Source organism: Coffea arabica, chromosome 10c (genome assembly GCF_036785885.1).
Source record: "Coffea arabica cultivar ET-39 chromosome 10c, Coffea Arabica ET-39 HiFi, whole genome shotgun sequence".
Taxonomy (NCBI): Eukaryota; Viridiplantae; Streptophyta; class Magnoliopsida; order Gentianales; family Rubiaceae; genus Coffea; species Coffea arabica.
The window spans coordinates 13,105,046-13,177,134 of record NC_092329.1 but is presented as its reverse complement, the minus strand read 5'-3'; the positions used below and the strand labels follow the sequence as shown (position 1 = coordinate 13,177,134).

Genomic DNA, 72,089 nt, shown 5'->3' with positions numbered 1-72,089 from the left:
ATCGGGCGTCCGATAGAATTGAGTTTATCCTTCAAACTCTCTGTCTACTATCGGACACAAGCAACGGTAGTACCGGACGTCCGATACTCCCAACGGCTAGTTGACTCTTCAACTACCTTCTATCCATCGGAAGCATTAATGAAGCACTTTCTTGGTCTCATATAAATAGAGTATGGTCAGAAACTTCAAACAACTTTTGCACACTGAAGATACAAAAGATATAGAGTAGTTTTAGTGAGAAAACACTCTCCAAAGAAGATTTGTAATCTTGGTGGTGTGAAGCTCATTGTAAACTTTTCATTTGTGAGTGAATACTTCAATAGTGTAGCTCTGTGAGGGTTGTCCTGAGGGATAGTAAAACTTCTTAACTTGACCCAGTGGAACTTGGGACAAGGAGGAAGTGACTCTTCCTTTGTACACAAGATTGGTTATATTTCATTAACTTGAAGAAGCTTGTTTGAATTGATCTTCAAGTTCAAGAGAAGCTTGATAGTCAATTGGTTTGCAATTCCTTTCTTCTCATTTACTTATTGTTATGTTGTGATCCTTAAATTGCTTATCTCTTCTACTTCTCTCAAGTGATATTGTTCCTTTATTGATTGATTCATTGGGTAATTACTTAGAAAAGAGGGTAAATTTCATATTGAGCAAAAAGTGCTTATAACTTGATTAGCTTTTTAATCAACCTAATTCACCCCTCCTCTTAGGTTGTCTTCAGACCTAACAACCTATGGGGCAGAAACTAGATGATAGCTGGGGATTTCAATGATATATGCTCCAATGAGAAGAAATTACGAGGAAGAATCAAAGAAGAGTGGACCTTCAATGACTTTAGAAACTTCATCAATGAAAATCAACCGATAGACATTGGGTGTGAAGGACAACCTTGGACCTGGAGCAATAATTGGGAGGGGGATGGTGAAATCAAACAAAGATTAGATAGAACACTCAATAGTGCACAATGGAACCAGAATTTTGAAAATGCTAAATGTACTCACGTTAAGACACATGCTTCTGATCACAGTGCTCTACTAGTCGATAATACCCCATTGGAAAGAAATAGAAGGAAGAGATTTTTCTTTGACAAGAGATGGCTTCAAAGGGATGGAATTTCAAATGTAATAAAGGAAGCTTGGAACAAGAGTGCTGAGGGTTCAAGAATGTTTCAGGTTAAGACAAAGGTGAGAAACTATAGAATAGCCCTCCTGAAATGGAGCAACAGAATCAATAAGAATTCCAGAAAAAGGATCAAGAACATCAAGGAGCAGTTGGACCAGATTAAAGGAGCATCACTAGAGAACAAAAGAAAGGAAAAGGCAATACTTAAAGTGCAACTGAGGGAAGTTTACAGGGATGAGGAAATGTTTTGGAGCCAAAAAGCTAGACTCAAATGGCTACAAGAAGGAAACAAGAATACTCATTTCTTTCATGCACAGGTGAATGGTAGGAGGAAGAATAATAGAATGCAAAAACTACCAAAGGAAGACGGGAGCTGGACAGAAACTAAGGCAGAACTAGGAGCTGAAATTGGTAACTACTACAGGCAACTTTTCACCAAATAAACTAATAGCAATCACGAGAGTTTAGATGGGATCCCAAAGTCTATTTCTGAAGACAAGAACTAGGATCTAATCAAGCCTGTAACAAAAAAGAAAGTCAAATCAGCATGTTTCTCTATGGAAAGCAACAACACTCCTGGCATAGATGGGATGTCACCCCTATTCTTCGAGAAATTTTGGGACATAATCAAAGGAGACCTGGTAAATGCCACAAAAAGTTTCTTTCATTCTGGTAATATGCTTAAGGCTATCAATCACACTATCATATCTTTGATCCCCAAAGTCCCTTGCCGCACTAATATGAAGCAGTACAGATCTATTAGCCTCTGTAGTGTGATTTACAAAGCCATTGTTAAAATCCTAGTTAATAGGCTTAAACCTATTCTGAATCACCCTTTCTCATCAATCAATCTGCTTTTGTTCCTGGGAGACATATTCTTGATAACATCATTATCTCTCATGAAAACTTGCATTATCTTAAAAATAAAAAGCAAGGTAAGGATGGATTTATGGCTATGAAGCTTGACATGTCAAAGGCCTATGATAGAGTTGAATGGCACTTTCTGCAAGCTATGATGGAAAAAATGGGATTCTGTGAGAAATGGATAAAATAGATCATGAAATGCATTAGTACAGTCTCCTTCTCATTCAACATTAATGAGGAGTGTAAGGAATACATTTTACCAAAAAGGGGAATTAGACAGGGTGACCCACTGTCACCTTACCTATTCCTCATATGCTCAAAAGGCTTTTCTAATCTGCTAAAAAGTGCAACACGAGCAGGAAAGATGAATGGCGTCAAGATAAGCAGACAAGGTCCCTCAATAACCCATCTCTTTTTTGCTGATGATTTCCTGATCTTTTGCAAAGCCAATTCTCAAGAAGCAAGGAGCCACAGAGGATACTAGAACTTTATGAATAAGAATCTGGTCAAATGGTTAACCTAGACAAGTCCAATGTGTTTTTTAGCAAAAATGTGAATTAGGCTACAAAGGAGGAGGTCTATGTAGAGCTAGGAAGAATAAAACCAGTATGACAAGGGAGGTACCTAGGATTGCCAATGGTGATATCAAGGACTAAAGTGCAATTGTTTGGTTACATTAAGGATAATATCAAGAGGAGGATGCAAAGTTGGAAAAACAAGCTTTTAAGTTCAGCTGGAAAAAAATTCCTGATCAAAGCAACTTCTATGGCAATTCCCACGTACATAATGTCTTGTTTCAAATTACCTTGCAGGATGTGCAAAGAGATCAACTCCATGCTATCTAACTTCTGGTGGGGAAAAAAGGACAACGAAAACAAGATTCACTGGGTAGCCTGGAAGCAGCTGACCAATGAGAAGAAAAGAGAAGGAATGGGGATCCAGGAGATTCAAAGCTTTAACAGAGCTTTGCTGGCCAAACAGATATGGAGAGTCATCAAACATCCAAATCTATTATCCAGCAAAATTCTGAAGGGCAAGTATTTTCGAAATTGCAATATTTTGGTATGCAAAACTCCTAACAATGCTTCATGGTTTTGGCAAAGTATTATGAGTGCCGGAGAAGATCTCCAATGGGGGATAAGGAGAAGGATAGGGAATGGATAGTCAACTAGATTTGGGAAGCTCAGTGGATTCCAAACCAACCCCAAGGGAAACCAATCATAGCCAAACCAGAAGAATGTCAAATACACAAAGTTGCTGATCTGATCGTGGACTATAGGTGGAACAGAAACCTCATTTTCAAAACCTACAACAAAGGAGATGCAGAAAACATTCTCAAAATTCCGATTAGCATCACAGGAAAAAAGGATAACACTTTCTGGATAGGGATCCAAAATGGAGAATATACGGTGCAATCAGGTTACAAGTCAATACAGGCCAAGAAAGAACAAGAGGGAAGAGGAAGAAAACATGGGATTAAATGAAACAGCAATCAAGCAAGACACCAGATGTGGAGGGTTTTGTGGAGCCTAAATATTAGTCATAAAATTAAGATATTCATCTAGAAAGGTCTAAAAGAAGCAGTTCCAGTCAAAGAGCTAATATGGAGGAGAATGATGAAAGGAGATCCAATATGCTCAGGATGTGGAGAGCATATAGAAACATTGGAACATATGCTGTTGGAGTGCAATAGAGCAAAGAAGATCTGGAAATGAGCCCCAGTACAATGGGATGGGATTCAAGAGTTGACTTGGAACTTCAACACCTAGTGGGCATTATTAACTGAAGCCAAACATAGAGCTCAAGGGATGTATCATATATCTCTTATAGCAAATATTCTATAGTAAATTTGGAAATGCAGGAATGAAAAAGAGTTTAACAACAAAACACAGGAACCAGTGTAGGTGATCAACAAAGCCTGGAATGCCTGGATGGAGTTCAACAATAGGGCCAAAAAAGCTAGGAGCTGTAGCATAGGTAAAACAACAATACCACAACAAATGAATGAACAAGAGGCCAGACAAAATCTAGAAAACTGACCAAGAGGTATGCAGATCAGGATTACAACCAAGTGCAACAAGAAAACAAAGACCATTGGATATGGTATTGTAGCAGCTGACAGCAAGGGACAGGATGTGGTGGGATGGAAGATGAGAGAAAGAGCAAGTGAAAGTCAACTTCAACACGATGCTGAAGTTGTCAAACTGGCTTTGATCAAAGTAGGAGAGCAAGGATGGAGGCTAGTATGCATTGGAGTTCCAGGTAAAGACCTTCTGCAGCAAATTCAAGGGAGTAAAATAGTGGATGTATGGCTAGCTACCCTGATAAATGATATCTGTGAACTGAGTACTATGTTTTACAAATGCTCCTTTTGTCTAGGAAAATCTAATAGGAATGATCTTAGTTGTTTATTTAGTGCTCAAGCTTTGAGCAATTATCATGATGTAGAGTGGGTTAATCCCAACCTACTATGCTAAATGCACATTGTAAAGCATCGAGCAAGTGCTCGCCTGTATATACTTTTGTTCAATTAATACAATCCTATCGTTTCGACAAAAGAAAAAAAAAGAAACTCAATAGTTTTCACTGCCGAAAGGAAGATATCGCATCAGCACTAAATGTATGAAATGAAAACATTTTGCATTTGTCCAAAGAAAGGAAGAATATACGCGGCATTTACTTGATTCAAGCAATAAGGATTCATCCTCATGTTCAGAGTCTAAAAGTTTTTTTTCCAAAGCCATGAGTTTTCCTTTATTTTTCTAAAGGTTTTTGGTTGGATTCGAGTTGACTCGGGATGACTCGGAGTGACTTGACCATTTCAACCCTTCACAGTGACGTCTCCATCGATTTTTTGGCAAGTCAAGTATCTCGGAATCATATTGTCCCAGGACCGTATCAAGAGGGACCGAGACGGTGGCGACTCGGTAGACTTATGAAAGAGGAGAATCATACAGATGATGTGGTAATGATTTATTCTTTTTGTCACGGCAATCAACAATAACTGTGGTTCTTCTCCTCATGATCTGTTTGGAGCTTGTTAACCATCTACTGATTAGCTACTTGACTTGTAAAAGACTAATGTCTTCTCACTTGTTTCAGTACAAAATGGTGAAACTATTTCATAACAGCACTACTATACTGATTGTTAAAGTACCTTTTTTTAATGTTTAGAGAGTGACTGGAGAGGATCTAGAAGGTAAAACTTTCCTGCATCATCATTTCATGATGGTGCCATAAATTCCTCCATCATGAGATTTTGGCAACCATCTAATATCTTAGCTTCGGAACACTTCTGCAGTGGAAGCAATTTTCAGTTGTCAGTAATAGTGCAGGAACCGAGTTATGTCTCTAGACATATTGTTGTTAAGCTAGGCATGCAAACATATAGGCCAGCTTTCCTATCTGCTAGGTAAGCGAATTGCAGGAAAAAGGAAACAGGATCCAGACACTACTAGAGAAATATTGGGAAGAAGACTCTACTGTAAAGAAGCAAAGGCAAACTCTTAGAAGTTGTCTATTCTCTGAGATTACGTTTTCAAAGATAAAGAGCATCTTTTGACCAATCACATGAAAAATGTTAACTCAGAGTTTTTGACGTCCTAAAATTTCGATGGGTTTGATAAAGTATGGAAAGTTATATGCTTTTGTCTTCACAATGCTTTTATTGATGGTGTTCCCAGGAATCCACCTAGTATTTTTTTTTATAGATTTTACACGATTTTTTCTTCACCTACACGCTGTCAGTTTTGGAGGGACAAACTTTATGAATGTTGAATCACATGCACTTATTGAGGGGAACAACCAATATGATTTATTTTCTCCTGATCAGTAATAAATAAATTGCTTAGACATACACTTAAATGAAGTTGCTAATGCAGATAGCATCTAAAGTTAAAGCTACAAGGGATAAGCAGTTGACAGTCAGAGGCTTTACGTTTAGAAAGGGAAGAACCACAGGGACAATCAGATGCCAAGTTGTCTGAAGCTTCTGATTTTAGTGATGAAGATGAAGCTAACTTTGATGCAAGGATGCGTCAGCAGATACTGCAGAAAATAAAGGAGCTTGGTGTTCTTCCAAGTGAACAAAAGATGGATAAGAGTAAGTTTGTTTTCTGCATAGAGTTAAAATGAACCTATAACTTACAAATCTTTTTTATTCATGCCAATTAACATAATTAACTTGTATCTGTTCTAGCCAAATTTAGTGTCATAATGCTTAGTATTTGGTACTTTGGACTTAATCGGATTTACAAATTATGGAGAGTGGCAATTTACAACTATATAATATTTTTTTACCTGGTAGAAAGTGCTTTATTATTTTTCTCCTGAAATGCTTTGATGTCACCATGAAATTACTATATACCTGCAACTAAGCTTTTGTATGCTTTTTTATGATATTCTTCAGCATGTTTTACATGATTATGGATTGGCTCAAGCAGTAATCCTTCCTACTGCCCAGTGAAAGAAGTCTGACAGAACAAGAATTTTTTTGGTATTTTTATGACTCCTAGATGGATTGTGACACTTCAACCATTAGGCAGATCCATATGGTGGATAAGATGCACAAAAATGATTCAAATGAAACTCATGCTGGATGAGATGTTTTGAACATGTTTTATAATAGAACTTCTGCTCAGAGTGGGTAGTCCAAGCAATGCTGACACTTTTGCTCAGAGTGAGTAGTCCAAACCTTAGCTGAACTCGTGGATAATGCAGATGCTGACAAACAGTTGATGAACAATGCTGAACGTGAAAGACAGCTACAGAAGCAAAAGAAGCACAGATGCCAAGGACACGAGGATGAAGTATGCATTTGACAGTCATATTGATCAATTTATGTTTATACCTTGTATAAAAGCTTCTGTTCTTGTACTTATAATTGATGGGTATTGAGAGAACTTATTGTTCTTAGAGTAGTGGCTGAAGCAGTTTGTGTTTTAGAGAGTAAGCACACAAAACATTAGTAAACCGAACCAAAATAATACCAGCATTAGAAATGGGAAACAAAACAAGAAAGAAAAACGTAAAAGGATATGCATGTCAGATCCTAATGCATAGCTTGGGGAAACTCAAGGTAAAATATAGAAATTCTATTTTTAGATATACTCGTGTATTCAGATAAGAGCAGAGGTCCAACACTTTTTACATAATATTCTCCTAAGGTGTATAATCCTTTGTTAAATTCATTGACCGAGGTCAGAGCACAAAACTTTTTTGTTTCAAATGATGTGGTTGTGTTCTCTGAAAGGAAGGCTGTAGCTGTATTAGATCTGGAAATTTTTGCAATGACTTGATGGAGCAAATGGATGAAAAGTATAGATATGGATGTGCTATTATCTATATTCAACCTGCCTACAGATGGTTAATACTCTTGATTTCATTTATTTCTGTGGTTCGTAGGTGCTGAAGAGACTGGAAAAATTCAAGGCAGCATTTTCTTTCAAATCCAAAGGATTGAAAGATGAAGATGCAGGTGGTAAGGATAGTGCACCAGATTGGATGGGAGTTCAGCTTAAGTTTGCTCCTGACCCTGTCAAGGTAATCTTCACTTCTTTATGTACCTTGCAGTGTCAGCTTGACTGTGGATTGAGATCAGATTGAAGTTGGCGTTCTCATTGTTGAGTTTTGCAACTGTTGAGCATGCACAGCCAGCATGGATACGTTATATAATGACTCTTTAAGATGCCCAGTACTTTGATGTGATGCAAACCTTGTTTATTTCATGCCTGTCAATTTCAACGCCACATATGTTGAAATTCAAGTTACCTGAGGATGTAGGCATTAAAGCTAAATAGATACAAATTGAGTTCCACAATGACATTCAGCTGATTTTGGTGGATGGGGAAAATGAATGCTGAACAACCTTAAAAGTCAAATTAGAATAAGGGAAGCAGGCCATAAAACTCATATATGAGTGAGTAGTTATGCGATTTAGAGTTTCTATAGGTTGAAGAGAAATTTGCTTTGGCATTTAATTTTGAGAGCAAACTTTAGAGAATTAATCCCCTTACAGATTTTGTTGTGATTTTAATATAGTCGGTTGGCTGTTATGGAACCCAGGTGATTTATTGTGAAGCATACTGTCTGTAAGGAAGTTGTGTGGTCCTCAGATTGTATTTCTTTAGTAGATGGTGGAGCACATCTTTTATCATGGGAGTCTGCTCATTCTTCTTAAATTCTCCTCCTTCCACCTTGAAATTTTATTGAATTTAGTTCTATTGGGTAATGGATATGCGTTACTTTTCCAAATTTGGAAGTGAATTTTATTGAATGTAGTTCTATTGGGTATTCGAGAATGGTTATGACCATATTTTTTGTGTTATTTCAGGATTTTGAGAGATGTACAAAGAAATTGTGTTTTTAAAGACAAGCACTTCTTGAGATATATAAAACATCTTGCCATTGGAGTGAACTATATTAAATGATAAAATTTGTAGAATTTGACTAAAGCAATGTATGATACTTTATTCTGGTGTACTATGAAACTTTAATTTTGTTATGATATCCGATTTTAATCTATTTGAGCAGCATAAATATTGTACCATAAAAAAATTGATTTCTAGCTTTTATATTAGTGGCTTTTTTGCGACACAAGTTTATGTCGCATAACATTGTGGACATTTTTAGCAGCGCATTTTTTGTGCTGCAAGTAGAGTGGCATCAACGTCACAAAAAGTGATGCAAATACATACGGCACATCTCCAAATTGCGTCGTCTTCTTTTGTAATGGCTATTTTTGTGATACAATTGAATTCTATCGCTTTTGTGTTGCAAAAAAGTTTTTGCAGCACTTTTCTGACTTTTTGCAGCACAATTCTGCATCACAATAAGCCTATTTTCTTGTGGCATTCCAAATGGATATGGAATCTTCTCACTTCCACAGGTATCCTTGCATCGTGGCTTTGCTATTGGAAATGTTTCCACCCCGGATAATGGAACAATGAGGTAAAGAAACGAGAATAGCACATAGATTAACCTTATATCAGCCATACCAAATTGTTCAGTTGTGGGTTTATTTGTTAATTGCTGAATAGCTAGAATCTGAATAAAGTTTGAAACGATTCAGAGGGTTGTAGGAATATTGCGGATTTTGTGCATTATATTGGCGCATTGAGATTTAAAATTCAGTAAAACAAATTAACGTCTAACCTTCATTCGACCAATTTGGTGAAAGAGTCATACGAGCTTAGACGATTAGTACAAAGAATCAGTTTAAGTTGAACAGCACAAAGCGGAAACTATGTATTTCTTCATTGGGGATGAGTAGAAAGTGTCAATTAATCGTCTAAACTCATTCCTCATTAGGAAACTGACCATCATTTTCATTATGACCCAGTCTAAACCTCTGTTTTGAAACTCGGACCGGACCAGTCGGTCGAACCGGGAACCGGTCAAGTGTCCGGTCCGAATCATGGTAAAAAACCGGAAATTTAAAGCCCGGTCAAAAACCGAATTTGACAGGAAAAAAATCGATTTTTCTGGTTCAATGGGCATTTTTTTAAAAAAAAACTCAATCTTTTCAATATTATGTGTTGGCCCCCTAAATTGTTAAAACTTATTAATATACCTCAAATATTTCATACTTTATAAATATTGTCCTAAAATTTGATGTTATTTTTCAATTAAATTCATAATTTTAATTTTAAACTTGTTAATATTTATTAAATAACATAAATTGCTACTTGATTGTTCTAATTTCTTTGTATTTTCTTGTTAAATATATTTGAAACATCAAATATATATAAATATACCTTTATTAATATTAACATATTATTAGATATTTTATATATAATATTTTAATTTTTAAATAATTTTTATTTATGACGTCATCCGGTTCGACCCCTATCGATCCCCGGTCGAACCCATTGACCCCTGACCTCGGCCGAGTCGATACCCAATCCGGTTCTGAAAACATTGGTCTAAACTATAAAGTCCATTTGAACTGGGATTTATTCGTAAATAACAACCTTGAAATTTTATCATAGTGGTTGCCTTGGGAAAGAATGACGACCTCATAGTCATTGTAGTGGCTTTCACCAACTTTCATCGACCTTTCGGTTGCTATGATTCTTCATCATCAGTCAGCATCCCTTTAGAAAATCAGTAAATGACAGGTGCCGAACCTGTGCAATAATAATAAATAAAACCTAACTACCACCTGAAACAGTCAACAATCAATTCTAGTACTGGAGCAGGGACTCTAGGTGTGCAATAGGTTACTTGATTCACCCTGTTCCTGAAGAGTTTGCTTAATCCGATATACCTGAATTAATTATTTAACTGAATTCACTAACTAGTAGACAGTGGCAAGCAGGGTCGTCTCCTCAGGGATTGGGGAGAAATTTATTCCTTTTCAAGGCAAGATTGATGGGGGTTTTAGAATTAAAAGTTAACTAAATAATTTAACTGCAGAAAGCAATTAACTAAAAGAAATAATTAGAAGAGTTCTAGCCAAGGGTACACTTCAGAAGCGGTTCAGGCACTGATCATCGATGCAAAAATAATTCAAACAATTATTTATAGATTGGTTATAGTTGTCATGCACGCGATAAACAACCAACCCTTCCTTAATTTCTCGGTAGTTAAGGTACGACCGTTAACTATTTCTCTAACCCAAAAACAAGCCTAGGTATGATCATAGGATTTAGGATTTAATCTCTAGATTGCATTAATAATTAGAAAGGTCCAATCCTAACTAGCAAATACGCTACGAGGTTCGTTTAAATTAGATTATACGTTTCTCTGACATAAACCCAATTACGCCAGTTGCTACTCAGATAGGGATATTTGAACAATTACGGATTCAATTACCTCTAATTAGCATAATAGCCTATATGAACAATTAATTATTGCGCACTAATCAATCATACACAAGAGCTATAGCAATTAAAAGCAGGAAGCATATAAATACTGATAATTGAAAGAAATAATTAAAAGCAGTTTAGATCTCACAGTAATTGGTGAACCAATTCGTCAGCTGCTCCCTTGACTAGAATTAGGGATTTAGTTCCCCATAATTAGAGAACAAGCCGCGTGTGTGGAGTTTGGAAAAGATTTCAGATCAATTTCCCTACTTCGATCAACGCCAAGAGAGAAACGCAATGAATTTTTATTGCTCCCAATTGTTCTCCAAAGCATACAAATACGACGGTCTGGTGTTGTCTTCCAGTTTCAATCAAAACCCAAATGAAAAGCAAAGCCAAGAAGTCCACAATGGCGGCTGCCTCCTAATTGCTCACAATGCTATGAGGAAAAGCTTTTTTCAATTGTTTCTTACTCAATTTGGTCAATACAATTGGAAAAGCTATTTGCAAAGTCAACAATTGGGGCTTGTGTCCCCTGATTCTTTTACAGAGCTACGGGCCACCCCATTCAAAAGCTACAAAGAACGAAAAGAAACCTAAGCCAGACGAAGAATTAATTCTCTAAGCAAAGCCAACCTCCTAGAGTCTAATACTCCCCTCTTTTTGTTTTGGTCCCACCGAAATTCAAGGAGGGGATTTTCCCTTATCGGAAATTGGTATTCAAAAATTAAAACAAGACTCCCTAAAGTAAAATAAAATAAAGTCTATTACAATTTAGTTTCTTCAGCTTCTCAAGCGGATCCCACTGCTTGAAGTGCCCCCCGTACAACGAATCTTCTGAATTTAGATTTTAAGCATTTTTCAGCATCAAATCCTGTAATTGGCACCAAAATCATATCTGAGAAAAATCCACCCAATTAATGAAATATTTAACCAAATAATTGTGCAATAATGCTCAAAATATTCCACTAAAATACACCCTATCAATCTCTCCCACACCTGAACTATGCTTGTCCTCAAGACTCAGAAGTGCAATCAAGATACCAAGCAATTTACAGCAGTTCATACCAAAAATGGCATTCCAAATTCCCTAATAACCTCATCGAAATCAGAATATACCAAATCACTAATTCTCGCAGTTTAAAGTGCACTCATTCACTCCAAAGTGTATAGGATATGTATATAAAATGGCTCTTAAATCAACACAATAAAATGACACTACCATAAGCTTCCTCATATACCATATCGCCACCACTTACTTATGAATTTAAATACAGCAATCAAGGGACTTTGCAAGGTTGTAATGGGGCTGGGGTGAGAAGGTAGGATAAAAAGGATTCAAAGGGTGTAAAAATGTAAAGGAAATGCTCAGAAATTCATCACACAGATTCTTGCACATCTGAAACTTCAAGGCACCTCAACAGTCCAACCAGTGAAGTAAAAGTTGGCACTCGTCACACTTTCGGCTTCTTTTCCTTCTCCTCTTTTTTTTCATCTATTTCTCCCTTTTTCTTTTTTTTTTTTCCTTTTTTTTGAATAAATACCAACACCATAAGGATCAACTTCACTAGTTGATTGCCTGCATTTCTTCTTATTTTGTTTTCTATTTTTTTTTGTCATTTGCTTCCTCTTTTTTTCCTCTCTTCTACATATATACATGTAATGCCTCTCAAATAATACTCCAAATTTCCATGTCATGAAATCAAAGCACTTCTTTACACGAGGTTCAAAGAGAGAGTCTAAAAAAAGGTTTTATGGCTAAAAACTAGGGCATCAAGCGAAAAATAAGGTTTAAGGCTCAACTTAGCTTCCTAATGGTAAATAAATTAAAAGTTGGTTTTTAAGAGAGTCCAAAAAAATGGTTCAGTCCTAGGCGCCCTATCACTTTAGTGCATTAAACTCATTTAAATGTGGTCTTGACACGCATAATTGAGCAAGTTCTAAAGTGACAAATCATGTGCACTAATCACTCAACAAATGAAAAATTAGGCTCAAAAATTGCACAAGTGATCAAATTAATGTCAAGTTCAGCATATTCATCAATCAATTCATCGAGAAATAGTAGAACACCCCATGGCATGAATTTACTACTTAAACTCATATCTCAATCGCATTCATCACCGTTTAACTACTAAGACAAGAAAAATGCACACCAAACAACTAAAAACTCCACTAAAAGCATAGTTAATCCTCCCTCACACCTAAACCTTACATTGCCCCCAATGTAAGCAAATAAAGAGCAAAATCGAGGTAAAGGGGCAACGACACTTCCCTTAAAACGAAAGAGGGCAGAAGTGAACTAAGGCCGTGGAGGGAAGGGCGGGCGGAAACCCACGTGGTGGAGGTACTGCGCCAAATTCTGGGCCATTCCGGCCATTTGAAACTCCATCCGCTCCATACGAGTGTCCATGTACTGCATTTGGAACCGAAGGGCTACAAACTGGCTATCGGCGGAGGAAGACGGTGGAGGGGCCGAAGAGGACTATCCGGGGGCATCCGTGGAAGGACCATCAACCTTCGAGGTGGTGGATTTGAAAGCTTTGCGCTTCGGAGCAACATAGATTGGCCCCGGGGGGGCGTACTGAAAAACGCCATTTACATGTTGCACAAGACTCATTTTTTCCAAGCAAACTAAATCTAGGGTTCCATAATACATGCCTGATGCAAATTATGATTATTCAAATCCAAAACCCAAAGATTTACAGCCAATTGAGTGATAAATGAGCCTAAGATTAATGGCTTATTTTTCTTACTTAAGACAGTTCGGAGGTGGAGGGCAAACCAGCAACCCAAATTGACCTTTCTCCGAGCAACCATGTACCAAATGAAAAAGAATTCAGGTTTGGTCAAAGTACCCGAACTATCCTTTCTACCAGGGAAACTGTAAACTATAAATCTATGTAAATAACGGTAGGCGGGGCTCCTAAGAAAAGATGCCTTAGACTGGCTGGGGTCATAGTTGTGTCGGTCAACCGACAATTCTCTCCAAAAACCAATGTTATGAGAGAAAAATGGATCCGAGTATTTGCACGGACTATGCATATATTCCTCACTCTGGGAGTAGGAAACGTCAATGAACCCAAAGGCCAAATTAAATTTAGTGATAGATTGGATGAACTCTCTACCCATTAACCTAAACTGCACTATCCCAGGAGTGGTAACGGAGAATTCATCAAGGATATTAAACTCAAACGTAGCATAGAATTCCCACGTCAGTTCAGTAAAAGCAGGTAGAATGATAGCAGCATAACGGGTCCAACTTATGTCGGCTAGATGCTTCGTGACCTCATCCCTAAGATTCAGTTGATCAAGTGTAGGGTCGTAGATATATTTACAAGGAATTATCTTCCTTATGCACGCCAAGGCGTACCGCTCCTTGTCGGTAGCCCGGGTAAAGGTCAAATGACCGTCAAAATGGGCCGGAAAGGAGATATGAACTTTTCTATTCCGCCCAAGACGAGTCCGAGGCCCTCCCGAACCAGTCGCTGGGGCAGGTCCACCCAAGGGGACTGTAGGCTGTGGGGTGGAGGTGGAAGGTTTGCTCTTGTCTTTATTCTTTGGTTTGGTCATTTGGTCTGTTGGATAAGGCAGAGGTAAGGTAAAGGTGCACAAAAGAGGTCAACAGGCAGCTGACTCAGTAAAGGGTCCCAAATATAGCTCCCAACCATAGACAATTGCAAAAACAGACTATAAACTCACCCCAAAAACTAATTAAGCATGTAAACAGTAAAATGACCCCCAAATACTACAGATTTTACCCCAAAAATTAATTAATTAGAAAAACACATCAAAATTTCCCCAAAAACTAATTAAACAGGCAACTAGAGTAAACACTTTCCCCAAATATCACTGGTTAAGCACAAAATGTAACAAATAGTCAACAATCAACCACAAATGTATCACAGCACCCAAACAAGCACAAAATTTCTGTCCTCAACTAGCAAATCAAAAATCTGGCCTTAGCTACGAAATTAAAAATCTGTCCTCAACTAACAAAAATTAACAATCTGGCCTCAGCTAAAGTGACAGAAATTTACAAAGAAATCACCGGAGCTTTTGACTGGTAGTGGATGAAGTAGAGAACAGGGGCGACAACAGGGTGAAAAGGCACCGTGCGCTGGGCTGCAAGGCTGGCGTGGAGGAAGAGGATGACGCGTGTGCGGAGGAAGCGTGCGACTGGTGGGCGAGCGGCGGCTTGCGGTGTTAGCGAGGTGCGTGGGCTAGCCCGCCTGGTGCTGAAACGCGCAAGCTCGTGCTAGGAAGGGTGAGCAGGCGCGCCTGGGTCTGCTGCGTGCTGAGGGCGCACAGAGGAGACGTGCGAGACGAAGGAAAACGTGCTGCTACGTGCCTGGTGGGCTCGATCGCAGGCTACTCGCGGGCTATTCGCGCCTGGAACTTGCTGGGCTGGGCTGCTGCTCTGAGGCGTGCGGACCAACCTTGGTGGACTGCTGCTGGTCTGCTACTCTTGTTGCGCGAAGAGGCTCGAAGGAAAAGGGCGCTAGCCTGCTGGTGAGTGTGCTCAGCTCGCGCTTGACTGCTCGCGGTGGCTTGGAGATCGCGCGCAAGGCGGTCGCGATGGTGCGCGCCTGCTGCTGCTGCTCGCGTGATGGGCCGCGCCTGGAGAGGAGATGGAGTAGCGCACGATGGGCCAGAGAAGGGCGCGCGGGCTTGCTGGTGGACGACAGAGCAGTGGTAACGGCGGAGGGCGGACGAAGGCGGTGGCGAACAAGAAGAAAAGAATGAAGAAGAAAAAGAAAGAAAGAAAGAAAGAAAGAAAAAGAAAAGAAAGAAGAGAAGTAGGGCTACGGGTCCTTGAATTTTCTCTTTCTTTTTTTTTGAAGGGCAATTTGGTCTTTTCACACTTTTTTTTTTCAGAACAATGAACCCCTATCTTAGGTGTGGGCACGCCTAACTGCCCTCTAGTCTTCTGATCATCTGTCAAAATTTTTGACTTTAAGCGTGACCACCTGGCGTGGGCACGTCTAACTGCTATAGAATCTTCTGACCAATTTTCGAAAATTGAGTTCCTTAGGCGTGACTATCTGGCGTGGGCACGTCTAACTACTGTAGAGTCTTCTGACCGCGGACAAGAACTTTCTTCCCTTAAACGTGACTACCTAGCGTGGGCACACTTAACTGCTATAGAGTCTTCTGATCGTCGCCTTCCAACTCTTTTCCTTAGACGTGACCACTTAGCGTGGGCACGTCTAACTGCCAACTTCCTGCCACCAAACAACAAACTACTAAATGACACTAACACTTAAATAAAACTGCAAAAATGTACGAAAACTAAAACAAATAGTCTTGGGTTGCCTCCCAAATAGCGACTTTATTTAATGTCTTTGGCTAGACGCAGCTGGAACCCTCAAACAAGATAAATTGGATCCTTGAGGTGTACAACTTCTACTTCTTTAACTGAGAATCCTTCAAAATAAGGTTTGAGACGATGGCCATTCACCACGAATTTGTTCTCTGTCTTTAAACTTTGGATCTCCACTGCACCATAATGAAACACATTAGAAACGACATAGGGACCAATCCAATGAAAATGCAACTTACCGGGAAAAAGTTTAATCCTCGAGTGATACAAGAGGACTTTTTGCCTTACTACAAAAGATTTCCTTGAAACTTGCTGATCATGGAAGATTTTACTTTTTTCCTTATAGATCGTGACATTCTCATATGCTTCATTCCTAATTTTCTCCAATTCTTGTAGCTGCAATTTCCTTTGGACCCCCGCATCTTCCAGGTTCATGTTGCATTCTTCACCGCCCAAAACGCCTTGTGTTCGAACTCCACGGGAAGATGACAAGCCTTCCCGAAGACAAGTCTGTACGGGGACATCCCAATCGGCGTCTTATACGCGGTGCGGTACGCCCACAGTGCATTTTCTAACTTCAAGCTCCAATCCTTCCTGTCCGGGTGTACCATCTTCTCCAAGATTGATTTAATTTGACACTTTGACTTGCCCATTTGTCTGCGGGTGATAAGGTGCAGATACCTTGTAGAGCACGCCATATTTTCGGAACAGGGCAGCAATAATCTTATTACAAAAGTGTATGCCCCTATCACTTATCACAACTCTCGGCATCTCAAAGCGGACAAATATGTTAGATTTGAAAAACTCTGCAACCACTCTAGAATCATTAGTACATATGGGTTTTGCTTCCACCCACTTAGAGACATAATCTACAGCACGTAAGATATATACGAATCCAAAAGATAAGGGAAAGAGACCCATAAAATCTATCCCCCAAACATAAAAATTTCAACAAACAACATGGGGGTTTGGAGCATTTGGTCCCTACGAAGAATATTTTCCACCCTTTGACACTTATTACATGATTTACAAAATAAGTACGTATTTTTAAAAAGGGTGGGCCAATAAAGGCCACTCTCCAACATTTTACGAGCTGTTCTTTTAGGCCCAAAATGCCCTCCACATGCAAACAAATGACAAAAATTTAAAATGGAGTGGAATTCACCTACACTTACACACCTTCTTAGCATTTGATCAGAACATTGCCTCCACAGGTAGGGGTCGTCCCAAATATAGTATTTGACATCACTTTTTAACTTGTCTCTCTTAGTCTTGGGCCAATCTGTAAGCAGTTGATTAGTCACTAAGAAATTTACAATGTCAGCATACCAGGGTGCAAATGAATTAATGGCAAGGAGTTGCTCCTCTGGAAATGTCTCTCTCAATGGTTGCTCTTTCTTATGTGTTAGTAAGCAGCTAAAGTGATCTGCAACTAAATTCTCTTGCCCACTTTTATCTTTAATCTCCAAGTTGAACTCTTGAAGGAGCAGGATTCATCTGATGAGCCTTGGTTTTACATCCTTCTTCGTCATCAAGTACCTTAAGATTGCATGATCAGAGAAAACTGTTACTTTTGCATCTAACAAATAAGGTCTAAATTTTTCTAATACAAGAACCACAACTAGTAATTCTTTCTCCGTTGTAGAATAATTGAATTGAACTCCATTCAACGCCTTTGATGCATAGTAGATTGCATGTGCCGTCCTGCCAATTCTTTGCCCTAACACTGCTCCCACTGCATAGTCACTCGCGTCACACATTATTTCAAATGGGAGGCTCCAGTCCGGCGGTTGGATGACGGGCGGTGAGGTTAACGATTCCTTCAATTTGTCAAATGTCATCCTGCACTCCTCGGTGAAGTCAAATGCTATATCCTTTTACAACAACTTAAACAGGGGCGCTCCAATTTTGGAGAAATTGTTGATAAATCTCCTGTAGAACCCTACATGACCCAAAAAGGACAGCACTTCCCGTACACTTATGGGGTAAGGTAAAGCAGAAATAATATCGACTTTCGCTTTATCTACCTCTATGCCTCTAGCCGACATTACATGTCCTAAGACAATACCATGCTCCACCATGAAGTGACATTTCTCCCAATTAAGGACTAAATTCGCTTCTATGCATTTTTTTAAAATTAAAACTAAATTATCAAGGCATTCATTAAAATTATCCCTATACACACTAAAATCATTCATAAACACCTCAATAATCTTTTCTACATATTAGGAAAAGATACTCACCATGCACCTTTGAAAAGTTATTAGAGTATTGCAGAGGCCGAAAGGCATCCTCCGGTAGGCAAACGTACCAAAGGGGCAGGTGAATGTGATTTTCTCCTGATCCTCCGGTGTTATCGCGATCTGAAAATACTTTGATAAACCATCAAGAAAACAGTAATAGACACGACCAACTAATCTTTCTATCATCTGATCAATAAAAGGGAGAGGGAAGCGGTCCTTCTTCGCCACGGCATTCAGTCATCGATAGTCAATGCACTGGCGCCATCCTGTGGGTTTCCTTAATGGGACCATCTCTCCCTCCTGGTTTTCTTCTACCGTAACCCCCGGCTTTTTCGGGACTACTTGAACAAGGCTCACCCAGGGACTGTCTGAGATGGCTAAGATGATTCCCACTTTCAGGAGTTTTAGTATCTCCATTTTAACTATCTCCATCATTAGTGGGTTCAATCTTCGCTGCGCCTGTCTTACCGGCTTTGCATTATCCTCAAGCCGTATCCGGTGCATGCATAAGGATGGGCTAATTTCCTTGATATCTGCGATGCTCTACCCAATCGCCTCCTTATGATCTCGAAGAAGATGAGGTGACAGGTGTGCAGATATGATGACTGGCAGTGTCTCCTTGTCTCCGAGAAAAGCATACTTCAAATGCTTTGAGAGAGGCTTAAACTCCAACTCAGGTGCCTGCACAACAGAAGGCAACAATTTTGTTTGAGTCTCTAGTACAAAGAGGGAAACAAACTCATACCTCGGAGAAATTGGTGGGAGCGAATGCAAAGTTTCAACCGTATGGTATAACTCATCATTTATTTCTATATCAGAAACTGCCCCCAACTCAAGATGTTTGGCCAAAGCTACTGTCAGTGCATCTTCTCCACCCAATTCGAACGTTTCCTACATAAGGGACTCAATAACACTTAAAGCAAAAATGGAGTTAGTATCATCCGAGTATTTCATCGCATCAAAGATATTAAAATTCACCATTTTTTCATCAAATTTCATTGACAAAGTACCCTCATTTACATATATTTTTGTCCTAACAGTGCTAAAAAATGGTCTATCTAACAAAATAGGTGACGGATTTAGTGACTTTTCATCCCCCATGCCTAGGATATAGAAATCTGCAGGAAAGACTAACTGATTGACCTGTACCAAAACATCTTCAACTAATCCCTCTGAATAAGCGTTGGTATGGTCTGCTAGTTGGATTATAATACTTGTACCTTTTAATGGCACAAGATTTAAAGACGCATAAATAGTTTTAGGCATAACATTAATCGACGCCCCTAAATGCAACATCGTTTTCCTAATCGAGGTATCTCCTATTTTACATGGAATTGTCAACATACCTGGGTCCCCACACTTTGGAGGGAGTTTTCTTTGGAGTATTGTCTACACATTTTCTCTCACCGCCACTCGTTTATCTCCTCTTAGCTTCCTTTTGTGGGTGCACAAGTCCTTCAAAAATTTAGCATATTTCGGTATCTACTTGATTGCATTCAACAAGGGGATGTTGATATCTACTTTCCGGAACACATCCAAAAGCTCTTTTTCCTTCTCTACCTTCTTTGTCTTCTCCAACCTGCAAGGAAAAGAAGGTAAGTCAGATTTGATGAGAGGTGAAGGAGTAAATGTTACCTTAGGGTCTTCGCGGATGCGCCCTTCCTCTTCAATCTCCTTTTCTATCTCCTCCTCATTTTTGCTCTTCGAATTTTTCACTTTAGGTCCCTCCACTTCCTTGCCACTCCTCAGTGTCATGGCACTTACATTTCTGGAATTTGCCTCGGATTGTGATAGCAATTTTCCATAAACGTGGGACTCCAAACGGTTGATGGCAGTTGCAATTTGGCTTATTAAAGCATCCTGGTCTTTCATGCCCACTTTGGTGCCCTACTGGAATTAGATAGTGCTCGTGGTTAAGGCTTTAGTCTCCTGCTGGAGCTGAGCGGTATTCGTGGTCAAGAATCTGATCTCCTGTTGAAGCTGAGTAGTAGTCGTGGCCAGGCTTTTGACAATATCCTCCAAAGAGCTTCCTGAATTGGAGGACGAGGGTTGAGGTTTTGTTTGCCATGGCTGCTGAAATCCTGGTGGATGATTTGGGAATGAATTTTGTGACCTGTTCCCATAACTGAAATTGGGATGGTCTCTCCAACTTGAATTGTACGTGTTGGAGTACGGGTCATACTGCCTACGAGGCGCGAGTACGCCTCCGGCCATGTTCACCTGTTCAGCCCCATCCTCTTGCAAAAGGGGACATGTGTCTGTACAGTGGTCCATACTTGTGCAGATTCCACAGACCTTCGCTCGCTGCACGTTCCCCACGGCTAATTGTCTAACCAGACGTCAACTCCGACAGTTGCTGCTGAATGGATGACGTCTCTACCTCGTTGACGCTACGGGTGGGGTTGCTCTCACGGAAGCCAAATTGCTGCGAAATTTCTGCCATTGACTCAATAAGCTCCCATGCTTCTCTTGGCGTCTTATTCGCCAGTGCCCCTCCACTTGCAGCGTCAATGATGCTCCTATCAGTTGACTGGAGCCCTTCATAGAAGTACAGGATCAACAGTTGTTCACTAATTGATGATGCGGGTATCTAGTGTACAACTTGTTCAATCTTTCCCAATAGTCATACAAGGATTCTCCGGGATACTGTTTGATGCTGCATATCTCCTTCCTCAAACTCGCAGCCCGGGATGCAGGGAAGAATTTTTCTAAAAACTTCTTTTTCAATTGTACCCATGTGGTAATGCTACGTGCAGGTAGGTAGTATAGCCAATCTTTGCTGCATCCTTGAGAAAGAAAGGAAAAGCTCTTAATCTAATTTGCTCTTCAATGACCCAAAAGGTTTCATGCTCGAGCAAACCACTTCGAATTCTTTGACGTGTTTGTAGGGTTCTTCACCAGAGAGACCATGGAACAAGGGTAGGAGGTGAATCAACCCCGACTTCAACTCGAAAGCGGTATTCTCAGCCAAAGTGGGAAATGTGATGCACAAGAGCTGGTGAGTCAACTCCGGGACAGCCAGCTCCCGTAATGTTTGGGTGTTAGCCATGCTAAATTCGTCTTCTATTGACTCGTTTGTAGTAGATACTTGCCCTTCTTTACGTCTTCTGGTCTCTTGCCTTCGCCTACGCGCTGCCTTATCAACCTCAAAATCGTATATCAATTTACCTGTACGAGAAGAACGGGGCATAAACTAGCAAAAATATCAAAAAAAAACTAAACCTAAAAAGAAATAAATATTTCAAACGCCAGTCCCCGGCAACGGCGGCAAAAATTGACAGGTGCCGAACCTGTGCGATAATAATAAATAAAACCTAACTACCACCTGAAACAGTCAATAATCAATTCTAGTATTGAAGCAGGGACTCTAAGTGTGCAATGGGTTACTTGATTCACCATGTTCCCGAAAAGTTTGCTTAATGCGATATACCTGAATTAATTATTTAACTGAATTCACTAACTAGTAGACAGTGGCAAGCAGGGTCGTCTCCTCAGCGACTGGGGAGAAATTTATTTCTTTTCAAGTCAAGATTGATGGGGGGCTTTAGAATTAAAAGTTAACTAAATAATTTAACTGCAAAAAGTAATTAACTAAAAGAAATAATTAGGAGAGTTCTAGCCAAGGGTACACTTCAGAAACGGTTCAGGCACTGATCATCGATGCAAAATAATTCAAACAATTATTTATAGATTGGTTATAGTTGCCATGCACGCGATAAACAACCAACCCTTCCTTAATTTCTCGATAGTTAAGGTACGACCGTTAACTATTTCTCTAACCCAAAAATAACTCTAAGTACGACCATAGAATTTAATCTCTAGATTGCATTAATAATTAGAAAGGCCCAATCCTTACTAGCAAATACGCTACGAGGTTTGTTTAAATTAGATTATACGTCTCCCTGACATAAATCCAATTACGCCAGTTGCTATTCAGATAAGGATATTCGAACAATTACGGATTCAATTACCCCTAATTAGCATAATAGCCTATATGAACAATTAATTATTGCGCACTAATCAATCATACACAAGAGTTATAGCAATTAAAAGCATGAAGCATATAAATACCGATAATTGAAAGAAATAATTAAAAGCGACTTAGATCTCACAATAATTACCGAACCAATTTGTTAATTGCCCCCTTGACTAGAATTAGGGATTTAGTTCCCCATAATTAGAGAACAAGCGAACAAGCCACGCGTGTGGAGTTTGGAAAAGTTTTCAGATCAATTTCCCTCCTTCGGTCAACGCCAAAAGAGAAACGCAATGAATTTTTATTCCTCCCAATTGTTCTCCAAAAGCATACAAATACGACGGTCTGGTGCTGTCTTCCAGTTTCGGTCAAAACCCAAATGAACAGCAAAGCCAACAAGTCCACAACGGCGGCTGCCTCCTAATTGCTCACAATGCTACGAGGAAAAGCTTTTTTCAATTGCTTCTTACTCAATTTGGTCAATACGATTGGAAAAGCTATTTGCAAAGTCAACAATTGGGGCTTGTGTCCCCTGATTCTTTTACAGAGCTACGGGCCACCCCATTCAAAAGCTACAAAGAACGAAAAGAAACCTAAGCCAGACGAAGAATTAATTCTCTAAGCAAAGCCGACCTCCTGAGTCTAATACTCCCCTCTTTTTGTCTTGGTCCCACCGAAATTCACGGAGGGGATTTTCCCTTAATAGAAATTGGTATTAAAAAATTAAAACAAGACTTCCCAAAGTAAAATAAAATAGTGTCTATTACAATTTAGTTTCTTCAACTTCTCAAGTGAACCCCACTGTTTGAAGTGCCCCCCGTACTACACATCTTCTGAATTTCAATTTTAAGCATTTTTCAGCATCAAATCCTGCAATTGGCACCAAAATCGTATCTTAGAAAAATCCACCCAATTAATGAAATATTTAACCAAATAATTGTGCAATAATGCTCAAAATATTCCACTAAAATGCACCCTTTCAGCAAACTAGTAATGGAGCGCATGCTTTACGCATAAACATGATGCTTTGAAATTTCTTCTTTTATGGTTTCACAAACTTTTTAAAAAAATCAATTGTTTTGAAAGAATAAATGTAATTGAGATGAAAAAAATTAATATTTAATATTTAAAAATTAATTTTTCTAACCAACACCAATGCACAAGCAACAAAGCATTCCACTTTTGGTTGGATATGGGTTGCATGAGTGCCTTTTTAAATTTTCATTTGAGTTTATATTTTTAGCTTTTTGAATAATTTGTTGTTCGCCCTTACATCATTCTATGAATTTTTTTAATTAATGTTAGCAATTTTTTTCTTTATTTTTTCTTTCAATCGTGGATTACAAAATGATTCATAGTTCTATTGCAATTGTAACACTACGTAAATATATTATACTGAAATTTCTTTCCTCAAATTTGAATAGTTTAACTTTTAAGAGAAATGATTTCATTTGGTGAAACTTGTTTATATTTATCATTGACGACATGGTTTAGGATTATAAAGCTTATATGATTAGCAACTCTAAACTGATAGAATTATCTATTATACAATAGTCAAACTAATGAGGGGCTTAGATGTATTTTTGATTCACCATTGAAGTACTTTTTGAAGTTGGATATTGTATAAAAAAATTATTTTTTGACTTAACTCGTCATAACCCAAAGGATGTTTCACCTTTCTAACTCTTATTAATTATGATTGAAATTGATATATATTATATTCATTGTTTGTAGTTTAATGCTATAAAAAAAATATTCCTTGTAAAGTTCATTAAATATAATCTTTTATAACTTTTGTGGCAATCGTTGCACTCCTATATAGTTGGACACTTTTCTATTTTAACTTGTTTTTCTAAAAATTAATACTTGAACACCAGCCTTCATCATCGAACACATCGATAGACATATGTGCAACATGGACATTGAGACACTAATTCAAATGGTCAAATACTTGGTAGATCTAGCGTACGAGTCCACCCAATGAAAACCAGTTTTTCCGTTTGCGGTAGATTTTTCCGTTTCCTACTTGTCATCTTAACTTTCCCAAACCCTCTCTGCATTTTGACGACTTGATGGGATCTCTTGATGGTAAGATCGCGTTGACCGCTCCTACCGTAGGTAGGAATGCAAAGAACGACATGTGTTGTAGTGTAATGTGCTGGCAGTAGAACGTTATGTTGTGGCCAACGTCGCGTGGAGATGAAACAAAATGGAACGTGTCCGGATGCAACCAAATGCCAAGAAATACCATTCGCCCATTAATATGTTTGTTTTTAATTTTAATATAATTAACCAATTGCAATGATATTTTCCTAACTTTGTTTTGTAGGAATTAAATACATCAAAATAATTTTTTTGTTAAGTCTAATACAAAGACTAAATCAATTGGGGAAGATTTCGTTATTATTAAGTTGAAGCATTTAATTGTTCATTCTTATTTTGGCAAACTTAACCAATATATATCAAGCACGATGATATTTTATTTTTGTAAGTAATTGAAATTGAAATTATATTGCAAAATCATTGCCAATGTTTCCTACTTCTTGCTATGGTGTGTTTGGAAGACTTTAACTTTACCAATTAAACTTAACTAATACAACCATATTTTTGGGTTCAATCCAAGCACAAAACTAATAATGACATTTTAAACATTTCCAAAAATTTTAAAACTTCAGAAACAATAATGGAGACACAAAAGCTCAATGGCTGGCTTAGGATGCAAATGTTGTCTTCAAATACACGCACAATACATTTATGTCTGTGTCTATATGCATGGATTTATATCACTCTTCTAAAGATGAAAGAGTGGAAAAAAATGCCAATACCTCGGCATTAACGTCACATATTTTAGTAATAGACATAAAAAACCAAACCAGTACTACTATTCAAGGACTGTTATCGATTTCATTACACAACAATACATACAATTTCATGGACAACAAATATAGAACACACAATTAATACAAATTTATATGAGGTAGGTCATCAGTAAAGTTGATCAAATTGAATATAAATGATGAACCATGGATTTGGGAAGCGCGTGAAAATGAGGGGATTTATTTTAAATAAAAAAAAATATAGACATAATAAAAGATAACAAATTTTAAATACGTCCACATGGCGAGAGGATACATATTTTACTTCACACAAGGTTGGTATCATTAAATCATTAAATGGTTCATGGGCATTTTTAGTGAAAACAACCAATTGCAAATATATTTCCTTAGTTTCGTATTACAGTTCTTAGATTGTCATGCTTGCTTTTGGTAAGATTCGTAAAACAATAAATGAATTGAGGGAGGTTTCCTCAACACCGGTTTATAAAATTTAATTGTTGATTTTAATTTCTGTAACATTACTAACAAATACAATTTTTGATTGTTAATTATAGTCAAATAACATTTCTTTCCTATTTTTCAAATGCCACATTTGCAAGTGTATACTTTTACAGACTATACTTAACGAATAAAGCACATATTTAGTTCCAATGCAAATCAAAAGACATTAATGTTTTTGTGCAGAAGATGACAATCAAAGAAATTCAAATAAAATCTAAGAAACTATTAAAAATTAAATAACAAGTTACTAAAATCAAATGAATGATAACTAAGGCTCTAGTCAAGAAATAACTTCAGCAATGGTACACCTAATTGATCATTGAAGCAAAGGCAATACCAATTATTTATCAATAAATAGGTTATAACTATCAAACAAGAGATGGCAGTCAATCCCTCCTTACTGCGTCGGTGATTAAGGTACGCCTGTTAATCACTGCTCTAATTAGGAAATAAATTTAGGTACGCCCATAAGATTTAATTTTCTAATTGCTTCACGTATTAGAGGAACCCTATTCTAACCAAATAACGCACTACCAGGGTTATTTTAGGTTAACCCGCGTATTCCCCTGACACAAATCCAATCATGCCATTTGTCATTATTTTAGAGTAATTAAACAATTACGAATTTAATGCCCTAATTGATAATAGATTATTCAATCAACTAATTATCCGGATTCGAGACAATCAATTAGTTGGACAATTATAATCACTGTAATAAGAGAATATGCGAATACTAATAAATAAAATGAAAAGATAAAATTAAATCGATCTCATAATTTTTTAGGTGAATCAAAACCTCCATTGTTCTTTGATTAGAGTGAAGAAATTAGTTGATATTTGATGCAAAGAATCCATACAGAATTGAAGCAAGATCCGCGGCCATCAATTTAATTCGATTGAAGGCGTCGTATGAAGAAGGAAAAGAACCCACTAAAAAGTCATGCAAAGAAAAGTCAAAAGATCCTCACATACGAGGGAGACTATCACTGCCAAAAAGCTAAACAGAAAAGTCAAACAAAGCAACTCCAAAGGAGTGCCTGTTCTCTGCACAATTTTTCTATCTCGGTCCTCCCCCTATGCTCCTGTGCGGCGGCCAAAAGAAAAGAAAAAAAATCTGCCTTCCGCTGTCCTTGCAGCAATTATCAAAATGAGCATAAGTTTTTCTTTTCCAAAAATGCCCTCTGAGATAGTCTCTCTTACTTAGGCTCCTTTTCCGTTAAATTGGCACTTATTGTGGTATTTTCTATCTACTTCCTGAAATAAATGTAAAATATAAAAAATGAGTAGAATTTAACAATTAATTCATATTGGATCAAGTAATAGAGAAAATTAATAATAAAATAAATAATAAAATTACACTTATCGATCAACAAGGTCCAAATCCCAAACAAAATCAGGAGCAGCCGCCCCTTCTGCCATTGCCTGAAGATTACTCCACTTTGTTTCTTCTCCAGTACTGCATGAGAAGGGAACATCTTTAAAATAATTGAAAGCATGGCTTCCTTTGCTCTGATTTCGGCCTCTGTAACTCGACCTTCACCATTCTTTTCACAGGACTTGATTCGTCTCCTTTGGCCACGGTAGGCATCTTCCGATGATTTCCTCCAGCCTTGTGGGCAACACTGACACATTCATCTAGTTCGGCTTCAGGAGAGAGAGGATTCGCCATTGATATGTTCGCAGCTTCTTTATTGTGTTTTACGCTTTGAAATTTTTTGCTGGTGAGTCAAAAACTTAAAAGGAACCTACAGTACTAGACAATAATCGATCTTGGGCCAATATATATAATGAGAGATAATGTTTTAGTCAGTTTAGCACTCAGAAGCAAGCATGACTTTTTTTTAATTTAATTTTCACTGTACTGATATAAGAGTGTAGGCTTTATGAAGAAGTATTATAGAAGTCGATGTGTAATTTCGTGCCAATATTTATGATGGAATGCTAATTGAGAATGGGTTGGAACTTTGCGAAAATACTGCTGTTTTGAATTCATTTTAGGCCTTTCAACTATACTAAATATGGACAGAGTAGCCATCGACTTATGATACTGAATTATGAAATTATTAATGAAACTAGCAACCATGAACTAAATGAAGTTCAAAGAATATGGCTAAACTTAAAAGCTGAATTAAGCAACAGTTCCATAGGTGATCTTCCCAGTGATGGGCATGATGGCCAGTTAGAAATTCACATGGCACTAAAAGAAGCATTGAAGAATTACGTTAGTATGAAAAATTTTTCATAATCAAAGTTATTTTAGAAAACATAAACTCCTTATTTGTTACCATAACAAATTTCAGGATGCCCAGGGCATGACATGGCCAGTATGAGCATATCTGGGAACTTAATGTATAACTCTAACCACTAACAGAATAATGAACTAGTGCTTATTCATAAGTGGATCGACATCCGAAACAGATCTAGAGCTATCACCTTCAGTTGTCCATGTATAATTGTTATCAGAAAACACGACAGATTCTCCCTCATTGTGGCTTGGACTTTGAAAATTTTCTGGAGTAGTTGACTGCACTGATGATAGTTTCATGCTTTCCAATCCAATGGCAACTTCCTTCATAGTTGGCCTTTTCTTCCCATTTAAGTTTAAGCATCGTTGTGCAAGTTTAGCAACTGCTGTGATCTCCTGTTCATTCCCTTGATTTATGAGCTCAGGATCAAGAATATTTCTGAGAGAATCCTGTTCCATGGATATCAGGAACCTTGTTGCCAAACTCAAGTTACAATCTTCATCTGTTGCTGCTGAGGATATTGGCTTTTGTCTTGTCAAAAGCTCAGCAAGGACCACCCCAAAGCTGTAAACATCACTTTTCTCTGTAAATTGGCTTGACTGGAAATATTCTGGATCCAAATAGCCAAAAGTCCCTTTAACTACAGTAGTTAAGTGAGTTTTGTCAATTGTCACAGACCTTGAAGTTCCAAAGTCTGATACTTTTGCTATGTATTTTTCATCCAAAAGTATATTGCTGGATTTGATATCTCTGTGGTAGATTGGAATTGAAACTGCTGAGTGTAGATACGCCAATGCTCCTGCTACCTCGATGGCTATTCTTAGTCTCAAATTCCAAGTCAAGGGAAGCTCCTCATTATTTCCATTATGTATGAGGGTAAAGAGGGTTCCATTAGGGATAAATTCATAAACTAGTAGTGGGACTTCTGTCTCCAGACAACAACCTAGAAGCTTTACCACATTCCTATGATTGATTTGTGAAAGCAAGACAACCTCGTTGATGAATTGCCCCAATTGGTTTTCATCAACCTTTTTTGACTTCTTGATTGCTACAATTCTGCCATCCGTTAGCATCCCTTTGTAAACTGTACCTTGACCTCCTTGACCTAGTATGCGATTTTCATTGAATCCATCACTGGCCTTGTTCAATTCTTTAGCAGAGAATAGCATTGTTTTCTCAACCCCACCTTCATCAGCAGATAACTGGTGTTGCAACAAAAGACCTCCATTTCGTTTAAAAAATTTCTCTTGGCGCTTTTTGTTGCGTCTCTTTTTCACTACTTTGTACAAGGTATAAGTAGCTATCATGAGAAATAGTACGCCAACACCCGCAAAAGTACCTGTACAAATCCAATATTGCAATGATTGCAAATTTTTAGAGTCGAGACTGTTGTTGTACAAGCACGGTGCATATTACAGTTAACATACACTGAAAGATTGATTTCAAACGAGTTGCCAGTTGAAGTTCTTGTGGGTGGTGGCTTTGGCCGGGAGATAAAGTAAATGACACCTGTGCATTTTTGGTCTGAGAAAGAGGAAAAAGGTTTACATGCCTAAGTTTTCTACGTATTAATGTGCCTTTCCTATGTGTGGCTGTAGTTCTTTATGTCCTCGGTAAAATTCTTTGCAAGTTGCTGGTTGGATGTTTGTGGAATTGGAAGGCTATTTGGAGGCTGGTCGGTATTACATTGAAGTGGTAATTATTTGAAGAATAGTATTACAGGAAGTGAATGGCGATTTGCAAAATATAGGAGAAGTACCTAGAAGCAAATCGTAGAGTAGTCAATGTCGTTTGACCTTGTGTTTTGTAGGTAATCAATCTAAACAAGTTTCAATTTAATAAAATCGACATAGATGAAGGGCACCTTCTACAGAATGTATAGAGAATGGCTAGAACTCAAAGAAGTTGAAGCTGAATCATCGCAGCGTCAGAGCTTTTGGTGAAACAATTGAGACTAAAACAAGAAGCAATGGGACCTCCAGCAGCAAATATTATTAAATTTAAATCATAACTGATCAGCTACTTCCTAAACGGATGATAGCCAGGAACTCGACAGGAAGAATCATCAAAGCTTGGACATTACAGGAACAGAGAAACAAGATTAATTATATTTCATCTGTATATATATTAACTGATCTGTACCACCACCAAGCTGTTCAAGCCAACAGGGAACTGGGTGACAGTTAGTGAAATTGTTGATTACATTTCTTAACAAGATTTAAGCTTGAGTTTGTTCCTGAGTTTATTGTTTCGGCAATAATAGAATGTTTCTCTATATGTGATGCTTTTAACTGATAGCCAATAATGTGAGAAAATGTCTACCCTAGATTTTTTATTTTATTTTATTTTTTGGGGAGAAAACCTCTACCCTAGAATTTTTCTTTTCCTTTTTCACTTTAATAGAGACTTCAAACCATACAATAAGAGAGCGAAAAAAGAAAAGATTTGAATTAGAATTAAAAAGATAACGGCACTTGATTAATGTGGCTAATCATCGAATTGGTCTTGTGCTTCAGACTCTTAACTCTCTTTGATTTGCACTTGTGATGGGTATGGCAAATGTTGACTTTGGTTTCGCTGAATTCGAGGTCAAAAGTAAACCTGATTAAGAGGTGGTCGAGCTTTGGGTTGACATTGACTCAGCTAGGTAGTTTTGGCTCAGTCTGCTCTAGTCCTTCTCAGGTTGCTCCCATTAATGATTAATCCCTATCTTATGTAATTCACCAAAAACATGAAGATACAATGTGTGGTTTGTGATAATAGGTACTACCCATTTTCCATGCCACCAAAACATACTGATTTATTATTTAAGATATAAATTGAAACAATATATAGGCAATGCTTGTGTCGATCGTATGTGTATGTGTGTTTATAAACAAAATGCAAATTAAGCTGATCTGAGAACGGTAATTTGCTTTTTGACCAAGCTTGGTCTTTGTGCCTATCTGTATAATACTTGGGAACTTCGGTAACAAAAAGAACAAACTATTACCTGCCACAAGTGCTTGATAACTTTTCTTAGGTTTAGGGATGCAACTTCCACTCCCTCTTCCATCATCTTTCTTAAGGTACCCCTTCGGGCAAGAGCAATTGTAGCCTCCTTCGACGTTTATGCAAAGTTCTCCGAATTTGCAATCATTGGTCTCTTCTTTTTGACATTCATCAATATCTGCATAATGTTACCCCCAGAAAAAATCATGTTGGATCTATCACGGATTTGTTTTCCTTCTTCTTTTAATATTTTCTTTAAAAAGTAAAGCTCATTTTTCAAAAGTACATCGGACCATGTTTGTTTGGATTGAAAGTTCATTGGAAAATTTTTTTTTGTATTATTTAGTATAATTTTTTTTAATATGATGTACATGATATAAAAAGTTGGTTAGAGAATTTGTTTTGTGAACAATATTTTTTTTTCCAAATAACCCTAACCAAATTCTTTTTTCCATGGCACAAAGTAAAAAAGTAAAAGGGTTATCTTAATTTTATAAAAAGGAAAAAAATCAAATAATCTTTTTTAATGTGTGCAAATATTGATGTAATTTTCCCGGGAAAAAGTAGGTGGTGTGTGTGTGTGTTTGTGGTTGTTGGGTGGGTGGGTGGGTGGTAGTGGTTTTGGGGGGGGGGGGGATGTAAAGGTTAACTAACTCAGAAGTAAAATGGACAATGAATGATGCGCCAAAATGATTGTCCAAAGTGAAGTAGCAATCATGATATGCTCCAAAAAAAAAATGGTAGCAATGAAGTGCGTACCTCGGCAACCAATATTTGGCAAGTAAGGATTACCTTCATAACCCTCATTGCAGAAACAACGGTATCCCTTGTAATTGCCTGATCCATTTACGCAATAGGTATTATGCTGACAAGCATAAGTAGACGAGTCCTTTCTTGCTGTTTCACACGTCTGGGTTTCATCTCCAATCCCCCAATCAAGTACCACAGGAAGTTTGTCTACCCCCCGTAAATTGGTAAGGTTGTCGAAAGTAAAGTTGAACTTACCTTCTTCAACCACAAAGGCAAAGCTACAAGGACTGAACTCTTTAACATATCTATGATTGTAATAACTTTCCGCTTTCAACTCGAAATTTGTCATTCCTTGCGGGATTGATGTCTGGCAGCATCCACGGCCGGACGAGGAACCATTAACCACGGCAGACGGGTTGAAACACATGGTGATGCACCCGATAGTTTGATCTACAGTAGTCCCCTTGACAGAGTGGAAGCTTTGGAGAAAACCATAGGTGTCGCAGCCAACTGCTGTGAATTTGTTAACGGTACTATTGATTGTGAATTCGGGAAATCGGAAAGAGGGTTCATCATCAGATTCCGGATGATCAGGACATTTGCGAGCTACAAACTTGAGAATGTTCAATTGACCTTCAAGGGATATTTTTGTGACGTTAACGTTTGAGTCTTGTAGAAATAATTTGGGAGGATTATAAGAATGGTTACAAGTGACTGAAAAGTTGGACTCCAGATAACAATCTTCTGTCATGCCAAATGGGTACGGGATCGTTATATTTCCGCAGGTATCACTGCAGCCATGCTTCGCTATGCGTAAAGGAGGGTATGATGCCGCCGGGGTGATAGCTGGCTTTAAGGACACCATCAATATGAAAAGTATAACCTGACCAAATTTCATAGCTGGGGAAGCTTTGGACTGGGATGGCTGCTTAGTTTTGGGATAATGAGGTTTTAACTTGTATGTGGTGTTCTTTGGAGGAGGCCATGTTTTAATTTATAGAAATATCAATCCACTCTAGCTTTGGAGGCCAAACAAGTCTTCATATAGGCCGTTCTAGTGCATGGAATGCTTTTTTTTCTTCTTTTGGATGACAATATGATATGTTAAAAAACCTAAAAACCAATAATTGACAGCAAGGAATTATAATTTGTACAAAACTCTTATCTAAATTTCATTAAGAATCTCACTGACAAAATTATTATTATTTATCAATTAAAAAGGGAAAGGAAAGCAAATTCATGAGTAATTAGACTACAACAAGAAAAAAATAACTATGAAACAACCAAAAAAATTATTAGGTAAAAGAAAAATTAAACGCGGAAAGCCTTTGAAGGGGTCGGAATTTAGGAACGGTTTCCTCCTTCCTGGAAAAAATTCTTGTGGAACGTAGTAGTTGCAATTATAATCAATATTATTCATCAAACACAATTCGATGGGAAGAAATAATACATAAAGTTCGGATGAAATTGCTGAGTCTTATGGGCCACACATAATCATCCAGTTTTTCCAAGATGCGATGGTTTCCAGGAGTAGCAGAAAGTTCGAATGACCACAAAGATATGACCACGACTTTGTCTTTCCAGTGGAATCTTTGGCCTTGTAATATGGAATTGAATCGTCTCTTAGTACTGTACAACCTCGCAGCTGGTTAAAAGTCTTTAAGTCTTTGCAACAAAGTCTGGACACGAAAATGCATCTTTTTGGTTACCCTCGTACTACTCTGCATCCATTGCCATCACTATATAGATAGTCAAATTGATATGGTGGCCACTTCCCAATGTTTTACACGACGCGGACTAAATTAATAAAGGCCCAGGGCAAGAGGAAACCCGTAATAGAAAAATATTTTCACAGTTCAAGACTTTCTGCTTGATTACTCTGGGCTAGTATTTTGGATGGATGCAGCATACCCCCTAGCACAATGTTTTGCTACGGTGCTCCTGAGAATATGATATTATGAAACGTCTCAATTCATTGCCACGAATCGCCACCTTCCCTGCATCCCGCTGCCCATCTTCCTCGTACCAGTAGTTCTATTTTTTGTCCCCTGCCCGTCCTTTGCCTCCCGTAACTAGCCCCAGCATCTACCCTCTTATTTTTCTTCTACTTCAAAAGTTCGCAATTTCCTCATCTTTTCCCTCCAGACGTCCTTCACTGGGTTGGGCACTATCTCTTGCAATTGGGTTTTTTTTTTTTTTGTTCTCAATTTCCACTACTCATTCAATATAAATCAGTTTTAATTTAGTTAAGAGCTTTCTGGATATTTTTAATAGCTTTCAATAAATAAACTTCAAGGAGAAAGCTGTCATATCAGTACAGTGGGAATGGAGGTTTAGGCTAATAGTGAGAAGGTGCAGCATCCAACAGGTTGCTGGTGCTTTTTATTCTCCTTATCTCAATAGTACCACTTTTTATTTGTTTAATCAGTCATGTAAAAATAATTATCATTATCTGCTGAAGTGGTGCCCTCAAGTTGAGGTCTCTGTAGTTAGGTTCAGTTGATTAATTCTTATAACTTCCAGTGTAAACTCATATGGTTTTGATTTAATCGTGATTTTTACGCCAACTCAGTCGAATGTTATGCTTAGACCAAATTTATACCATTTTACACTAAATATTGTAAGAGTTACATAACCCAGCAGAACTGAACTACAATTCAACTTGAGAGGCCTTGGATCAAATAATCTACTCACACACAATCAAAATTAATTGCGAGAAAACTGCTGAAAATTCAACTCCATTTGACATTTCTAGGAGGAGCTCGTAATAATAAATGAAGAAGTGCACCAGAACTGGAAAGTCGAAAATTGCAGCTCCAGAACACCCTATCATTCATCTCCCACCAGCAATTGGTACCATCATATGCTCCATTATGCTATGACTCTCAGTATGTATGCAGTTAGAATCACCACCGTCGACATGTGCATTTGTTGATTGCATACCAAGCAAGGAGGCCTCAGTGTCGGTGAAATCAATCTTAGAAACTTGAATTGGAGATTGCTTTGCTCTTATTTCCAATACATCATTGCAACTTCTTTCAAAAGCTCAATACTTACATCGCACATAATGTTGCGATCAAGAACCTGGATCAAGTGACCACTTTTCAGTGAAGAAATGAAATAATTCGCAAGAAACTTCTCTTCCTCCACTCTATCCAATGATAATGCCTTCTTACTTGTCAGTAGCTCTATAAGAACTACCCCAAAGCTGTAAACATCACTTTTCTCTGTCAACAAACCTGTTAGCATGTACTCGGGGTCCAAGTAGCCAAATGTTCCTTGCACCATTGTAGATACTTGATTTTCATCTAAAGGAGCCAATTTTGATATTCCAAAGTCTGTGACTTTTGCAGTGTAGTTTTGATCTAGAAGTATGTTTGCCGATTTGATATCTCTATGGATAATCGGTGGTGAAGCTACTGAGTGCAAATATGAGAGAACTCCGGCAATTTCTGATGCTATTCTTAATCGGATATTCCAAGAAAGATGATGTGATTTTGTTGTGCTGCTTAAATGCTCGGAGAGAGTACCATTGTCGATGAACTCATAAACAAGTAATGGCACTTCCGTCTCTAAGCAACATCCTAGAAGTTTAACGACATTTCTACTATTAACTTGGGAAAGCATAATCACCTCATTAATAAATTGATCAAGTTGATTTTCGTTAACTTCTCTGGACCTCTTAATGGCAACAGTACAAGAATTATGGTCTACTAAGATTCCTTTGAAAACTGTGCCGTATCCTCCACGACCAATAATTCGAGTTTCCTCGAAATTATTGGTTGCCTTTCGTAGTTCTTCAAGAGTGAAAATTCTAGCAACATTTGTGTTTCTTCCTTCTTGAGCCAGTCGTTGCTGTAGCATTAATCCACCATTTTTCCGGAAAAACTCCTCCTTCAATCTGTTTTCCCTTCTTTTCCTCAATTCCAAACACAAATAAAAGCAGCAGAAAAGTAGAATTGCTGTGCCTATGCCAACACCTGTTGACAAATTTGACTGAAAAATTAGCAAATGATGAGATCTATCGGATACTTTGCAGCTAAAGACTCTAATTTTGCAAGTGATTATCAACTTTCATGTTCTCTCACTACCTGGTAAAGAAAAGAATTAGGTTTCTTTCTCTCTTATACTATGATTAGTTGCCATCTTAAACCAAATGGAACGGGTTTCAAGAAATCTTCATTTTATCTTAATTTAATACTCTCATGATACAGCACATATTTATCACACCACTTAAGAGATGGTTCAATCCATAGTGATAAATTCTCCTTTGCTTCTCCAATCATTTCAAAGTGTAGACTAACCTGAAACAATCATAGACCAATTTATATGGTCAGGACTGCAGCCATCTCCACCTCTCCCATCACCATGATACCCTTTGAGACAAGGACATGTGTAGTTGCCCAATGTGTTGTGACAAACACTATTCTTCGTACAATTGTAAAGAGTTGGATCTTGGCATTCATTAATATCTGTAGAATTCAATAAAAAATAGAAAGCAGAAGCATAATTTGAAATGTGAATTGAAACACACATATACATACTGGTTTATTAGACGAGTTTAACAAAATTTTCGCACATGCCTTGGCAACCATCAGGAAGATATGGGTTGCCTTCGTATCCTTGATTGCAAGAACAACGGTATCCCAACCCCTTGAAAGGTTCGTAACAGTGACTGTTTTTACCAGAGCATGCATAAGAGGTCGTGTTTCTTTGGGCAACGTCACATGACACCTCCTCAATGGTCCAATCGGCCACGACGGGAAGACTTAAATCATCGCTTAAGTTGGTGAGGCTATCTGCAGAAAAATTGAAAGCCTTCTCTTCGACCACAAAAGCGTAGCTGCAAGGATTGAAACCCCACACCTTGGTGTGGTTATTAACACTGGCCAAGCTCACATTAATATTCCATGCCCCTGGTGGGATATCTGTCTGGCAGCAACCGATGCCGGAACAAGAGCCATCAATTACATCTTCCTTATAATCACAGAAAGAGACACATCCAGTTGTGTAGCTCCGGTTTTGACCAAAACCATAAACTATAGCCACGGCATCACAGCCAACGGCAATAAATTTATTAGCTGTACTGCTGAAGGTAAAACGGTCGGATAATTCTATCCATGGTGACTTCTTGTTCAATAAACTTCCGTTTTTATTATAGCAATCAGATGCTATATCCTGCATAAGGTGCACCTGACCTTCCAGAGATATTTCTGTGACATTGATTGTACTGTTATGCAGAACTGGTTGAGGGACAGAGGTTGAAGAGTTGGTGCAGTTGATAAAGAATTGTTCGTTAAGGTAACAACCTTCTGTAATACCGAATGGAAATGGAATGCTTACATTTCCACAATGATCTTGGCAGCCGGGCATCGCTATAGAAAATGTTGGGGATGTCAAAGTTGAAGCGGAAGACAGCATCAAGGCAATTACCAAATGCAAGAGCATCGGTAAAATCAAACGATTGAAGCCCATTGGAATTGTTTTTCAAAGAAGCAAGTTTCCTTATACGGAAGAGAGTTGCAATTGTTAATTGTGCACTTCTAAGGACTTTAAACTTACGATAGGGAAGACTTAGTTAGTAAACCCACAGAAGGCCTACGCATTTTACGATTGAAGCTTCTTCTGTAGACCCCAAATAGGGACGTTTTGCCGATGAGGTTTTAGTCTGCTTAGAGTGTATTTGATAAAATTGAAATTTGAAATCTGAAGGCGAAATTCATTAAATTATTAAATTGTTAAATACCATATTTGATGCATTTGAGTGTATATCATATTAACTGATATGTGGTTAGTTTATTAATTATTTTTTAGAGTAAATTTTGTCTAGAATAGTTGGTGCCACTCAATTAATTCAAAAGTTCTAATTTTTGTTATCAAATGCGTTTGAATATATTAAAATTTGAACTTATTTAATTTAAATGTTGAATCTAGTTATCAAACGGAGGCCTAGGATTGAGATTCCAAGATTTAGAGGGCTTGGGTTGAAATCTCTCCTCTCTTCCCCCGCTTTTTAAATTTCATTCCTCTTCTACTATAAAAAAATTTAAAAAAAAATAAAAAATATATATGCTTAGAATGGGAGGATTAAAGAGGAGTTAGGATTGACTGAAAATCTCGACTCAAAGATAACAATCTTGTGTCATGCCAAATGGGTATGGGATCTTTACTTTTCCAGAGGTATCAATGCAGCCATCCTTGGCTACAGGAGGGTATGTTGCTGCTGGTGTGATAGCTGGCTTCAAGGACACCGTCAACACGAAAAGTATCATTTGAACAAGCTTCATCACTGGGGAAACTTTGGACTGTGATGACTATTTAATTTTGGGATGATGAGTTTTTTTTGGTGTTCTTGGAGGAGGCCATATTTCAATATATAGATCCTTCCCTGAGCAAAGCCACCCCAACATTAGAAAGTCACTCATCCTCAAATTGACTTGGCAAGTTCACTTGACTTATTCTGATACCGTGTGGTATGGGTTCCTGACCGTTACTAATTGCATTTCAGCGCTATTTCCTTTTTTAACACTACGCCATCTTCTGTGTGTGGACTCTTTACTTTTTTTTCATCATTTGTGCTACAATTGCAACATCAATTCATATGAGCACGAAACTCCAGTCATCGTGGTCGAGGGAACGGAATTTTATCAACTTTTCTGTGTTGAAAATTGTGGAATCAAGAAGAGATCAGATGATTGACTTTTCCCTCTATCACCTCTCTAGATAATAGAAAAATCGCCAGTAGAAAACTTGGTTTTTTTGTCCCATTAGTTTCCCAGCATGTACTCTACTACCACCACTACCAAACAAATGAACGAAGAATTGCAATTATAGTAGATGAACAAAATAACCTTAAGATTAACCACAAATTTCTTTATTTTATTTCCATTTTTGTGGTTAATTAATTAGTCATGTGTCATCACATAAGTTAATATTCTTATTGTCTAAAGTCAGGTGCTTTTTTATTCTCTTTTTTTAATTCAATCTAGTGAACATGTGACTGCAAATAACATTATTTCGTTAGTAATTAGGGAAAATCCGTCAATTACACTAAATTTGCTTCAATTGGAAATATTGGGAACCATATTTATTTTTGCTGAAAGTTAGGAACCAAAATTACACTGGTGCCAAACATTGGAGAGGACTAAATTCACACAAGTGCGAAACACTAGGGACTAAAACTTTATTTTTTTTCCTTTTCCTATCAGTATGAAATAACCCTAAGTTGGTTCACCACATCTTAATTAGTTGATGCAATCGTGAATAAACTAGTGTTCTTGGACATTCTAGTCTCATAAAGACTGCTAACCTTGTGCATAAATGTAGCCTGCACATGCATTAGCTGAGGGCATGTGAAGCACTCTAAATACTTAGGATGGTTGACATGCAATTGAACACAGTTTTCAAGATTTCAATTGGATTTTAGTTATCTCTATGGGCATTATTGAGAATAATTAGATAGACTGTTGAAAGAATGAAAGGAAGAGATAGAAGCAAGAAGCAAGAAGCAAGAAGCAAAAAGCAAGAATAATAGGGAATGAAGAAAGGAAGAAGAAGATGAAAGAAAGAAACAGAGATGGAAGAATATTCAATGCAAAAGGATTGGGGCTTTCATTCACTCCGTTGCTGATTACAACTTCCTCATACAATGGCTATTTATAGGCTAGTATACTCTCTTCCATTAGTAGGATCTAACTGTTGGGATATCAAGTGTGAATCAATATCCCACATCGGAAAGAGATGAGTAAAATGAGGAACATATAAGTGGGAATGATCCATAGGCCCAATGCCTTAAGGTTTTGGGTTGGATGTGGTGTCAAACCCATGGTTGTGGTTCCCATTCTAGCTCATGGTTAAATTCTCCCCTAGTTTGGCTCTCGCAGAGCCCAACAAGTGGTATCAGAGCCGATGGTTATAAGAGCAGGGAAAAAAAAAGAATCATGCAGACCTGCAGTAAGGCAAGGGCATGTGGGCTCTTGAGCAAGAATCGTACACTCCAAATTGAAGTGGGTTTGATGGAGTGGATGGGCTAGGGAGAAAGATCCGATGTGGAAGAGATTCACAATTGAGGGGGAGATTGTTGGGATATCAAGTGTGAATCAATATCCCACATCGGAAAGAGATGAGTAAAATGAGAAACATATAAGTGGGAATGATCCATAGGCCCAATGCCTTAAGATTTTGGGTTGGATGTGGTGTCAAGTCCATGGTTGTGGTTCCCATTCTAGCTCATGGTTAAATTCTCCCCTAGTTTGGCTCTCGCAGAGCCTAACACTAACTAACTGCTATAACAAGAAACCTAACCAATTGATACAACTGAAATTGAACTATTGGCTAATACATGATTGCTACTGTATCCTCTGATGAAAATTGATTCTTTTTGCTAACACAAGAAATGAAGAACTGTTTGTTGGTCTATGATTTCGAGCATGATTTGCGTATGGTGTTTACTGTAGAAGTTGTCACAGTAGCCTCGGACGTCTTCAAGGGGTTGCTCATGCTACAAGTCTATGACATAATGAAGCTGTCAAGGAAAGACTTCCAAGTCCGTCCTAGTCTTCCCATTTATTCATGTTTTTAAAAAAAAAAAATTCACTTGATATGCATAATTTTATTAATCGTACTTCATGCATAATTTTCACTTGATATGCGTAAAAATTCACAAATGTGTTTTTGGATACAACATATGTCATGAAAGTCATTAAGATATATGTTTGTAATGCACATCTTCTAATATTTAATCTGTGGAATCCAATATTTCAGTAATTGTGTGTTAGTGTATTTCTCTCTAAAATTCATTCTCTCTTTCTTCTCTTTAAGGCTCCTCTAACGAAAATGGCCTTCAGATCTAATCTTTCTCCATAGGAGGGAACCGTTTTTTATACCTTTTATTTGCTTTTTTAAAATAAATTCCCTCTAGCGAGGAATTTTCTTTGCTAGCATTTCTTGGTAAGTATTTCTTCTCTCCTAATTTTTTCTAGTGAAAATTTTATTCTATCCTAGGATTTCCCTTGTAAGAAATTTTTTCCTTTTTTTCTCTTTTTCTATGAGATTTGAGATTTCATATGGTTTGCTAGATTTGAAAATTTTAACATCTACCATGTTAGCTGAATTTCTCCTTGGGCTTCAATCATTTTTTAGCAAATGTCATTTTTAAAAACATGCACAAATCTTTTGAGTTATAGTGATTCACCTGGATGCAGGGAAGATGTTTTCGAGATTTAATGTTTTTCATATTCATTAATATCTATTTGCTCAATAGATAGATTGAGATTTCATATTATTTACTAGTTTTGGAATTTCTCACATCTCCTATGACAACTAAATTTCTCTTTGAGTTTTAAGCATTTTTATCAGATGATTGTTAGAAAATATGCACAAATCTATTGGACTGCAATGATTTATTGTTTTGGAGCTTCTACGTATGTTATATTTATATATATATATATATGTATATATATATATATATATGTATATATATAAATTAAAAAAGACAAAAGATGCTAAGGACTAATGGCATTTGCCATTCTGTCATTGGCAATCCATGCTATATCCTAAGTTACCAAGCATTTTAGGTATATGACAAAAATCTTCTTGAATTACCAAACTATCTTTAGAAAGAAAAAGAAAATACAAAATTAATGATATACTTCATTCGAACTCAATCATTTCATGAAATCCTAATTACCAGTAAGGCCATATTACTTTTTTTCGATTCCACAGTATTCATCTTTTCAGTCATAACCAAACCCTAGATCCTGAGCACTTCTATGGCAAAGAAAAAATGAAGGAAGACAAGTGCACAATTTGATAGGTTGACTAAAGATCAGAAGTGTTCAAAATATTCACCAAAACAAAATGCATATGACATTGTCTCTACGTTCATTATTCTACTTAGAATTTCAAGCAACAAATTTCCCAATAGTAGTTTAATTTTTTTGAACGACAACTTCATCATTTTGTTGCGTATAGTATCGATAGAAAAAGAGTGGGATTAGCAATAATGGAAATCAGCCAAAAGCTTTGAGATGATAGCTTCTTAATTCTCTTCTAGTACATAAATATTATGATATGATTTTATTGTTTGCTCAATAAATCAATAGGATTTATATCAGGGAAATTAACTTTTATTAGTAGTGATAAAAGTCAAAAAATATGAATTTTTCATGCAATAATTGAAAATGTCAACACAAAATTCCATCTACAGCTGTCAACTCCATTAAGAACTATTACATGCTATGTACATGATAATTTTCTGGAACGATTATAGTGAAGATACAACATAGAATTGTATGTGCTTGTCAACTACAGCTGCTGGAGAGTTTTTGTGTGTGACTCTGACCAATAGCAAGCAAAGAGGATGAAGAATACTTGTCTACATCTTCTATGAGTACTTCACCCACAGAAACATAGAGTCACTAAAAACATAAACCATTGAACCTATAAAAAAAGCCGGCACAAATGAGAAAATAGAAGTACATTAGAGATTTTAGCCAATGGAACACTTTCAAAAGTCTATTTACATTTTATTGTATATCTTATCAAATATCTTCCTTTCAATGGATGATTAACTTCCACAAATATAGAGTAGCCTCTTACTTGAAAGGTTCTATTTAACGAGTGCTAAATGGGCACTCGTTAAAATATATTTCAGGTGTTAGATTTTCAAAAAAATTAAGATTAATTAGAGAAAGTGTATAAATACAAGGAAAGGTGGTAATTGTTAGAGTGCATCTATACATGGTAAATTAGGTGAAATGTAGGTGGGTTGATGAGTGTCAATTGAGCACCCTTAAGAAAAACTCTACTTGAAAAAGTTAAACAAAAAAGGAAAAAATCATATAAGGCCATTTCTCAATGCACAAGAGAATAAGACTTTATCTCGAAAACATTGTTAGGGCCTGCAAAAAATTGTAACTGCAAATTCAAACACAACTAGACTGTGAATTAAAAATAAAAAAATAGGACAACATGATTAGAAGCAAATCTAAAAGCTCTTGATAAACGCACAGTCAATGATGCAGAGAATGATGAAAAGACAAGCGATGACCATTGTTAGATTGTATTAGGATGGAGAAAAATCTAGCTAAAATCAAGGGATTGGGTGAGAAGGAAGGCTGTAAATATGGGGCCAAATTATCCGTTTGACCTTTGAACTTTTAGTTTAAGTAAAATTAAGCCCTCAAACTATTTGTAGTAGTCAATTTTCTGCCCTTGAGCTTATAAAATTGGGAATTGGGAACCCGTAGCCCTTTTGGATAGTTTATCCAGTTTTGCAACTCGAAATCAAATCACGCGAATTTCAGTATCATCCCAGTACATTTACCTCCATTTTCAGCATCCCAGCATAGACTCCACCTCTTTTTTTCTCTATAAGTATCATTATTACAGTGACTAACCATCTCACCACAAGTACGCTTACAAAAAACTTATTCAACCATTTCTGTCACTATAGATGCTCCTCTATTTCTCTTAATTTTGCTTTCAACTTAACAGCTTTTGCCTCAGATCTTGATGCTACAATTTCAAATTTCTCTTTTTGCTTTTCTATTGCATTAATCCTCCTTAGAAGGCCCCGTATCAACTCAATAGAATGACAGCACATCTCCTTGTCAATTCAATCCCAATACCCACAGCTACCAACTTCTTGTGAGCAAACGGCATACCTTCTCTCTAGGTTTCTATCAATCCACGAAATAATCATCTTTGTAACTTTACCACAAGGACAAATAGGAAGCGGAGGGCTGCGATATTTGGACATTTTTGCTTGTTTTGTGGCACAATTCTCTGCCTTCCCTCTGCAACTCATTTGTTGAGATCTATTAGCGATTCGGGTTAGGAAAAGGGAAAAAGATGAAATTGTTCACTTTTTGCTTGTTTCTATGCAGACAACAGACCTTTCTTTAAAGCATATTGTCATTCGTGCGATTTGACTTTTCGATTGCAAAACGAGATAAACTAGCCAAAAGGGCCACATGTTCCCAATTTTACAAGTTCGAGGGCTAAAAGTTGACTGCAAATAGTTAGAGGGTTTAATTTTACTGAAACTAAAAGTTCAAGGGCCAAATGGATAATTTACCCATAAATATGGAGAAAATTCTTGAGACCGCTTCTCAAGAATTTTAAGATTTAGTGGGCTGCTGAGTTACTTAGATAATTAAATTAAAGTATTGCGGAAACAAAATTCGTTCAAGGCTAAAAAACAGATCAAGGCTGTCTTTCCAGGTATCCCAAAACAATTTTTCTGCATTAAGGTCTGATAAATAAATTTAAAAATGTGTATACTTATTTGAGCAGTACATTATGCTACAAAAGGCTAAAATGATGGTCTCAAATTGCTGGCATTAAAAAAACTATATAGTCGTAACAATAGGAAATAATTCACTTCACTAAAGGACATTAAAAACTTATTAACAACTACTAAATGATTAGTTACCATAAACTTCCTGAAAACCAAGTTTTTAAGATAAATAGGAAACTTCACAAGCAAATTTAAGGGAAAGAAAGTAAATTGGCACAATGACAACAGTTAATAACTCTTTCCATCGTGAACACACTCTACCAACACATAAAGATTCAAATGGCCGTTTTAGACAAACCTCTGCATCAGACTCTTGTACAACGAGTTTAACCAAATTAACAGAATTGTTCCAAGCGACAAAATTAACCCTTAGTGGTTCAAATGAAATTGATAAACATCAACCTAGCTTTGAAATTTGAAGATGGGAGGACAGACCTAACGAAAGAAAAAGAAAAGCCAGCCGTTGAACATTCGTTAGGACCTATTTGGAATTGCTGTACTTTTGCTAAAAAAGTGTTTTTCGAGGATAAAAATACTATTTAAAAGTCGATCTTTTGGTCATTAAAGCATATTTAGCATAAATTCAAAATTGGCGCTTTTAGGGCAACTTTTACATTGCAAAAAATAAAAACTAACTTTAGCTATTTTATTATAAATTTTGAACTACAATTATCAAATTGAAAAAGTACTTATGTAAGTATGCACCTAAATGATATGATTAAACACTTAATAAATAGTTTGACCAAAAGCTCTACCAATTGAAAGGCTTTTAGACAAGTTACTGCAATCCCAAATGAGATCTTAATAAAAAAATTACTAAAAGCGCAACCAGTCTTTAAAGCTAAAAGATAAGAAGGGTGAACATGTTCAGAATGCAATATGTATATTCACATACAACCCAATCCCAAATAATTTGCTTTCAACGAGGTAGTTAAAAGCACAAGCAGTAGGTGAAACCAAACTACCTTTTTTATATAGTATAAGGATATCTCTCATGCTGTATCTCCATCCCAATTTGGTTGACTTGATTAGTTGAGATATCTTCCAATACTTAACTCCAAAAAAGACGATAACAAAGTACAGTCTAGTTAATAAGACACTTCACCTGTAATCGAATAATTAAGAAAGTAAGTGGAGAACTATTATTAATTCTCTAAAAATTAAAAAAAAATTAAAAACTCCAAAAAGACAAAAAGTAAAAGCTTTGTACCCTGTCCTGGTTTTCCTTGCGGCATCTCTGACTCATTCAGTCAATTGTAATTGCTTGCTCTTCCCTGCCACATAAAAACGGTTAATTGCAATATACACCATTGAACTACTATAATGTTTCGGTCTGCTCCTCTCATTAAATCTGTCAATTGCAGCAAGTTAGCATATTAAAATATCAATCAATAGCACGTACATTTTTTTTCTCTTTTGGACAAACGTCAATTTTGTATTTTAAAGAACCAACTTGAAAATACAAGAGTTAGTTACAAAACAGAGCAACTGCTCTTCTGTCATTTTGTGCTGCTTCTCTAAGCGCCACAGGGAAATCAGATTCCCATTGAACATCTTCAGTGAGCCTAACTGCAAATTTTGCATTTCCATGACTACAATCATTTCCAACTCTACGGGTAAAGGAAAACCGCAGAGTCGAAACAACATCCTCAGCTTTGCTATATCTTCCACGATAGTGCCTATGATGCTATTATTCAGCCCTTTACCTTGTAATCTGTCAATGATATATTTGCAATCAGATTCAATATCAATTTTGCTCCATCTTTCTTCCTTAGCCAGAGTCATAGAACCTGATTGAATCCACTTAAAATCTGTTAATTTATTGCTATCTTTTTGAATATAAAGACTGGACAGGAACTGCCTTTGTAGTAGGAACCTCCGGCTCTAATGCTCTTTTGTGTCATGGCAGCGCTTGTCAGTCAAGGACCAAGTGCTTTTTTTCCCCTTTTTTGAAAAAAAGCAGGAAAATGACAAATCAGGCTTTACGTGAATTCGAGCATTAAAATTTTGAATTGTTTGGTCTATGAGGTCACCAAAGTCCATCAAACATGTTGAAAAATGTTGCAAGTCAGTAGCTTTCACGAAATTACCAGCCTCCTGTACAAAATCTATAGGCATAGCTATTCATAATTAGTTCCCCACGAAGAAAGAGGACAACAGGAAACTGTAAAAGACAAAAGATAAATAAATAAAAATCAACTTAAGTTTCCTGTGGACGATAAATATCTTGATACTGGCAAGAAATTCTCATCTGCCATCATTTATCGGCAAAAGAACATGTTTTTTTGGGCTAACAATGATTGTAACATCACTAAGAAGGGATTCCATCTCCTCTAAATCTATTGCAGGATGTTGAGCCTGTTGGGGAAATCGGGTAATTTTCCACTCAAAAATACAACTAGTGATTAAATCCATTCAGTAATTCCCAAAAAAGATCGTCGAAACAATCTCCTTAGACAGAATTACCATTCCAAGTAAATTCCCAGGGAAGGCTGGAGAGGTCACAAGTGGTCCCACTTAAAATCCAGTCTCCTAGACAGAATTTACGTACACGGTGTATTATCACAACTAGATCCGTGTATACATAAATATTACGTACACACGAATAAGAAAATATACCCAAATGAATCGTATAAAACACTACAAATATACCCGACAAATATAGACAAATATATTGAATACTATACTTTAATAGAAAAGAAACTACTAAATAAGTGCGGAATAAATAAAAGAGATAAGAAAAGAACGCACCCGAAAAATTGATAACGGAGTTCGGCAAATTTTGCCTAATCTCCGAGCACCACTCAAGCGACCCGCTTTTATAAATTTAGGAGAAGAAAGAATTACAAAATCCTTTTTGGTGTAATTCTTTTGTTGGTGGTTGGTGTAATTGAATTGATTTGCTTGAGAGTTATAAATAACTCTCAAGCCCTTACCCAAGTTGAGATAACTCTCAAGCCCTTACCCAAGCTCTCAACTCTACCGATGTGGGATAGAAATTGAGGGATAGAAATTGATGCCACAAATTCAACAATTGTGACTTGAAAAAGTCTACAATTTAGGTTTTGAATTCAACAAATCTCCACCTTGGCATAATTTCTAGTCCCACCCAAAAAATACAAATCTTCTCACAAACAAAAATAACAAATGGTCCTTGCGGTATCTTCAAATTTGCGCCCTCAGGCACCAACTCAAATGTGCAGGATATTGACCAAATCTAAACAATGTTCAAACTTGGACCTTGTAACCACCTTGGTCACCATATCTGCAGGATTCTCCGTAGTCCGAATCTTCTGGAGAAAAATCTCCTCTTCTTCAAGAATTTCCCGCACAAAGTGATAGGGAACATCAATATACTTCGTTCTTGCCTGCAAAATCTGGTTCTTTGCTAAGTGAATAGCACTCTGACTGTCACAAAACACGTTAATGTGTTTTTGACCAACTCCCAAGTCTTCAAGCAATCCTTGAAACCAAATTGCCTCCTTCACAGTTTCTGTATTCGCCATATACTCTGTCTCCGTTGTAGACAAAGCCACCGTTGACTGCAAAGTAGACTTCCAACTAACTGGCGCCTTAGCAAACGTGAACAAGTAGCCAGTTGTAGAATGTCGCTTATCCAAATCACCTGCATAGTCAGAATCACAATAACCAACTACACATTGACTAAGAGATTTATCCTGTTCAAATAGTAATCCAACATCTACAGTATTTTGGATATACCGTAGAATCTATTTCACAGCTTGCCAATGACCATTGCCAGGATCATGCATAAACCTGCTTATCATACCAACTGCCTGTGAAATGTCGGGTGTCGTACACACTATTGCATACATCAAACTACCAACTGCATTAGCATACAGGACTTTCGCCATGTACGCTCGCTCTTCATCCGTTTTTGGAGATAATAGGCTGTTAAGTTTCAAATGAGGAGCAAGCGGAATACTTACAGGTTTTGAATTTTCATTCATACCAAAACGTTGTAGTACTTTGTTCAAATACTGCTTTTGTGTCAGACAAAACTTGCCTCTCGTTCTATCCCTGCTTATCTCCATGCCGAAAATCTTCTTGGTTTCTCCCAAATCCTTCATCTCGAACTCTTTACTCAACTAAGCCTTTATTTTGTCAATTTCAACTTGGCTCTTTGACGCTATCAGCATATCATCAACGTATAAGAGTAAGTAGATGTAGGACTCATCTCGTAACTTGCACAAATACACACAGTGATCGTATTTGCTTCTTGTGTACTTCTGGCCCATCATGAACTGATCAAATCGTTTGTACCATTGTCTCGGTGATTGTTTCAATCTGTATAACGATTTGCTCAGCTTACAAACCTAATTTTCTTTACCAGCAACTTTAAATCCATCTAATTGAGACGTATAGATTTCCTCCTTCAAGTCACCGTGAAGGAACGCGGTCTTTACATCAAGTTAAACTAACTCCAAATTTAACTGCCCTACCAAGGCCAACAAAATTCTAATAGAGAAATGTTTAACAATTGGAGAAAATACCTCATTATAATCAACTCCCTCCTTCTGAGCGTAGCCTTTAGCCACCAATCTTGCCTTGTAGCGAACATTAATCTTGTCAGAAAATTATTCTTTCTTTGCAAATATCTATTTGCATCCAATTGCCTTCTTGTCCTTCGGTAGTTGTGTCAACTTCCACGTCTTGTTCTTTTGAAGAGATTGCATCTCTTCTTCCATAGCATCTTTCCATCTATCATTTTCTGTACTTCGAACTGCTTCAGAAAATGTGGATGGAACATCATCAATAACTGGAAGTGCATAGGCCACCATGTCAACAAAACGAGCAGGTTTATGAATTTCTCGTCTTGCCCTATTGACGACAATTGACTCTTGCTGCTGTTGAGGTTCTTGGGTTGAAACCTCTTCCTCATTTGACTCCTCTTCTGCCAAGGGAGAGTCACTGATGGTGCTGTTTGTTGGACTCACCATTATTTGCTCAAACTCCACCTGCTTCGGCGTACACTCCACCTGTTGCGGAGTACCACTGGTCCCATCTTGTGCTACCTTATTCAACATGGTAGATTCATCAAAGGTAACATTCCTGCTGATAATGATTTTCTTTACTTCTAGACACCACAACCTTTATCCCTTAACTCCAGCATTAAATCCCATAAAGAGAGCCTTCTTTGCACGTGGATCCAATTTTGATTCATTTACATGATAATATGCAATAGAACCAAAAATATGCAAAGAATCATAATCTGTTACAGGTTTTCCAGACCATACCTCTAATGGAGTCTTACCACCGATTGTAGATGATGGCAAGCGATTAACGAGATATTGAGCGTATGTCACAACCTTAACCCAAAACTTTCTGCCTAACCCAACATTAGACAGCATGTGAGGACTCGAAAAACTATCATTTTTTTTAAATCCCTATTTTTGGCTAAATTAATTATTTATTTGAATTTTTGCCACGAATAATATTTTCTAGCCTTATTAGACCTAAGTACTTGGTATTATAGTTTCGTTATATTTTTAAAGTGTCTCGTTTCAAAAATTATTTTCTTAGAATCTTGTTTAGTGAAAAAAGGAAAACGCGTTTGAAAAATTTTAACCGATTGAGAGTACAATAAGTTTGAAAAATTGGAGACTTGTACAATGGTCCTAAAATAGGTAATTTTAGGTTTAAATACTCAAGTGATAGTTAGTGGTACGATCGTTATAAGAATTTCTCGAAAATTTCACTTTATCGCGCCTAATTTGGAAATACGCGTTTTCACGCGCGCGATTAATTGAGGGACTTTAGACCCTTATTTTGGAACAATTAAGAGTGAATAATATTTGTATGAATATAAGTGTACTAGAGGTTTAGTGCACTAGTGAAACAAATGCGAGAGAAATCGAGATTTATGGATATAAGTAAGTAAGTAATGATCCAACACTCTAATTTTGATTTATGGAGGTTATTTTACACTTATGAGCTTAGTTATTCATGTGGGTGGTTTGTTATTGTTGAAAATTTTTGAATGTGGGCTCTATGAACTCCCACTCTTGGATGATGGCTGATGTGATAATTGATGATGGATTTAATGTTGGTTTAGTGCTCAAAATGGTAGATTAATGGTGCATAACTAATATAAACTTCAAGGAGTGCATGAGGGAAAAAGTTTCAATTCTGCCTCTGCTTTGAACGTACCTATTTCTGCGGAATTTTGGGGATTTAATGGCTGATATATCATGTTTATATGTTGTATAGATGGTGTATAAAATTTCATTGAAAAATATTGAGATTTGGTTGGTCAAATGGATTAAAGCTAGTAAATCTGGAAAACTGTTCCCGTAATGCTCAGATAGCTCACTTGTTTCGTCCATAACTCTGTATTCTGACATCGAAATCGAGTACCGTTAATGGAATTTGAAACTAGACATTCTCAGCTTTCCAACGGTATAAAATGCGCGCAGGTTTTGGTTCCATTTATGTGAGCCGAACCAACCATTTAAAGTCGGATGTTCTGTTTCTCTGTTTTCCTGAAACGAAATGCTGAGGCTGCAACTTGTGGCTCGAATTCGAGCTAGTTGTGTGCCAAATTTCAAAAATAATTTCTTCTGTGAAATTATAGCTCTATGAATGTATTTTCCAACGCCATAAACCATGCTCAATTCCGAGTTAAGTTGAGTGATTTGTGATCAAAATACGGAACTTGCCCTGCTCTGGAAAACCCTAACTTTTGGACAGATTTGATGCAAGGCTTGGTGTAGACTTGCTAATTGAATTTTTTGGGTGTTAAACACTTACCAAATGTACCATGAATGTTCCTTAGGCTTTGCCTACACTAATAAACTATGTTTGGAGGTTTTTCCCTGGCCAAATGTTTGGAATGGAAAACAAAAAGCTCAAAGCAGTTCTACCTTGGGATTTTTCGAAACTTTGGTTGTTTGGTTGACTACCTTTCTGAAGGTATTTTTTTTCCATGAAATTTGATAGAGGGACACCCTTTATATAGGAGTATTCTAATGCCAAATTTGGTACCAATCCGAGTCCATTTCGCTGCTCGACTAAATTACCAAAGTTCAAGACTTGATTTTGAAAAACCCTTGTTTAACAAGGAAATTTGGGTAATTTTGAGCTACCATATCTTGGTACTCAAAACTCCGTTTCTCATTCTGCTTCTTTTGTTGTAAACTTGGATTACAACACTCATAGAGTTACGAATTTCAAAGACTAGTTTCAATCAAGTGAATTTTTGCCGAATTTTCAAAGTTGGCCAAAAACCAACTTAAATCTGCCTTATGAACCAAAACAGCGTCTTTGAGCTCATTTTTGAATGTTTTTCATTTGAAATCTTAGAAAAGTGTATTCTAAGAACTTTTAGTACTTTCAAAGAGGTTTCCAACGGCACCAAGTTTTCCAATTTTTGACATGTAGAATGTGAGATACGATTTTTCAAAATATCGTATCAAACCTGAAGTTTTTCCAAATTCCAAGGGAAGGGAGTTTTCAAGTACTCCTTATGCCTTCAATATTTCTTAAACGTTTTATACTTGATTTCCTAAAATGAAAACTCGATTACCCGTGTACTTTAAGAAACTCCATTTAAATCTCGATTTACGAGTAATTGAAGTTCGCTTTCATGAAATTTCCTTAGATTGTACTAGTGTACAATCTTCCTTGATAATTGGCATATATGAGTGATACTTCACTATTATTTGCTCAGGCGCACACGAGGACCCTCAAGAGGATCCCACGGTGAACGCTTAAATTTCGGTTGAGACTACTTATTGCTTGGTGAGTGTCAAGTGCATGTTTACTTGAACTCCTGTGAACCTGATACATGCTTGTCTTGCTTAATCTACCTGGTATTGATAAAATGGAGTCGAGTGTGTACTTTATTGCACTCGTACTCATTTGAAATAATTAATTCATGCTTGGCCTGGCTTGCTAGACTTACATATCCTGAATTACATGTTTGGACCTGTCAAATACTTGTATACATGACTTGGTATGCTATGAGTGCATACGTCGTTGGAGTAAATCTTCTCGACATTTACATGTACATGGGGACGCCCAAACTCATAGGCCGACTTTGGAACTCGGGCCGGTATGGGCTTGGTCGGGGACCTCGGTAAGCCATGAGATTCACATGATAAGTTTGATCTATTGAAAGATCTTGCTTGGCATACTCGTGGAGTATCGCCTTATAAATGTCGTGCGGGCTCGGAGCGGTGTACGGTGGACGGATGGGAAGTTAGTGGAGTTCTACGGATTGAAAATACCGACACGATTGACGGAGTGTCATCGCAAGGAGATATATAAATGTCATTGACACAGCAAGTGGAACTTAGCTCCTGAGAGCTACTATATTCTTGAATTGTTTCTGTTTACTTTCACTGGCTTTATTAATTACTTGTAATTATCTCTTGAACTGTTATTTGGGACTGTTATCTAGACTATGTGCTTGCATGTGTGTTCTTGGCTTCACGAGCGTTTTGCTCACCCTGTAGATTTGTTTTCCTTAACAGGATTGACCTCGGAGATGTGTTGGAGAAACCCTCCTGATGTACTTTTGTTTAGAATTTCTATTACATTTTGGCTATGCCCTTGATTTTGGGTTGTACTTTTTGGAATTGAAATGTAACTTTTGGAGCGTGATGTATATTTGGAATTCATGATGTACTTTGAACACCCGACGTGCGGGTTGGATAATGGATGACTATTGTTAAATTTGAACGCTTCCGCATTTACTATATTTAAATTATTTACTTGTGTTTTGTAAACTGGTAATAAGGTTGAATATAATTGCTTGAGTCCTGGCGAGAGTTGGGCAGGCATCCCGCGGATACCCTTTGGTTCGCCTTAGGGAGAAGTGGGGGCGTCACAGTTAGTATCAGAGCCAGGTTAGCGCTAGGTTAGATATCTATATGGGAGACATATTATATACTTTATCCTTAAGACCCGAGACCGGATAATTAAGTTGCACCTTAAAGGGTATTTAGAGCATACTAGTGATTGGATTAGACATGCATAAATGGCATCCGAACTAGATAGTGATTTAAATTTCTAACCCGAAAAATGCTATTATTTTGCAGGGATGAAAAACGAAAATGGAGTTCTGGCAGCTAACGGAAATAGCCATGCAAATGGTCATGTAGTGCCTCCTAAGCCTATCTACTACCGAGCTTTAGGTGGAAAAACTCATGTACGCTACTTGCCTGCTACTCGATACCCCCGATGTGCTTGTAGGATGACCTTTGCTTATCATAACCACGTTGTACTGGCCTTGAACGACGAGCGTTGTCAGTTGGTGAATGCCAACTTGGACTTACAGGCTAAGGTGAACAAGGTTAGACAGATGGTTAGCGCTCAGGGCGAGAGTGTAGACACCAAATTTTTGAATTAATTTTGTTTGTTTGGTTTTAGTGATAATTGGTTGATTTTTGTTTAGACGGTTTGCATTTTAGTTCATTTTCGTTTGTCTAGTTTTTTTAGGTTTTTATTTTATTTTTATTCCCTTTTTAGTTTTTTGTAGTTGTTAATTTATAAGTTTTAGCGTAGATTTTTTTTTTAGAGGAAAAAGAGGAAAGTGAAAACAAAAAGAAAAAAAGGGGGAAAGAGAAAAGGAAAAAATGGTTTAATGCATACTGGCCTATTTTTGAAAAAAAAGTGAAAAGTTTGAAATTTGAAGAAAAAGTTTTTAGTGTAATAGGCATTATTTACTTTTTGATACATTTTAATTGTTTTTCAAAGAAAAGAGGAAAAATATATATGATTATTTCAGGTTACAAGCATTTGTGTTTTTGATTGCATTTTATTGTTTTTTTTTATTTAAGTAAAGAAAAGGAAAAAAAAGGAAAAAGAAAAAAATGGATGAAAAATGGAAGTTGTAATTGGCTGTTCAATATTAATTTCTGTTATTATAAATTTTTGTTTTTATCATTTATTTCATTTTTATTGTTATTAATTTCTGTTTTTAATTAGCTAAAAAAAAAAAAAAAAAGAGGAAAATTGTTGCCGCAGCATGAAAGCTGCGGAGTTACGCAGCTTGCAAAAGAAATCTGGGACGGCTCCTTGGCTGCAATTACTGGAGAAAGGACAATGGTTTTAGGGCTCCCAATTGATCATATAAAAGGTTAAGAAACAGGGCAGCCGCAAAAGGGAGAGAGTCGGAGGGGGGACAAAAACAAGAAAGGAACGGCAAAAGAAAGGGAGAAAAACTAGGGGAGGGGTTTTTACGGCTGGAAGAGGCAGAAAAGGATTGAAGGCTGCGTGGGTTTTGAGAGGAGAGCTGAGAGTCTAAGAGCTTGGAAAGCTATAAACCTGAGAGAGAAAAAGGAGAGCTACGGGAGAGTGACGGGAAGCAAGCAAAACAAACGGCAAAAAGAAAGAAACAAAAAGAGGGAAACGGCAGAAAATCTGGTCTCCAAGGTTGCAATTTTTCCAGTGAACGGCAGAAAAAATTGAACTCCCAAAATCTGGATTCATACGTCTCAACTTCATAGACAACAAAGGTAATCCCTTTTTGCTTCGTGTCTTCAAACAAACTCAGCAGTTTGTATGTTTTTTTCCTTTTCCATTAGGCTTTTATAAATCTTCAATCTGGTTCACAAGTTCACGGTAGGAAGTGGCAGGTTTGAACATGTTTTGATATATTGTGTTTATCTTGTTTTGATGTGCTGGGTTTGTTGTCGGAGGTTGGGATTGAAAATTGGGAGGTTGTTTGTCAGGAGAATCAGATTTGTTGGGTAGTTATTGATCATGTCCGTTTGGTCTTATGGGCTATTTCTTCATGTTTGTTCTAACGGTAGAGGTGCTGAAAAGTATAGAATTTCTGGACTAGATTTCGCATGTGGAAGTGTTGGATATTGTTTTATTGATAGAAATCTAAAAGTTCATGATGATGGTTTTTGTGATGTGGTTCATGTTTTGAAATCCATACGACAAAGGTTAGCTGTCGGTCTGATTTGGCATACAACCAAATTTGCATTTGCCGATATGTTCCCTCATCTCTTCGTTAGTTGTTTGCATCTTCATTGTTTCTGTTTTCTTGTTCCCTGGCCCTGCGTGTGATTGCATAGAAGTTTATGATGGGGTCGATAAATTGTAGCAACCCGATTGTTTTCCCAGATTTTCTAAGCGCTTGAAACCAAAGTTTGTTCACTTTCTGCTTTATGGTCTCCCGACAACTCCCTAGTTTGTCATAGTCATAAGCCTGACCTTGTAAATGCCGAAGCATTGGTTGTTACAGGTTTATTTGCTGTATGTTTATGTCCAGTTTCCTCGTTAGAATGGTCTGAGTTTTATGAATAAATTGCTGTGCTAACAACAAAGTGAAGACCACTGATTTCATTCGCTTGTTCCAGATTCGCATGATCCTTTGTGAATAAGTCTTCCAGCACTTTCATAATCCCTAGCTAGTTTTTAGCCTGTCTAAATGTCTAAATTTTGTTTGTTTAGTTTAGAGTTTGAATGCTTGGTTAGGAAAATCTGATCAAAATTTGTTTTGGACATGAGTTGGCAAACGAAAAATGCAGCAGTTTTTCTTTCATTTTTTTTCGGCAAGCAAAAAAAACTGATTTATTGGTTGTTCTTGGCATGATTTTGTTTTGTGAAACTGTATGGTTAATAAGTGCTAGCTATGTTAGTTAGAATCAAATTGAAAATGGTGCGTGAAATTCATTGATGAAATGATGTGATAGTTATGATAAAATGGTTAACACAAATTTTGGTTGCTCGAATGAATGGAAAAATTGCAGCAGTTTCGTTCTTCCAAATGTTAGAATTCCTGCCCAGAATTTTGTATGGAATTTTTCTAAGTTTTTTGCCTGCTTGGATGATGGTAATGATATAGTTGCTGTTTAGTTTAAAGTTGGGTTTTGGATTTGAAATCTGTTTCCGAAAACAAGTTTATGTTTGAGTTTGGTCTCGATTTGATGAAGGCATAGCAGAAATATGGCAGAGACAATTTTTCTTTCCGAGAGATTGCATGAACCTGCATGAAATGTTTCTGAAAATTGCGCTTTGGCCCCCCAAGTCTCCTTTCATTTCACTATGACCCAATTAATTGAATAATCTCCTCAATTTGATCCTTGGCAGTTTTAATTTTGCAATTTCAATGTTTTGCTTTGCTTCAATTAATTACCATGCTTTGCTTAAATGGCTCTTCGTTCATAATTTTAAGAGCTTTATGACCATATGAGCCTGTGTTTGCATGTTTTCTTTAATTTTTCCCAAATAAATTGGTACCTTGACCATTTCCTTTATTTTGGAGGATAAATAAGCCATTTTTCTTTCATTTGGACATCATTCCTAGGGAGGTATAACTTTCTTTTATCTTTTTGCCTCTCCCTATGTGATACAATGTGCTAAATGAGAGTTACATGTCTACTTGGCTTTCTTAAGTTTTCTTTAATTCCTTTCCTTTTTAAGTCTTTCTTTTCTTTTATTCAATGGGGTATGTGTACACCTCTTGGCTTGTAATAGATAGGGCATTGGAGAGCACTTTTGTCCATTTTTTCCCCTTCCCCCATTTGTTTTAGTTAGCCCATGTAAATGTTCATTAGCTTTTGGTGTATAATTTGGTTTGCTATGTGTTTAATTTGCTTTATTAGGCTATTGCATCTAGTCAAGCATGCTAAGTGTTATGTGCTACGTGTTATAAGTGATTTTGCATGTCTATTTGCTTTATATATTCATAAATGGACATGATTGAATGAATGCACGTCACCACACTAGTCCAACGCTAGTTGTGGCTCATTGTCTCGTATTCCACTAGTCCAACGCTAGTAGGAATTCCTAGATATGGGCTAGTCCAACGCTAGACCCTTTAGGAATTTTCCCTTTTGTTGAGTGCATATTTTGCATGTTCATTTCATCTCATGCATTTTTTCTTAGTTTTTGTTATCATTTGGCATGTTCCTCGAATCCCTTTTCCCCTCATTTCTAGGTTCTTTGCATTTCATGCTAGTTATAGGGTCCATTTGCTTGCGAATCCCCTTCCGATAAGGAAAACGAGCGAGTGTGGTTTCAAAATAGCCTTAGCACGCTAGTTTTACCTTCTAGTCAAAGGGAAAATTAAAATCATAAAACTAGAGGTCATTCCCGTACCCGACCTAATGCATTCCTCTAAATTCATGCATTTTCATATCATTTTCTCTTATTTTTCCCATCTAATTATATATTTTAATTCACATGCCATATTCACACACTTCTTTCACTTCTTTATTTTTCACCTCACACATTGCACCTATCTTTTTACTTATATATATTTGCTATTTTTGTTCACTTGCACACGAGCATTTATATTTTCATTCATTTGCACACAAACACTTTCAAATTGCACAACATGTACTTTTCTACACTTTGCACCCTTACACTCTTATTTTGAGTCCTCATTTGCATCATTCATGGTTTTCTATGAGGTACTTCTTATTGGCCTTCACAATTCATATGAATGGGACCACGAGCCTCATAAGAGACATTTCTTAGATTTAGGATTGCATTTCTCATTCATTAGTCTTTGTCCAAATTGCAAATACATACTTTGGGTAGAAAAAAATTAGGAAAATAAGGGTTAAATCACGCAACTAGCCTTGGCTAGGTCGAAGGGGTGCCTTGGATTTTTATCCTTGCCTTCCCCTTCGTCAAATGTGACTCCCGAACCTTTTTCTTTGTTTGCGTGGACTAGGAGTCGTTCAAAAGGGTTTCTTACTTTTTTCCTTAAAAAAATTCACTTTTTGGGTGACTTGGTACACCCTAACTCTATACCAAGTGGCGACTCCATTTTCCATATAAAAAACCCTTTTTGAACTATTTTTCTTGGGTCAAATCGTCGCATTTTCAAAAGTCCCATTTAGACCCATTTTTATTTTTATCAAAAAAAAAAAATTCACTTTTCCCAAACCAATAAAATCACAAAAACAATCATTTTATTTTTCCAAAAAAATGGGGCGCGACAGAGAGGATCGCCGAGCTCGAAGAGGTGATAGAGGACGAGGTAGCTACATCTATTGTGGTTAGTGAGGAGCTCCGGAGCACTAGGGCTCAGCTTACTAGGTTGAGGGAGGAGGTTCGTGATAGGGCTTTCGGGATCCTAACTGATGCCACTAGGCTAGTGGATGAGGCGATGGGTGTTGCTCAGAGCCCTGAGGATGAGGAGGTTCCTCCTGATAGTCCTACTGCAGACTAGGTCTAGGCAGATTGACCTCTCTTTTGACCTTTTTGACTAGTATAGCTAGAATTAGGTGGGGTGACGCTAAGTGTTGAGGCCATTGTATTTTGCATGACTGTGTGGCTTATTTTTTAAGCACTTGCTTTTATTTTAGTCTTTTGTGACTAAAAGTACTCTTGTGGCACCTGTGTGCTATATTTTTGTGACTACCCCATGACTTGCTAATTGTATGAACTTGATATGCTAATGAATATAAATTATTGTTATTTTCAATGTTTTCTTGATTGGTTCCTGCTCTCTACTTTGCATCGCATAATTTATTTATTTATTTCTTGCACTAGGCACGCCTAGGTTATGGAAAGACTAAGAGGTGGTCGAGGCCGTGGTTGAGGTCGTGGTCGAAACTGTGGTCGAGGTCATGGGCGAGGGACTAGACAGGCCCAGCCTCAAAGGGATGGCCAGGAATCGGCAACTGGACCGACCCAGGGTCAGGAAAATATTGAGGGTAATCAAGTGATTACTGCCATTAATAGGATGACTGATATCCTAGAGCGCTTAGTTGATAGACAAGGTTCTGGATCGCTTAACCAAACTGGGAAACAGGATAGGGGTGAGGATAGAGCCTTAGAGATGTTCTTGAAATTTAACCCGCATAAGTTCCTTGGCGAATCTGATCCTGAGGTAGCAGAGAATTGGTTAAAAAGGATGACCAATATATTCGCTACTTTAGACTACACTGAGGATAGGCGAGTGAACTTCGCTACTTTCTAATTTGAGGGAGCAGCCCGTGCTTGGTGGGATCTGATAAAAGAAAAATGGGAGAGAACTCAAACCCCTTGGACTTGGGAGAATTTCACAAGGGAATTTAATGAAAAATTTCTTCCGCCCTTAATCCAAGAGAAGAGGGAGGATGAATTTATCAAGTTGAAATAGGGAACTCTTAGTGTAGTTGAGTATGAAGGAAAATTTACTAAACTTTCAAAATACACTCCCGAATTGGTGACCAATGAGCGAAAAAGGATTAGACGGCTTGTTCAGGGACTTAATGTGGAGATACAAGAGGGCTTGGCTGCAACCCAGATCTCTACGTTCACTGTGGCACTAGAGAAATCTCAAAGGGTAGAAAATGCAATGGTGCAAGTGAGGGACTTCCACAATAGAAAAAGAAACTTTTCTAGCCATACCTCTGGACAAGCTAGTAAAAGTGCACAGCCTTCCAAAATGGGAAGAGGAGCGGGAGGACCGAGGACTGCCGGAGCTTCGAGAGGAGCTTTATCTAGAGGAGATCGTAGTGGACTGACACAGGCAAGGAGAGCGCTTTCTAGTGGTTCAGCGGTGACCCCTCAAGTTACGTGTGGGCACTGTGGAAAACCCAACCATTCTGAAAATGACTGTTGGAGGAAGTCTGGGAAGTGCTTGGCCTGCGGTAGTACCGAGCAGCAGCTCGCGAACTGTCCAAACAAAATGAAGACGGGAGGTGATACCCAGAGACCGGAAAAGTCATCTTCTAAGCAAACCAGTGCCGGAGGGAGCCGACCAAAAGTACCAGCCAGGGTTTATGCACTGGATTATCAACAAGTTCCTAAGGCGACTGAGGTGATAGAAGGTACAATCCCAATCTTTTACCGTTTCGTTAGGGTTTTAATTGATCAATGTGCTACACATTCTTTTGTAAACCCTAACTTCATGAGTGGGATAGACTTGAAACCAATTAAATTACCATATGATCTAGAGGTTAAAACGTCTACTGGGAATCAAAATCTAATTGCTAACTTGGTGTATAGAGATTGTGAAGTCTGGATTGGGAACGAAAATTATTGGCTGATTTGATAGGTTTGACGATTAAGGGATATGGTGTAATCTTGGGGATGGATTGGTTAGCCGTTATAATGCTCAGTTAAACTGTAAGACGAAAATTGTAGAGTTGCGTATTCCAGAAGAAGCAACCCTGAAACTGGATGTAATGGGTAAATTAGCTTCGTCTGCACTTATCTCAGGGATCCGGGTTAGAAAATTATTGAGTAAAGGAGCTCAAAGGTATTTGGTTTTTCTTATCAACACCCCTAGTGATAAGGTGAATTTGGAGGACATGTCTGTAGTGAAAGACTTTCCAGATGTTTTTTCCGAAGACTTAGAGTCTCTACCTCCAGAACGGAAATTAACTTTTAAAATTGATATAACTCCGGGAGTGACACATATCTCTAAGACGCCATATCGGATGGCTCCAACGGAATTGAAGGAGTTGAAACTGCAACTGCAAGACTTGCTGGAAAGGGATTTTATAAAAGAGAGTGATTCTCCGTGGGGAGCCCCAGTTTTGTTTGTTAAGAAAAAAGACGGGAGTTTGAGACTATGTATAGACTATAGAGGCTTGAATGATGTCACTATTAAGAATAAGTACCAATTACCCCACATTGATGAATTATTTGACCAATTGTAAGGGGTTGTAGTATTCTCGAATTTAGATTTGAGACATGGTTATTATCAGTTGAGGATTTTGGAGAAGGACATACCCAAAACTACTTTTAACTCGAGATATGGGCACTTTGAATTTGCAGTAATGCCATTTGGGTTAACTAATGTTCCTGCAGCTTTCATGAATTTAATGCATAGGGTCTTTAAACCTTATCTAGATCAATTTGTAGTGGACTTTATTGATGACATATTGGTGTATTTTAAGAATGTGAAGGATCATGAGAAATATTTGACAATTATTTTACAAACTTTGGGGGAACATCAATTATATGCTAAATTTAGCAAGTGTGAATTCTAGTTAAAAGAAGTGACTTTCTTAGGGCATATCATCTCTAAGGATCGGATTAAAGTGGATCCAGCTAAGGTTGAAGCTGTTTCAAAGTGAAAAAGACCGAAAAACCCAACGAAAGTTCGAAGTTTTATAGGATTGGCAGGGTATTACTAGAGGTTCATCCAAAATTTTTCGATAATTGTTGGACCCATGACTAAATTGACCAAGAAAAATGAAAAGTTTCTATGGAGTCCTAAGTGTGAAGGAAGTTTTCAAGAGTTGAAAAGACGGTTGACAAGAGCACCTGTGTTAACTCTATCAAGTGGACAGGATAGTTTTGTAGTTTACACGGATGTTTCTAAGAAAGGATTGGAGTGTGTTCTAATGCAAAATGATAGAGTGATAGCATATGCCTCTAGGAAATTGAAACCGCATGAAGGAAATTACCCGACTCATAATTTGGAGTTAGCAGCTGTGGTCTTTGTTTTGAAGAAATGGAGGTATTATCTGTACGGAGTGACATTTGAGGTTTTTACAGACCACAAAAGCCTTAAGTATTTGTTTTCTCAAAAGGAGCTGAATTTGAGGCAACGTAGATGGATGAAATTTCTAGAGGAATATGATTGTACGATTAAATATCATCCCGGGAAAGCCAATGTAGTGGCCGATGCTTTGAGCCGTCAAGTGCAAGTAGCTGGATTGATGGTTAAGGAATTTCAGTTGTTGGAAGAAGTTAGTTATTGAAATTCTTGACTGGAACCGAGGAAGGTCATTTTGGGGAATATCGTAGTGAATTCCACTTTGTTGGAACGCATTAAGAAATCTCAAGAAAAGGACACTGAAATGCAAAAATGGATGAAAAAGGTTAAAATGGGAGACAAGACGGATTTTAATTTGGGGTCAAATGGAATATTGAGATTTCGGAATCGGATAGTTGTGCCAAAAGAATGAAGGGCTTAAAAAGGAAATTTTAGAAGAGGCACACCGATCAAAGTTTACGGTATATCCAGGAGGGAATAAAATGTACCAAAACTTAAAGAGTCTGTATTGGTGGGAGAACATGAAGAAGGAGATTGCCCAATTTGTCCAAACATGCTTAGTTTACCAACAGGTTAAGGTCGAACATCAGAAACCGTCGGGACTTTTGCAACCCTTGAAGATACCTGAATGGAAATGGAAAAATATTACCATGGATTTTTTATCGGGATTGCCAAGGACACAAAGAAACCATGATGGTATTTGAGTGATAGTGGATAGATTAACCAAATCGGCCCATTTTCTACCGATTAATATGAAATACCCGTTAGAGAATCTGGCCAAGTTGTATTTGGATGAGATCATTAGGTTGCATGGAATACCTGTAAGTATCGTGTCCGACAGGGATCAGAGATTTGTTTCGAGATTCTGGCAAAAGATGCAAGAGGTATTGGGGACTAAGTTGAACTTTAGTACCACTTATCATCCCCAGACCGATGGACAGTCTGAAAGGACAGTTCAGACCTTTGAAGATATGTTGAGAGCTTGTGTTCTGGATTTTGGGGAGAGTTGGAGTAACTTTTTGACTTTAGTGGAATTTGCCTACAACAATAGTTTCCACTCTTCTATTCAGATGACCCCATATGAGGCACTTTATGGTTGAAAATGTAGGTCTCTAATTTGTTGGGACGAAATAGGTGAACGAAAAATCTTAGACCCTACCACAGTATCTTGGATTGAAGAAACTAATGAGAAAGTAAAATTGGTACGCCAGAGAATCCAGACTGCCCAGAGCTGTCAAAAGATCTATACCGATAATCAGAGAAAGGACTTAGAATTCGCGGTTGGAGATTTAGTGTTTCTCAAGATCACACCGTTGAAAGCAAGTTTGCTGTCTGGAAAGGGAAAAAAGTTACAACCAAGGTTTGTAGGACCATATAAGGTTATTCAGCGTGTGAGAAATGTAGCATACAAATTGGAATTGCCGTCGAATTTATCTCGAATTCATAATGTGTTTCATGTATCTATGCTTAAGAAATACTATCCGAACCCTTCTCACGTCGTACGACCGGAAAATGTTGAGATTGATGAGACTTTGACCTATGAGGAGAAACCGGTAAAACTTCTGGATCGAAAGGTGAAGGAATTGAGGAACAAACAGATACCACTAGTAAAAATTCTTTGGAGGAACCACGGAGTTGAGGAAGTAACATAGAAAGTTGAAGAAACGATCAGAGAGAAGTATCCAAACTTGGTTGCCAATCAAGGTAAAATTTCGAGAACGAAATTTTCTTAAGGGGAAGAGGATGTGAGGACTCGAAAAATTATTATTCTTTTTAAATCCCTATTTTTGGCTAAATTAATTATTTATTTGGATTTTTGCCATGAATAATATTTTCTAACCTTATTAGACCTAAGTACTTGGTATTATAGTTTCGTTATATTTTTAAAGTGTCTCGTTTCAAAAATTATTTTCTTAAAAGCTTGTTTAGTGAAAAAATGAAAACGCGTTTGGAAAATTTTAACCGATTGAGAGTACAATAAGTTTGAAAAATTAGAAACTTGTACAATGGTCCTAAAATAGGTAATTTTAGGTTTAAGTACTCAAGTGATAGTTAGTGGTACGATCGTTATAAGAATTTCTCGAAAGTTTCACTTTATCGCGCCTAATTTGGAAATACGCGTTTTCACGCGCGCGATTAATTGATGGACTTTAGACCCTTATTTTGGGACAATTAAGAGTGAATAATATTTGTGTGAATATAAGTGTACTAGAGGTTTAGTGCACTAGTAAAACAAATGCGAGAGAAATTGAGCACCAAAGTGCCCTATGCGCACTATTCTCAGTTGACTTTGGAGTGATTTTGCACCACACATTGTATCTTCCTTAGGAAGCCAAATTTGGATCAAACACACTCTCTCCTAGTCTCTCTCTTGGCCGAACCATCAGCTGTAAAATACAACACAAAAGTTGCCATTTTTCATCTTCAATTCTTGCACCAAACCTTCATAGATTCACACCAAAATTGAAGACCACCTAGCTTGTCACTTGGAGAGTTCATTCAGCTTCAAAAGGAGGAGCTTTCCATGATTTTCTTGGAGCTTCTAAGGATCGAAATTTCTGTCTAGTTCATCAACCAAAGTAAATAATGATCCAACACTCTAATCTTGATTTATGGAGGTTGTTTGACACTTATGTGCTTAGTTATTCATGTGGGTGGTTTGTTATTGTTGGAAAATTTTGAATGTGGGCTCTATGAACTCCCACTCTTGGATGATGGCTGATGTGATGGTTGATGATGGATTTAATGTTGGTTTAGTGCTCAAAATGGTAGATTAATGGTGCATAACTAATATAAATTTCAAGGAGTGTATAAGGGAAAAAGTTCCAATTCTGCCCCTGTTTTGAACGTACCTATTTCTGTGAAATTTTTGGGATTTAATGGCTGGTATATGATGTTTATATATTTTATAGATGGTGTATAAAATTGCATTGAAAAATATTGAGGTTTGGTTGGTCAAATGGATTAATTTCGTGAAGCTAGTAAATCTGAAAAACTGTTCCTGTAATGCTCAGACAGCTCACTTGTTTCGTCCATAACTCTATACTCCGACGTTGAAATTGAGTGCCGTTAGTGGCATTTGAAACTAGACATTCCCAGATTTCCAACGGTATAAAATGCACGTTTTGGTTCCAAGTATGTGAGCCAAACCAACCATTTAAAGTCGGCTGTTCTGTTTCTCTGTTTTCCTGGAACGAAATGCTGAGGCTGCAACTTGTGGCTCGAATTCGAGCTAGTTTTGTGCCGAATTTCAAAATGATTTCTCTTGTGAAATTATAGCTCTATGAATTTATTTTCCAACGCCATAAACCATGCTCAATTTCGAGTTAAGTTGAGTGATTTGTGATCAAAATACGGAACCTGCCCTACTCTTGAAAACCCTAACTTTTGGACAGATTTGATGCAAGGCTTGGTGTAGACTTGCCAATTGAATTTTTTGGGTGTTAAACACTTACCAAATGTACTATGAATGTTCCTTAGGCTTTGTTTACACTAATGAACCATGTTTGGAGGTTTTTCCTTGGCCAAATGTTTGGAATGGAAAACAAAAAGCTCAAGGCAGTTCTACCTTGGAATTTTTCGAAACTTTGGTTGTTTGGTTGACTACCTTTATGAATTTCAAAGGCTAGTTTCAATTAAGTGAATTTTGCCGAATTTTCAAAGTTGGCCAAAAACCAACTTAAATCTGCCTTATGAACCAAATTAGCATCTTTGAGCTCATTTTGAATGTTTTTCATTTGGAATCTTAGAAAAGTGTATTCTAAGAACTTTTAGTACTTTCAAAGAGGTTTCCAACGGCACTAAGTTTTTTAATTTTTGACATGTAGAATGTAATATATGATTTTTTAAAATATCGTATCAAACCTGAAGTTTTTCCCAATTCCAAGGGAAGGGAGTTTTCAAGTACTCCTTATTCCTTCAATATTTCTTGAACGTTTTATACTTGATTTCCCAAAATGAAAACTCGATTACCCGTGTAGTTTAAGAAACTCCATTTAAATCTCAATTTACAAGTAATTGAGGTTCGTTTTCATGAAATTTCCTTAGATTGTACTAGTGTACAATCTTCCTTGATAATTGGCATATATGAGTGATACTTCACTATTATTCGCTCAGGCGCATACGAGGACCCTCAAGAGGATCTCACAGTGAACGCTTAAATTTCGGTTGAAACTACTTACTACTTGGTGAGTGTCAAGTGCATGTTTACTTGAACTCCTATGAACCTGATACATATTTGTCTTGCTTAATCTACCTGGTTTTGATAAAATGGAGCCCAGTGTGTACTTTATCGCACTCGTACTTAATTAAAATAATTAATTCATGCTTTGCCTGGCTTGCTAGACTTACATATCCTGAATTACATGTTTGAACCTGTCAAATACTTGTATACATGACTTGGTATGCTATGAGTGCATACGTCGTTGGAGTGAATCTTCTCGACATTTACATGTACATGGGGGACGCCCAAACTCATAGGCCGACCTTGGAACTCGAGCCGGCATGAGCTTGGTCGGGGATCTCGGTGAGACATGAGATTCACATGATAAGCTTGATCTATTGAGAGATCTTGCTTGGCATACTCGTGGAGTATTGCCTTATAAATGTCGTGCGGGTCTGGAGCGGTGTACGGTGGACGGATGGAAAGTTAGTGGAGTTCTACGTATTGAAAATACCGACCCGATTGACGGAGTATCATCGCGGGGAGGTATACGAATGTCATTGACGCAGCAAGTGGAACTTAGTTCCTGAGAGCTACTATATCCTTGAATTGTTTCTGTTTACTTTCACTGGCTTTATTAATTACTTGTAATTATCTCTTGAACTGTTATTTGGGACTGTTATCCGGACTACGTGCTTGCATGTGTGTTCTTGGCCTCACGAGCGTTTTGCTCACCCTGTAGATTTGTTTTTCTTAACAGGATTGAACTCGGAGATATGTTGGAAAAACCCTCCTGATGTACTTTTATTTAGGATTTCTATTACATTTTGGCTATGCTCTTGGTTTTGGGTTGTACTTTTTGGAATTGAAATGTAACTTTTGGGGCGTGATGTATATTTGGGATTCATGATGTACTTTGAACACCCGACGTGCGGGTTGGATAATGGATGACTATTGTTAAGTTTGAACGCTTCCGCATTTACTATATTTAAGTTATTTACTTGTACTGTGTAGACTGGTAATAAGTTTGAATAGAATTGCTTGAGTCCTGGCGAGAGTTGGGCAGGCGTCCCGCGGATATCCTTTGGTTCGCCTTAGAGAGAAGTGGGGGCGTCACACAGCATGCAACGTACTTTCTCCACTAGTGTCTTGTTCATATGCTCTGACACCCCATTCTGCTGCGGTCTTTTTCTAACTGTGAAGTGCCGAACTATGCCACATTCTTGGCATATCTTCTGGTAGGAATCACTCTTGTATTCTCCACCGTTGTCTGTTCGGAGGATCTTAAACTTTCTTCCCGTCTGGTTTTCAACCTGAGCTTTCCATTTAAGGAAAATCCTTAGCACTTCATCCTTGCTCTTCATAGTAAATACCCCAACTATTTTGGAAAAATTATCAATAAAAGTGATAAAATAGTACCTGCCACCAAGGGATGGAGTCTTGGCAGGTCCCCACACATCTGAATGTATATAATCCAAAATACCTTTGGTATTATAGATACCAATGCCAAATTTCACTCTTCTTTGTTTTTCCAGAACACAATGTTGACAAAATTCTAATTTGCAAACTTTCGTACCTTTTAATAATCCTTGTTTGGCAAGATTTTGCAAGGATTTTTCACCAGCATGTCCCAATCACGTGCCACGACTTTGTTGCCTCCGCATCCTTCTTGCTACTGGAAGATGTTACTGCTGCTGCTGTCCCAACAACTGTACTACTTTGATAGTAATACAGATTATTCTTTCTCACACCTTTCAACATCACAAGTACTCCCAAAGTTACTTTAAGAATTCCATCTCGCATCTTCACTTCCAGGCCTTTTGACTCCAAGAGTCCCAAGGAGATGAGATTCCTTTTCAAATTTGGCACGTACCGAACATCTTTCAAGATTCTAGTGGATCCATCATGATTACGCAGATTGATTGAACCTATCCCACATGTTTTATACGGATTGCCATTTTTCATGTACACAACTCCACCATCAAGTTCTTCAAATTCAAAGAACCACTCCCGCATGGGAGATATATGGTAGGTACAAACTGAATCCAAAATCCACTCATTTGGATGGGATGTTAAAGGTGATACAGCCAAAGAGCAATCTGATTCCGCATCATTTTTGCATTCTGCAACATTTACGTCTTGCAGAGGTTTCCCTTTTTTCTTTAACTTTGGACAGTCTTTCTTCTAGTGCCCTTTCTCACGACAGAAAGCACACTCATCTTTGGCAACTCTGCCTTTCGATTTGGACCTTCCTCTTCTCCCCTTTGATTGGCTTTGTTAACGATCTCTTGCCACTAACACTTCATCTGCTGTAGCTACTTTCTTTTTCATTTTATCCTGCTTTCTCAATTCATGACTATACAAAGCAGAACATACAGCATCTAAAGACACATTCTCCTTCCCATGAAGTAACGTAGTTTCCAAATATTCAAATTCATCAGGAAGGGATGACAACAACATTAAAGCCACATCTTCATTTTCAAATTTCACATCTAAATTTAACAGGTCTTCTACTAACTGATTAAATATAGTGATGTGTTCATTCATAGTAGTATTTGGTTGGTAATCGAATCGGAACAATCTTTTCTTCATTAGGAGTTTATTCTGATCACTCTTCTTCAGAAATTTCTCCTCCAATGCCCTTTACAATTTCCATGCAGAAGTCTCATTCTTGAAAGCATATTTTTGCTCTCTGGACAAACATGATCAAATAGTTCCGCATGCCAACCGATTTATGGTACTCCATTCCTTCTCTTTTATGTCATCTGGTTTCTTTTCTTCAATGGCAATGTCAAGATTCTATTGGAAAGGGGAGTATGACCTCACCTTGCCACATGCCGAAATGGCCAATACCATCAAATATCTCCACCGCCAGCTTCGAACTTGATATTGGAGTCCTCGACCATGTAAACGAGAAAGCCGATGCCCCAAATGTAATCTTGACGTGGAATTGTCAGATGCCATTACAGACTCAAATGATAGTATTCAATATAACAAACTACAAACAAGCCAAAAGACGAACCTTTGGCTCTGATACTACTTGTTGAGGAAACCAGGTAATTTTCCACTAAAAAATACAACTAGTGATTAAACTGATTCAATAATTCCTAGGAAAGATCGTCGAAACAATCTCCTTAGATAGAATTACCATTCCAAGTAAATTTCCAAGAAAGGCTGAAGGGGTCACAAGCCGTCCCACTTAAAATCCAGTCTCTTAGACAGAATTTATGTGCACGGTATATTATCACAACTAGACTCGTTGTAAGGTCCAAAGACAACCTAAGAGGGGGGTGAATTAGGTTGATTAAAATATTAATCAAATTTATGCACTTTTTCTTTAATAAAAATTTACCTTCTTTTCTAGTAATGATCAACCAAGTAGATCAGAAGAAAAGAGCAATTTTGATTAGAAAAACAAGTATAGATAAGTAATGAAAATTTTATTAAACAAAAAAAATAAGATAGAATATCAAACCGATTGTCTACCAAGTTTTCCTCAAACTTGAAGACCAATCACTAGGTTGATCAACTTCTCTTGATGAAAGATGATCAACTAGATGTACAATGGAGAGAGCACTTCCTCCTTACCCTAAGCCTCACTTAGTCAAGCTAAGAAGTTTTACAATCACTCAGATAACCCTCAACAAAGCTACACTAATGAAACTTTCAATCACAAGTGAAATGCTCACAAGAAATTCACACCACTTTGAGAACAAATCTAGATTTGGAAACTATTTTCTAGCTAAAATATCTCTTGAGATCTTGTAAACAAAGTGTGCAAAAGTCACTCACTGGTTCAGAATCGTTTATATTTAAAGGGGACCAAAAATGGGGTTCAATAATGCTTCCAACGGATAGTAAGCAGATGAAGAGTCAGCTAGCCGTTAGGGCCGTCGGACGTCCGACAGATGAATCACCGTCCGATCCCATCGTCCGAAAATCAGCCAAGTTGTCGTTCGGACGTCCGATGCGATCGATGTGCGTCCGAAGCGTGCGTCCGATCCTCCCGGACGTTCGATGCTTCCTTACGAGCGTCCGACAGAGTTTCCTTCTTGATGTTCTTCATTCTTTCGGACGTCCGACAGCTTCCTTTAGGACGTCCGACATGAGTGCCCTGTTTTTGCTTCTTCTTTTGGTTGATTTTCTTTCCTTGACACCTTTGTACCTGATTCTCTTAAAAGCAAAACACTTATATTTGAAGAGAATTAGAAAAACATTTCAAAATACTTTGTGATCATCAAAATCAAGAATAACATTTTCCCCCTTTTTGATGATGACAAAACAATGGTTTGAAATGAAATTTGATGATTACAAATAGGCTCCCCCTTTCTTAGTCAATCGTAGAACAAAAGCTTAAAAACTCTCCCTCACTTGGCTACTACACAGATTTGGAACAAAAACTTAAAAAACTCCCCCTCACTTGGCTACTTATTATCCATATTGTCCGTTTTCATATCTACACCATCTCTCCCCCTTTTTGTCATCACAAAATTCAAAATGTAAAGATACATTTGGAGAACTAGTAACAAAGATTCGACCATATATCCAACCATTCATAGCAAAATGATCTTACGAGCATTACATCCATATTTCCAACCATTCAACCAAGTAAATGTAAAGATTCAACCATTCGCAAACATTACAAACATATGTCCAGTTTTGGACATTACAAAACACCAAATGACATCAAGCACCAGAATTCAATAGATAAAAAGAGTTCAAGACAACTATCTAACATTCAGCAAATAAAAACAGTCAAACATAATGCAAATGATCCTAATAGGACTAGTGATCCTAAATGATAAGTTAAGAGGATCCAGGCGTCCTTCGAGTAAGCTGATACTGAGAGAGATCCTCCTCCTCAGTGTCCTCATCATCTTCAGCAACTTCACCAACTGATTTCTTGCCTTTATCAGATGTGAAAGGATCATGTGGTGCCACGGGAGTAGAGGTGAGGTCGATAGGAGCAGGACTCATAGAGCGAACAGGGGCTGATGAACTTAGATCATTGGAGCGTGGCTCCTTGCCAGGAGGGACTTCCTCAACCACAGGTAGGGGAAAAAGAAGACTCTTTTTATCTAAGAAGTCAGCTTGTTGCTGGGATGACATGGTGAGCATGAGACCATGTTCAAGAAGCAGAACATGTTGCTTAAGGTCTCGAAGGAGCTCAACCACCTCAGAATTTGAAGAAAAAGATGCCTTAGTGGCAGTCTTCCTAGGATAGAGTGTGAAGTGGATCATGTGCAGTCTTAGATCTAGGTTCATTAGAAGTGGCCCCCTTATACGCCCACAAATTATCCACAAAGACAAGATTTTTGCGCTCAAAATAAGCCTTAGTAAAGGCAGAAGAAGACATTTCTTTGGGACAAACACCAAGGATGGGTACTTTGTAAAACTCAAAAATTTTCAGAAGAAATTTTTCATAGGACAGTTTTCTACGAGAATCAGTGGCATAGCGTAGTAAAAACTTGCACATGACAAAGCCAAAATCAATGCGAATTTTTTCTCGAAAACAATAAAAAAGATACAGCTCCATTTTATTTGCATCTGTCCTATGACCATCCGTAGGCACAAGCAAATTTGAAATGATTGAGAAAGTAATGAGATTCACAGGAGTAAGGTCATTTAGTTTTGCATCAGCAGGGGCAGAAAACTTCTTTTTAAAATAGGACAGCATTTTAGCACCATCAAAGTGATTATCAGCAGTGGGATGCTCTTCATAAGAAAAGAAATTTGTAATTTTACTTTTGCATCCACGTTCAATAGCAGTATTTAAAATAGAATTCACAATCTCAGGATCAAACACTAAGTCTACTCCATTTACCCTGGACATAATTTCAGTGTGGTCTGTGCCTTTCCTAAGATTGGCAAAGAATTGATATAGCATTTCAGGGTAATAAACGTTAGGCATGGAAATGATATGTGACCATTTCTGGAATTCAAAGAGATTAAGAATTGACTCTAAACCAATCTTACGGAATTCAGAAAGATTTATGGTTCGTTGAGGAATAAAACCTTTCTGGGTTATCAAGGAATGTTTTTCTTTGGCAGCAGCATCAAAGAATGGGGAGACGGTGGTTGATTGGGAAGGCTGTTGAGATGAAGTTCCTTGTCCGGATTCAGACTGAGCGGAAGGCTGGGAAGTTTGAGTCTTTACTGCTCCTCTTTTGAAGCGTTTGGATGATCTTATGACCCTAGGAGAATCCACATCTTCATCCCTGAGTGTGTGCTTGCGTCCGGCAGGGACTTTTCCTCCTCTTAGATTCACCATTGTATGAAATGTATGAGAAGTATGATGCGAATGATGCACACAGTGGTATGGGAGTAACTCACACAAGAATTTTGGGTTAAAGAACCTTTGAAGATGATTGAGCAGAGCGGTTATGAGAAAGTAGGGTTTGAGGGAAATTTGGATCTTTCGAAATGTGATGAGATTTGGTGAAAAGATCCGAAAATTGAACTCGCAATGATCAGGAGAAGTTTTTGGTTGAGTCAATTTTGAAATGAGTGCTTCAGAAAAATACGAATTGAGTGTGAGAAAGATAGAGGT

The 72,089-nt window shown here is 37.6% G+C and overlaps 4 protein-coding genes and 1 non-coding gene across 5 annotated transcripts; 1 reads left to right on the top strand and 4 right to left on the bottom strand.

Annotated features, from left to right (window-relative positions):
* Positions 1-16,155: 16,155 nt before the first annotated feature.
* Positions 16,156-17,951, bottom strand: LOC140015799 (uncharacterized). Its single transcript, XM_072068619.1, has 5 exons — positions 17,628-17,951; positions 17,312-17,507; positions 16,792-16,979; positions 16,443-16,620; positions 16,156-16,286 (listed from the first exon to the last, which is right to left on the bottom strand). The coding sequence occupies exons 1-5, from the start codon at positions 17,949-17,951 to the stop codon at positions 16,156-16,158; spliced, it is 1,017 nt and encodes a 338-aa protein (XP_071924720.1).
* A 2,974-nt stretch (positions 17,952-20,925) lies between these two features.
* On the top strand, positions 20,926-21,032 carry LOC140016342 (small nucleolar RNA R71). The gene has a single exon (XR_011822737.1). It is a non-coding gene; the product is annotated as a small nucleolar RNA R71 (small nucleolar RNA).
* Positions 21,033-27,884: 6,852 nt separating this feature from the next.
* LOC140015798 (wall-associated receptor kinase 2-like) lies at positions 27,885-32,519 on the bottom strand. The gene is made up of 3 exons (XM_072068618.1): positions 31,664-32,519; positions 30,906-31,082; positions 27,885-29,252 (listed from the first exon to the last, which is right to left on the bottom strand). The coding sequence occupies exons 1-3, from the start codon at positions 32,517-32,519 to the stop codon at positions 28,048-28,050; spliced, it is 2,238 nt and encodes a 745-aa protein (XP_071924719.1). The 3' UTR covers positions 27,885-28,047.
* A 2,144-nt stretch (positions 32,520-34,663) lies between these two features.
* LOC140015796 (wall-associated receptor kinase 5-like) lies at positions 34,664-37,231 on the bottom strand. The gene is made up of 2 exons (XM_072068617.1): positions 35,959-37,231; positions 34,664-35,634 (listed from the first exon to the last, which is right to left on the bottom strand). Exons 1-2 carry the CDS (start codon positions 36,194-36,196, stop codon positions 34,664-34,666), a joined length of 1,209 nt encoding a protein of 402 aa, XP_071924718.1. The 5' UTR covers positions 36,197-37,231.
* Positions 36,206-37,027, bottom strand: LOC140015795 (wall-associated receptor kinase 2-like). Its single transcript, XM_072068616.1, has one exon. The coding sequence runs from the start codon at positions 37,025-37,027 to the stop codon at positions 36,206-36,208; it is 822 nt and encodes a 273-aa protein (XP_071924717.1).
* Positions 37,232-72,089: the final 34,858 nt, after the last annotated feature.

Excerpts from the sequence above, each read along its gene's own strand:
- LOC140015799 (XM_072068619.1), bottom strand. The coding sequence starts at position 17,951 with ATGACATTTGACAAATTGAAGGAATCGTTAACCTCACCGCCCGTCATC. Across the intron at positions 17,508-17,627 it reads ACTTGATGACGAAGAAGGAT|AAAGAGCAACCATTGAGAGA; the intron begins GTAAAACCAAGG and ends CTAACACATAAG. Across the intron at positions 16,621-16,791 it reads AATATGGCGTGCTCTACAAG|ACTTGTCTTCGGGAAGGCTT; the intron begins GTATCTGCACCT and ends GTCCCCGTACAG.
- LOC140015798 (XM_072068618.1), bottom strand. The coding sequence starts at position 32,519 with ATGGTGTCCTTAAAGCCAGCTATCACCCCGGCGGCATCATACCCTCCT. Across the intron at positions 31,083-31,663 it reads GCCAAATATTGGTTGCCGAG|ATATTGATGAATGTCAAAAA; the intron begins GTACGCACTTCA and ends AACATTATGCAG. Across the intron at positions 29,253-30,905 it reads TTATCAAGCACTTGTGGCAG|GTACTTTTGCGGGTGTTGGC; the intron begins GTAATAGTTTGT and ends GGATTTGTACAG.
- LOC140015796 (XM_072068617.1), bottom strand. The coding sequence starts at position 36,196 with ATGTATATGTGTGTTTCAATTCACATTTCAAATTATGCTTCTGCTTTC. Across the intron at positions 35,635-35,958 it reads TTGGTCTATGATTGTTTCAG|GTGTTGGCATAGGCACAGCA; the intron begins GTTAGTCTACAC and ends ATTTGTCAACAG.
- LOC140015795 (XM_072068616.1), bottom strand. The coding sequence starts at position 37,027 with ATGCCCGGCTGCCAAGATCATTGTGGAAATGTAAGCATTCCATTTCCA.